At 43.1% G+C, this 72,089-nt stretch overlaps 1 protein-coding gene across 1 annotated transcript; it reads right to left on the bottom strand.

The window, feature by feature from the left end:
• Nucleotides 1–29,817: 29,817 nt before the first annotated feature.
• Nucleotides 29,818–68,859, bottom strand: LOC106570773 (regulating synaptic membrane exocytosis protein 2). The gene is made up of 6 exons (XM_014143271.2): nucleotides 68,670–68,859; nucleotides 58,847–58,988; nucleotides 46,134–46,246; nucleotides 32,392–32,493; nucleotides 32,133–32,272; nucleotides 29,818–31,723 (listed from the first exon to the last, which is right to left on the bottom strand). Exons 1-6 carry the CDS (start codon nucleotides 68,857–68,859, stop codon nucleotides 31,508–31,510), a joined length of 903 nt encoding a protein of 300 aa, XP_013998746.2. The 3' UTR covers nucleotides 29,818–31,507.
• Nucleotides 68,860–72,089: the final 3,230 nt, after the last annotated feature.

The following is a 72,089-nucleotide window of genomic DNA, read 5'->3' as shown; positions in this document are numbered from 1 at the left end:
GTCTGTAAACAATTGTTGGAAAAATTACTTGTGTCATGCACAAAGTAGATGTTCTAACCGACTTGGCAAAACTATAGTTTGTTAATAATACATTTGTAGAGTGGCTGAAAAACGAGTTTTAATGACGCCAACCTTAGTGTATGTAAACTTCTGACTTCAACTGTACAGCCGCGAAGAACTATCGGATACAAGAACAACGTTACCTTGCCAACATCACGACCAGGAAAACGACTTTCCTGAAGCGGATCCTTTTTTCGGACCACCACCCAGGTCATTGGATCTAATCCCAGAGTCCGACCCAAAACAACATCGTCGCCGCAGGAGAGTCAGATGGAGCGGTCTCCTGGTCAGACTTAGAAGGCGAGCACACCATCAACTGCTTCCGAGTATATTACTTGCCAATGCCCAGTCTCTAGACAACAAGGTGGATGAAATTAGGGCTTAAGTTGCCTTCCAGAGAGACATCAGCGATTGTAACATTCACTGTTTCACGGAAACATGGCTCACTCAGGAATTGTTGCAAGAGTCAGTACAGCCACCAGGTTTCTTCATGCGTCTCGCCGACAGAAACAAACATCTCTCTCATAAGAAGAAGGGCGGGGGTGTATGCCTCATGATTAATGACTCATAGGGTAATCATAACAACATACAGACTGTGGGCTCTCCTTCTCCATGGCTGACGTGAGTAAAACATTTAAACGTCTTAACCCTCGCAAGGCTGCCGGCCCAGACGGCATCCCTAGCCACGTCATCAGAGCATGTGCAGACTAGCTGGCTGGTGTGTTTACAGACACATTCAATCAATCCCTATCCCAGTTTGCTGTCCCCACATGCTTCAAGATGGCAACCTTTGTTCCTGTTCCGAAGAAAGCTAAGGTAACTGAGCTAAATGAATATGGGCCCATAGCATCCACTTCTGTCATCATGAAGTGCTTTGAGAGACTAGTCAAGGATCATATCACCTCCACCCTACCTGATACCCTAGACCAGAGGTGCACAATTGGCAGACCTCGGTCCGGGTCTGGACCTCGAAGCATTTCTAATAAATAATAGTTCAATTAAATACTGATGAAGCCACCCTTTTTTCAATGTACACATACTGCACTGGCTCAGCGCAGCTGGGAAGGTCCCAGACAGCGCAACATAATACTGTGTGTTGTCCAAGCACGTGCATTATTTAAATCACTTCACGAAACTCAGCCAATCAAAGCGAATGTTTACAATCCATGTTAGGAGACTGATGTTGTCAGAGAGAGAGACAGCGAGAGAAGCAAAAGCGGAAGCGAAAGGAGAAATTATAGAATGGCGTGCGCAAAAGTCAGGCGATACAGAAAATCGAGCTTTCAAAGAGGAGTGGACAGAACTAAGCCAACCTCGGCGTGAGCTTTGGTGGCGAATGGTATGAACTTTGAGCTTATTCACTACAGAAGTGATACTTCCTAGCCGTTGAGTAGCAGCGGCCGCTGTAGACGGGGGCTAGGAAAGGACGGACGACGGATCCAGTCTAACAGACGGACGAAGATACCACCACGTATCCAATTTACCACCAGAGACATTCTTCCGAGTTTACAGGAAGATCTGTTGGCCAACCCGGCCAGCATCTACGACCAATCTACCGAAGCGCAGCTCAGAGTAAATATTTATTGCATTTTCCTTTTCCAAATGGGCGGTAATTTAGAATGCATAAGATAATGTATTTACGATAGCATAGCTGCTGTTTCTTCGTTCCTAAGTCTTCCCGCTCTTTCATTCAAGCCCAACCCCCTTTCCTTTGTGTAACCAGCCATGATACAGGTTCCGTCCACCAGGACGTTTTCTGTATGACATCATATGTATTCGGTGTATTTGTAATTCTGTGTGATTGTTTAGGTATTTAGTAAATAAATAATTAAACCCAATTTTGTATTGCTGATTCAACTTGTTAGCCAGGGTTCGTGAAGATAGCCAAGAATTTACAGCTTTCATTATGAGACTGAAAATAAGATAAGGGTTAATATTGACTGCTATCGATGTAAAATATTACTAAGTATTTTAAGAGTTTATTCGGAAGATAACGGCTCTATAAACGTTCTTCCGTGGTGCCCCGACTTTCTAGTTAATTACATTTACATGATTAGCTTAATCAGGTAATATTAATTACAGAGAAAGAATTTTATAGGTTAGCATGTCATATCACTTAATCCGGCATAGCCAAAGACACGACATATTGGAGCCCCCGTGCGAGGAATCTAAAATAGGATGAAGCTTTCATTTTGATTCAGCCTATATAAAATTGAAAAGCAGATTACATAATATACCAAGTTGATTATATACATTATGGGAATTGTAGACCGGAATTATTGGTGCGTGTGTGCTCTGGAGAATCGCCTCCGTGTTGTGCTCTGACGTAGTCAGTGGGTAGCATAAACTATACATGTATGTATGATGGCTGATAAAGCTATCTGAGAAATAGCGTGTTTGGCCAAACGCTGGGCTATTTCTGACTCTCGCGTTTCAGACGCTTGTTGGCTAGGTCATTATTAATTTCTCGAGAGAGGACAAAGAGCCAGCCGATTGAAATTTAGGAGAGATTAGCTTGACCAGCGATAAGTATCTCTCTGCCTCTCTCGCGTTTCGATGCGAGTAGACCACGGTGCATTTTGTTGTTTGCCGCGAGTTCCGGTTAAAACATCGTCAAATATCGCCGAAAAGGGTTTGAACATAATACGTTATAAGTAAAACCTTTCCCTTGCCAAGGGAATCCTATGTTGAGCATTTTTCAGGCATAAAGTAGCATTAGCTTGCTCGAGATGCTAAGCTAACAAAAGGGAAAACAGCCATTTTGTTTTGTGCCACATTGTAATTCATCCGACTTGCGGAACGAAAGTCCCGCCCTGGGTACTTCCGTTTGATTTCAGTGTGTGCCAGCAGGGACCTCTGAAGAGTCACCAGTACTTTCCTTAAAGTAGAATTAGTCAGGTGACACTCAAGTCGTTACTCGTGATATCCAGACGGATATCGATGTCTTATTCAATTGAACTAATAAGTGAAATTGCCAGATTTACATTCTCAAGTGGATCTTTTAAATACGTTTTCTAAATGAGACATTGTAATCTTTTTCCCACATTAACCTAGATGAATAAACCTCTCAGGTTAATTAAAGATTAAATCCCAAATAGCCTATACAGGTTTGATTTATCATTAAAATTGATCAATCAGTAAAAAAAATTGGTTTTTGCAAAACCCATTCAGTAATCCAGTACTGACAGAAGTCCCGGCCCAGCGGGAATCCCATGTGGCTTCGGCCCAAGGAAGAAGTGTACCATAGTGGGGAGTGTTCCCAACATTTGATCTACTGTTTACACTTATGATATCCAATCAATGGAGATTGTATGGATTATCATCTCATTCAATTTAATAAGTTAAATTGTTGAACATACCTTAATGTTCTTGCAATCAAATGAGACACTTTTAAACTTCCCATATTAACCTGGATGAAGCAACCTCAGGTTAATTCAAGTTTAATACCCAGATAGCCTACCCAGGTAGGATTAATCATTGGCATTGATTAATTAATTCAATTTGCTTTTGCAAATTCATTCACGTCCAACTTCCACATTACTGGTACAGTACTGATGGTTCGTCAACATCTATAAATAGATTAAACTTGTCTTTGCAGCTTCCAATGAATTCCAAACCCAAACATTGAAAAAAATTAGGAACATTTTTCCTCTAAATGTTTCTAATAATGTGCAAGCTACCAAAGGAGGTGGTCACCACTCCTCCGCTAATTAGTGAACCTCACCCCATAAAAGGATCGATCTCTGACCTCAGCAGGGATACCAACCCTAATTATGACATTAGCGAAAACACAGCCGAAATTGCGAACGCTCTCCAAAATCAACCATCAAACACAGGCTTTGTGACGGTTCTCTCCACTTTAGCACTTATGTATCGCCATCAAAGGTTGGCATCGATCCAATACCACAGTGCACAGCTGAAGCACGTGCAAGACATGGCTAACATGAGAGCAAAGGTGGAGAGAACTGAGCAACTATTGACAAAAGCAGGAAATGAAAACATTCTGCTAGTCGAGGAACTGCGTTTCAAATCGGAAGAATTAAAAGTAATTGCAAATACTTATGACGATGAACGAGTACAAACTCTCCAACAAAATCATCGTCTGCAGGAACAACTCGATTTAGCCAAAACTAAATGCGATGTAGTCCACGCCAAACTAGATAAATCTGTCGAGTTATCTACAAACAGAAACGCGCAATTTGATAACATGCAGGCAGTTTTGTTGAACGTTACTCAAGGTAACAATGTTCTACTCCAAATTCTGCAGACCAAAGACGATCAGTTGATGAACACAATGACAAAGTTGGATGACAAATCAGCAGAACTTATTGAAGTTGCTGACCAAATGAATGATGAGAGAACTCAGGTGATGAGGATGGAAATATTGATTTCTAAGCAAGCAGAGGAAATCTCATCACTGAATCTCTCGCTCTGTACTCGAGACCTCTATCTGCAAACCATGACAGATAAGTTTGAGACGGAAAGGAGCAGAGGTGACACTCACGTGTCCAAAATCGGTACTCTAAGTGCTCAAGTGGACTCTGCAATGCAGCAGAAGACCACCCTTAGGTACCATCTGGAGGAAGTCCAGAATGGTCACGCTCTACAGCATGACTACCCATCCAAGCAACCGGAGTCCGGTACTCAAAGGAGTGAAGACGATAGGTTTCAGACATTGCCTCCATCATGTGTCCCTCAGTCTTCTCCTCTTGGCCATTCGGCACTGAGTAATATGGAGCCTCTTGGCCAACAAAGCCAAAGCTTGGCTTCTCCTCTTGGCCTGTCGGCCCCAATTTCTCCACAGGATGAAGCCAATCCTCTCCGCCCGCTTGGCGCGGAATACCTTGACAAACTCGTCAAGAATTTCCCCACCTTTGACCCCGTTCCAGGTCAGCCAAACGACACTGAGACGTTCCTAGCTGACATAGAGGACGCGTTGGGTGGCTACCCGAACGCTACGGGTTCTGACAGGGTTTACCTGTTGAAGCGAACGTCGAATAGACACGTGACGAGGTTCATTCGTCTATAACAGCAACACGTGCTAAATGACTACGCTAAACTTGCCACAGCTTTGAAATTAGAATTCAGTGGTTCTGCGACTCGCAAACACGATAGCTCACTGGCTAACACGGTCAAACAAGCTTGGAACGAACACCCACAAGCTTTCTATCATAGGCTTCGTTCAGCTTACTTTGGCCTACTCACGGAAACAGGAATGGAAGAGCTGTTACCATTCAAACAAATGTTTCTGTCGAACATGTATCCCACCTTCATTACCTACTTGGGCCCTGCAGCCCACGTTGGCTTGCCTATCTTACAACTCAGAGAGCTTGCAAGCACAGCTTTTGAGGCATCAAAAGCTCGCAACACTAAGAGCCCTGACCACTCGGTTTTGAAGTTTGACCAGGAGCACTCACTCCAGTTAAAGCGTGCATTATCAGGTATTGGAGCGTCGAGAGATGACGCACAACAACAGTTTCTACCACGAAACCATGATTCCAATAACCGCCGCGGTCGAAATAACTGTAAAGTACGTCGCCTTCAAAACGACTACCGCTACAATCGACCTGTTCGCTACGTTCCTGCACCTAACCCACACAAAGTGTCAGAACACAAGGGTAACAAAGGGTTGAAGGACGATCAAAACGTAGACCAATGTTCTCCAGAAGTCCCACTACGGGAAGAACTAAAGCGAGAACAATTTGAGAAAAGGGTAAAAGATAAGTCACAAGGACTAGACGGGGAATTACCGGACACCAGGTCCGCAGAAATTAACACCCATAGCAAGGACGTTAAAGTTCAAATTTCTCCCGCTCTCATTCAAGACCCTATCCAGGGCCCGCTTGATCAAGAAACAAGCCCCCGGGCTTTGTCTGTAGACTCTGATACAAAAGTTGCGAAGAAAAAGGTAAAATGCTTCGTTAAAGCCAAGCCCACTCAAAATCGAAAAAGTCAATCTGCTTCCACCTTGAACAGAAATGGCACATCACGTCGTTGCGAACGACCACTCCACTTTGTGGGGAATATGTCCACTAACCACGAATCTAAACGGCCATACCTGGAAACAGTCCTGGAGGACTGCTTAACTTGTCATGCGCTAATTGATTCGGGTGCGACAATATCACTCATCTCTCAAACATTGTTTGATGATCTCAAAAGGGCTTTGAAGCCAACTAAACGTGGGTTAAAAGTGGAACGATGCGACACTACACTTCGAGGGGTCACTCAGACTACCTTGCCTCTCACATTGAGATTCATGCTGAAACTACAGTTCAAGGACGTATCGCTCGTTCACCGTGTGTATGTTACCAGCCTCGAAACTGTACCCCTGCTACTTGGAGCAGACTTGATGGATCGATTACTCCCATTGATGGATTGGAAAACCAACCAGGTATGGTCACAGGCCACAGTGCCTTCTCCACTGACCACACTGTCTTCCCCTAATGCTAGCTGCAACGCAGTCATTCACGAGTGGTATCTGTCGAAAGCACCCCTTGGGAAAAAGACATTTAGAAACCTCTTGGTGCAGAATCCGATTCAAGGAGATATTACGATATCTCGACACATTCCATCAGCCAATCTGATTGACCATTCTTTTCATGATTTCGAGCCAGCTGTCTCTGTGAATGAGCAACTTCCCTCCTCCTTGCAGTTGTGCAATACGGTAGTTGAGATGAACTTCTCTTGCCCTTCGGACACTTCCGCAAGCACTGCGGCCGTCTCAGCAAGAAAAACATTGATGCGCAGAGTACACTCTGCTTCCGATGATACACCTTCTGCTTTGTTGGGGACTGTCACCCCTTACAATGACACTAATGGCGTCAGTCCAGCAACTGACCCGATGACTCCCACTGGTGAAACACTTTGCGATATCACAGACCGATATCCTCGTCTCAGTTTGCAGGTACTGAAGAGGTTGCCACACGCGGACGCGGTGGTGACTGACAGACCTCGACAGCCACTGAGGGTGTTGAAGCACAAACACCAGGAGATTTGGTTGAAAGGTTACAGCCATTCTCATAATAACGCGGCCACTGACAACTCGTACATAGGGTCCGACCTTTTCGTTTGCGCCTCGGACACCAATACCACCCGCTGGTGGGGGGGTTCAGAGACACAAAGGGAGGGAATAGTAGCCCAGACCCATGATGAGCCTCATCGAGGCCGGTGGGGGGGTCGAGACTACGGACAACACCGTACGAGGCCGCCAGAGCATAAATCAAATCTAGTTGTAAACTCCCCTATGAGAACAGTGAGGAGCAGACAGGCCCCTAGACGGGGATTATCTTAGAACACATCTAAGATAGTACTGAGGTGTACCACACTGGTCGTAAAGGAAGTCCAATGGACTTGTCCACCTCCAAAACAAATGGCAACAATAATCATTCCTTGCCATGTGTAGGTTCAAATACAATACAACTAGTAATATGCTCCAATCATGTGTTCCGGTAGATAATATTTCAGAATAAATCGGTAGGACAACTGGACCCCTTGAATACCAGTACCAATACCACAGTCAGTCCAGCAACACTCAGTAAGAGGATTAGTAACCTCACAAGTTAAATTGCTATTGATAATAGCGACATAGGAGTCACTCAGAGTGCAACACGGGGAAGGGAATCTCCATTGCACTCTTCCAATGGTTAACACATGCCACTAATAAATAGAACCCTCCGTTCAGGAGAAAAGTTATTAGAAGTCATGAACCATGATCACACCACGTACGACTGGTCTAATACTTAGAGTACTTCTGTCGTGAGGTTAGCTCCTCCGTGGATAATATAGCTATGAAATAGACTTCATACCTACCGCCACTACAATAGTGGAAGACACCGTGACTTGTAGAAAACTACTACAGACTCCCTTGACACCAATTCTGACTGACCTCCAGGCATTGACCTGAAAATGACCTGACTACGTCAGACTCATTCTGAACAAGTTGTAATCTGCCAGGATACTTGGTTTTCTTCCCTTGACATGTGCGATTGTGTAAGCATAAACGCACATGCACAACGGAACATCCAATTAGGATTTATGCTAGGATCACTTAAGGGTCCAAGCAAAATACCAGCCTTAGTAAAGTTGAACATTTACTTCTAGGCCTTTGACTCTACAGCACTCACCAGTTTTCTAACCAGAAGTCCATAGGTCATCTCTGTAGACTGACCAAAACTAGTGCCTTACAGCTGTAGACTTATCATATAGTTGTCAACTTAGGATAGTACCCTAAGCGCCACTCCACAAATTAGGAAATCCCTAAATATGACATTAGACAATGCCATGATAGGGTCATTTTGCCAAGACCATGGACGTAGATAGAATACAGTCCAATTAGATGATTAAGGTGGCATAACTATATTTTGTTTTGTTTATGCTTTCATTCCTTTTGTTTCCTTTTCTTCGACACATAGAAAGTGATAAAGCCATAAACAACTCCCCCATACAACCATCAGTTAGTGCCACAACGCTGCTCATTTGGGGGGAAATGTAATGATATATTTCATGAGTGTGTGTGCGTTGTTAACATCTGCCTAAGTTACTGCCCAGATATTCCAGTCTGGATGACCTGACGACGGGTCCGGAACGGCGATCCCAATCCGGACATCCGCTGCCGAGCCATGGAACGGACTTCTTCATTTGCAGAGACCCTACCCGGGTCGACCACCAGAGAGGGGGACTGCAATAGCAACCACCAACTGGACATCTGCTGCCCAGCCTTGGAGCGGATTTCTTCATTTGCAGACACCCTACCCGGGTCGACCGCCAGATGGGGACCACAACGATGATCCACAACCAGGACAACCCACGTTCATTTTTATGTTGGTTTACAACATGCAGTTTAATCGCAAGATTGAACCCAACATTGGGGGACTGTCATGACGTTGGCCTGTGGGTAAGGTTTATGACCCCCCCCCATAAATACCTTTCTCCCTTCCCCTCTCTGACCCTACTGAAGGACTTGAATAGCCTGTGTTAAATATAGAGAGTCTGGGAACATCAAACAAATGGGGAAAAGGAACCATATTTTGGTAATAAAACCAGTTGGAAATATGCTTGGGAACGTAATGAGTATGGATGTTAGTTCGGTTGTCATCTGAGACATTATGATTGATGACAGGACGACATAAACTGTACCTGAGAAAGTATACACCCTCTAGTTATCAGAGTAACATGGAATTGTTATGCAATTGAAATGTTTGATATTGGAATTGTTTGTTAGGAGATTAAATGTAATTTTAGCTTCCAAATGAGAGAATTGGGTTTTCATAAAGAAAGTGCCCTGCTTGATCAGTGGCCCACCCCTGTGAAGAGACAGGGGTTATAAACGATGAAACACATCCTTCCCCCCTCTCCACTATATAAGCCTTTGACGAAAAGATAACCACGTTGTTCCAGTACGTAAGGTCTGCAGCCTCTACGTTAGAAGGACACACATGTCAAGAACAGAACTAAGCCAACCTTGGCGTGAGCTTTGGTGGCGAATGGTATGAACTTTGAGCTTATTCACTACAGAAGTGATACTTCCTAGCCGTTGAGTAGCAGCGGCCGCTGTAGACGGGGGCTAGGAAAGGACGGACGACGGATCCAGTCTAACAGACGGACGAAGATACCACCATGTATCCAATTTACCACCAGAGACATTCTTCCGAGTTTACAGGAAGATCTGTTGGCCAACCCGGCCAGCATCTACGACCAATCTACCGAAGCGCAGCTCAGAGTAAATATTTATTGCATTTTCCTTTTCCAAATGGGCGGTAATTTAGAATGCATAAGATAATGTATTTACGATAGCATAGCTGCTGTTTCTTCGTTCCTAAGTCTTCCCGCTCTTTCATTCAAGCCCAACCCCCTTTCCTTTGTGTAACCAGCCATGATACAGGTTCCGTCCACCAGGACGTTTTCTGTATGACATCATATGTATTCGGTGTATTTGTAATTCTGTGTGATTGTTTAGGTATTTAGTAAATAAATAATTAAACCCAATTTTGTATTGCTGATTCAACTTGTTAGCCAGGGTTCGTGAAGATAGCCAAGAATTTACAACTTTCATTATGAGACTGAAAATAAGATAAGGGTTAATATTGACTGCTATCGATGTAAAATATTACTAAGTATTTTAAGAGTTTATTCGGAAGATAACGGCTCTATAAACGTTCTTCCGTGGTGCCCCGACTTTCTAGTTAATTACATTTACATGATTAGCTTAATCAGGTAATATTAATTACAGAGAAAGAATTTTATAGGTTAGCATGTCATATCACTTAATCCGGCATAGCCAAAGACACGACACACGATAGTGTACAGAGGCTTTCTGTGAAAGTGGACGACCTGGAGGGCCGATCCAGACGTCACAACCTTCGCGTTGTTGGGCTGGCAGAGGGGATAGAGGCTGGCTCTCGCCCCACCGACTTCTTCGCCAAGCTATTGAAGGATGCAATGGGATCGGATGTTTTGGCTTCAGATCCCCAACTGGACCGTGCACATCGCGCCCTTGTCCCAGTGCCTCGACCGGGCCAACGTCCTCGCCCAGTAATCATCTGTTGTCACAGTTTCAAGACTAAGGATCTTATCCTGCGCGAGGCTCGATTGAGGGGCAACCTGTTACATAAAGGGCACCCCTTCCGTGTCTATGAGGATTATGCGCCCGATGTGGCAAAGCAACGTGCCGGCTACAGAGATGTCATGACCAAACTCTACAAACTCCATCTTCGCCCAGCCTTGCTCTTCCCTGCAAGACTAAGAATTACCCCGCCTTCCGGAGAGAAGATTTGGCTCTCCTCGGTTTTGGACGCAGAGAAGTTTATCCGGGAATATACGCCAATCCCCCATACAGGTTAGAGTGCCTTGTCATTGTGTGTTAGGGTCTGCTCATGGACTCGAACCCATACTATACCATAACGGGTGAAACCGTACTAAACGGTCTCGTCAGGGCCTGTCGAACATGTAACACGCTGAGCTGACCAATGGAGGGTGGTTAGAGCTCTCATTTAACGTCAGTTTCACTTTAATTCCGACTGGGTTCGGGGGGGTGCCTGTTTGGGAGGCCTTCCAGGTCTGATCATTGACACTTTCGGATGGATATACTTATGTTCCCCCATTTTTGTTTTGTTTCGTTATTTATTTTTCAATTCTTACATTCCTATTACCATACCAGTTAGTTATTGCTTGCAGGGGTCTGGGGGTGATGGCTGGGAAGGGGCAGACGCAGACACCTGGATAGCAAGTTGATGTTTTGTGCTGTTCTGCCTTTGTCATAGCCTGGCCCGCTCTCACGATTAGATTCCCACCAGATCTCCGTGGTGCTTGTGTCTGTGTAGGTGTGCGTACATGTAATTACTATGTGTACTTTATTATTATTTTCTCTTAGCATTTTAGTATTAGGTATGTGTATATTTTAAATTAGTGTAGATTACTATTCTGGGGTGTGTATGTAGATGTGTGTGTGTGTGTGTGTGTGTGTGTGTGTGTGTGTCTGTATATATATTTTTTTAAATATTTATTTCTATAAGTATATCTTTTTGGATGTATGTGTATGTTCGTAAGTGTATGTGTGTGTATGTGTATGCACGTGTGTACGTATGTGGGTATGCGTGTATATACTTGCGCATGGGTGTGTGTAGGTAGGTATGCATGTGTGTGTGTGTGTATATATGTGAACGTGTGTGTATGTATGTATGTATGTATGTATGTATGTATGTATGTATGTATGTATGTATGTATGTATGTATGTATGTATGTATGTATGTATGTATGTATGTATGTATATGTACATGTGTGTGTATGTGTATGTATATGTGTGTGTATATGTGTTTGTGTGTATGTGTGTGTATATGTGTATATGTGTGTATGTATGTATATGTGTGTATGTATGTATGTGTGTGTATGTATGTATGTATATGTATGTGTGTATATATATATATATATATGTATGTGTGTATATATGTGTATGTATATCACTATTGTTTTTTTAGTTATTAAAAATATAATTTAAAAAATGTTCTTTATAAAGGAAAAAAATGTATTTTTTAAATTTTTTATTATTATAAAAAAAAAAAAAACTTTTGGGGGGTACGTTCAATTTATCGAAATCCTTGTTCCCATCTCCTAACCCACAATATGTAATTGTACTGCTGTCTATGTCGGTTGCTGATGGTTTATGTTCAGACTGGCATTGCTTAGCAATGTAATCTTGTGATGCTATATCTTGCTTATCTCAGGGATTGACCCAAGATGAAGCTTAAGTGCACAATATGTTTAAGTTGCAACTTATTCTGTTTAGGTTTAATAGATGCTAATTGAACACTTTAATCGCGGGAGCCTCCTCAGTTCAGATGTTAGTAGAAGTTCTAGGATAATGAGAGGTGAACGTACAGTTGGGATTTTATTTTTGTTTTACCTCTTGTTCGAGGTCGCGCCGTGCTTTTTTGGCATCGGCCAGACAATGTGTTTATTATTTTTATTTTCATGTTTTTTTCTCTCCTTTTTGTGTATGCCTGTTAAATGTGGGTTGATGGGAGGGGTAAATGTTGGGGTAAGTAGGGGAATAGGGTGGAGAGTAAAGGTGCTTGCAGGGGGGGAGGGGTGGGTTGGATACTGCTCGGGTGTAGGTGCTACATATGCTGATCGTGATGGTTTGGTGCGCTTTCTTACCTTTTTAGTAACTTACATGCTACGCAGGCCACCATAGGAACTACAAATGAGAGGAGGGCGGAGCTTACATTCACTTCCTGGAATGTCAAGGGTTTAAATTAACCAATTAAGAGAGGCAAGGTCCTAGCCCACTTGAAAGCACTCTCGTCTGATATTATATTTTTGCAAGAAACCCATCTGAAAAACAATTCTCATAACAGACTTAAATGTAAGTGGGTGGGGCAAGTGTATCACTCTAACTTCTCTGCCAAAACGAGAGGCACAGCGATTCTGGTATGGAAAGGAATTCCCTTTCAACATAAAACCACTATTGTGGACAAAGAGGGTCGTTATGTGATCGTAATAGGAGAGATCCACTCTACTTCTGTAACTCTACTAAATATCTATGGGCCAAACATTGATAACCCCTCTTTTTTCAAAAGAGTCCTTGCCCTGATTCCAGATATCTCCCATACTAACCTGGTCATTGGAGGGGACCTCAACTGTGTACTAGACCAATATTTGGATAGATCCTCTACCCGGCGAACCCCTACCTCCTATTCAAGCGAATTCTTGAATACCTACATAAAAAATTCTAACTTATTTGATATATGGAGGATCTCTAACCCTACGGGTAGGGAATACTCCTTTTACTCTCATGTTCACAATGGTTATACTCGAATTGACTACTTTTTGGTTGATGCTAAACTACTCCCCTATACCTGTAATGTGAGATATCATGATATTATAATCTCTGACCACAGTCCACTCACCTTCTCCCTGAGATTGGGTGACATCGTACCAAACGAGAGGGTCTGGAGGTTGAATCCTCAGCTCCTCACAGAACCAACATTCTGTGAACATCTTAAAGATCAAATTTTTCTTTGATACCAACGACAACACAGAGACTTCCCCAGCATTATTGTGGGAAACACTGAAGGCTTATTTGAGATGCTGTATCATCTCCTTTCAGACTGCCAGGAGTAGGCAAAACAGAAGAGAATTGGTAGAACTGGAGGGACAAATTCACTTACTAGATAGGGAGAATGCTAGACACCCATCTAGGGAGAAACATGAAAAAATTATGTCTTTAAAATTTAAATACAATCAGATCCTCTCTGCTAAAATTGCTAAATCTTTTCTCTATGCCAAGCAAAAATATTTTGAGTTTGGTGACAAACCACACAAACTACTCGCCAGACAACTTCGTAAGAATGTGAGTGACCGTATGATTCACAAAGTTAAATCTGCATCTGGGGAATTACTCTCTTCCCCCAAAGACATCAATGACAGATTCCGTCAGTTTTATGAGACTTTATATACATCTAAAGCGGACCCTAACCCCTTAATTATGCAAAACTTTTTGGAGAACTGTAATCTTCCTGCCCTGAACCAGGAAGACTCTAACTTCCTGAATAAGGAAATATCTCTTGAAGAAATTACAGAAACAATAAAATCTCTAAAGAGTGGCAAGACCCCGGGCCCAGATGGATACCCGAGTGAATTCTACAAAACATTCAGCAACATGCTCTCTCCCTACCTACACAGAATGTTGGTTCAGGCCAACGAGGATGGAGTGCTCCCATCCACTTTGGATGAGGCGTTTATTACAGTTATACATAAGAAGGGTAAGGATCCGGAAGAGGTAGGGTCATACAGACCAATATCCCTCCTTAATACAGACCAAAAGATTTTAGCAAAAACTTTGGCTAACAGGCTGAGCACTTTAACCTGTTAGGGCTAGGGGGCAGCATTGACACGGCTGGATAAAAAACATACCCGATTTAATCTGGTTACCACTCCTACTCAGTAACTAGAATATGCATATACTTATTACATATGGATAGAAAACACCCTAAATTTTCTAAAACTGTTTGAATGGTGTCTGTGAGTATAACAGAACTCAAATGGCAGGTCAAAACCTGAGAGATTCCTTTACAGGAAGTGGCCTGTCTGACCATTTCTGGAACTTCTTTGCCATCTCTATCATTTACTAAGGATCTCTGCTCTAACGTGACACTTCCCACGTCGTCCATAGGCTCTCAGAGCCCGGGAAAAAAGAGAATGTCGTCATTCCAGCCCCAGGCTGAAACACATTATCGCCTTTCTCAAGTGGCCCATCAAGAGACACTAGCTTATGCGCGTGACCCCGACCGCCCCGCCTTTGGGATTTTTTTCCTCTGTTTGCCGAAAAGGAGATTCCCTGTCGGAATTTTATCGCTTTTCTACGAGAAAAATGACGTAAAAATTGATTTTAAACAGCGGTTGACATGCTTCGACGTACGGCAATGGAATACTTTGAATTTTATTGTCAGGAATTGCGCCAAGCGCGCGACACTTCTTTACTATTTCGGATAGTGTCTGGAACGCACGAACAAAACGCCGCTATTCGGATATAACGATGGATTATTTTGGACCAAACCAACATTTGTTATTGAAGTAGACGTCCTGGGTGTGCATTCTGACGAAGACAACAAAAGGTAATGACATTTTTATAATAGTAAATATGATTATGGTGAGTGCTAAACTTGCCGGGTGTCTAAATAGCGAGCCCGTGATGCCTGGGTTATGTACTTAGAATATTGCAAAATGTGCTTTCACCAAAAAGCTATTTTAAAATCGGACATATCGAGTGCATAGAGGAGGTCTGTATCTATAATTCTTAAAATAATTGTTATGCTTTTTGTGAACGTTTATCGTGAGTAATTTAGTAAAATGTTAGCGAATTCCCCGTAAGTTTGCGGGGGTATGCTAGTTCTGAACGTCACATGCTAATGTAAAAAGCTGGTTTTTGATATAAATATGAACTTGATTGAACAAAACATGCATGTATTGTATAACATAATGTCCTAGGGTTGTCATCTGATGAAGATCATCAAAGGTGAGTGCTGCATTTAGCTGTCTTCTGGGTTTTGGTGACATTATATGCTGGCTTGAAAAATGGGTGTCTGATTATTTCTGGCTTGGTACTCTGCTGACATAATCTAATGTTTTGCTTTCGTTGTAAAGCCTTTTTGAAATCGGACAGTGTGGTTAGATTAACGAGAGTCTTATCTTTAAATGGCTGTAAAATAGTCATATGTTTGAGAAATTGAAGTAATAGGATTTTGAAGATTTTGAAAATCGCGCCACAGGCTGGCAGTGGCTGTTACGTAGGTGGGACGAATTCGTCCCGCCGGTCCCATAGAGGTTAATTGGCAAATTGGTCCATTCAGACCAGACCGGCTTTATCCCTAACAGAAACTCATTCTTCAATCTCAGGCGCCTATTCAACATTATGTATTCTCAAAGGTTACCTAATGTGGACCTAGCCATTATATCTCTTGACGCTGAAAAGGCCTTTGACCAAGTTGAGTGACCCTATCTATTCAAGGTCCTACAGAAATGTAATATTGGAGATGGGTTCATAAAGTGGATCCAGCTTTTATATAGGAACCCCTGTGCGAGAATACTCACTAACCAATCATTGTCGCCTCGATTTAACCTTCACAGAGGGACAAGGCAGGGTTGTGCGCTGTCGCCTATGCTCTTCGCCCTAATTATTGAACCTCTCGCTCAAGCGATCAGATCTCATGCAGCAATACACGGCTATAATACTAAACATACTCTAAATAAGATTTCCCTATACGCAGATGACATTCTCCTCTATGTAACAGAACCCCAAGATAGTATTCCAGCTATTCTGGAGGTGATTAATTTGTTTGGTACCTTCTCGGGATACAGAATAAATTGGAACAAGAGTGAATTAATGCCCATTCGGTTGCAAAACACCTCCTGGCTAGAACATCTTCCAGTTAAGCTATCTTCAGATAAATTTACCTACCTTGGAATTGTAGTTACCAAACAATACTCCTTACTATTTAAAGAGAATTTCCCCTCTCTGATGCAAAAACTTAAGGCAAACATACCATTTTGGAGAACTCTCCCAATTTCTCTGCTCGGAAGAATTAATGCCATTAAAATGGTCTTCCTCCCACAACTGCTCTACCTATACCAGAACATCCCAATATTCATACCTAAAACCTTTCATAAACAACTGGACTCTATTATCAATCCTTTCATCTGGGATTATAAAACACACAGGATAGGTAAAAAACACCTCTGTAAATCCAAGATGGAAGGAGGATTGTCTCTCCCAAACTTTATATTTTACTACTGGGCCGCCAACCTCCGCGCTGTTACGTTTCTGCTGGATGACGCACTTCCGCTATCCAGCTGCTTAGTATGAAGCGAGAGGAGTGCCACCCCTTCTCTATTGGTGCTGTGATTTTGTCACCTGTCAATCTGGAGATTATTATACATAGCACAGTCCGAATCTGGAAGCAAATTAAAGTCCACTTTGATCTTAGACCAATATCATTCATGCTTCCTGTTGCCAGGAATCCCTCCTTTGCCCCTTCTAACCTTGATAACACCTTTGAGCGGTGGGGAGAGTTGGGGATAAGTACCATAGGGGATTTATATATAGGGGAAACCTTTGCTTCCTTTGAATCGCTGAGGGAAATTTATAATCTTCCCAGAAGTAACTTTTTCAGATACCTACAGATTAGAGACTATGTTAGAAAATACCTCCCAACATTTGGGAATGCTAAACCTTCCACTTTTGACGGATGCATAAAAATATGCCCCACCTCAGACAAACTGATATCTCGTATATATGATGCTTTTCAATCTGTTAGCGTACCCTCTACTGATGCCATTAAGGCAAAATGGGAGGAAGAACTAGGGACTGACATTTCGGTGGCAGACTGGGAAGATAGCTTGGTGTATATCCACACCTGCTCCATTAACTCCAGACATCGTCTCATACAATTCAAGGTATTACACAGATTACACTATTCCAAAACCAAACTGCATAGGATATTTCCTGGTACATCCCCTATGTGTGATAAATGTCAGGCTGAGCAGGGTACACTACTCCACTGCTTTGCCCTATGCTCTAATTTGTATGGGTATTGGTGTGGAATTTTTGGGGTCCTCTCTGAAGTTCTGGAGACTTCAATAGACCCAGACCCGCTTCTGATAATCCTGGGAGTGTCCGATTCCCTAAACGGATTAACCAACTCCCAAAAACAACTCATCTCTTACAGTCTCATTTCGGCAAAAAAATTTACCTTGTTGTTTTGGAAAAAGAGGGAAGCGCCCTCTACCAAATTATGGCTCAGCGAATTGGCAAACACTGTACACTTAGAAAGAATTAGATATATTTTGAACAATAAATTATCAACATTTGATCAAATCTGGCAGCCTTTCCTCTCTTACTTGGACCAGGCGGCTCTGTGAATTTGCACTTAACCTGTTAGGGCTAGGGGGCAGTATTGAAACAGGTGGATAAAAAACGTACCCGATTTAATCTGGTTACTACTCCTGCCCAGTAACTAGAATATGCATATAATTATTGGCTTTGGATAGAAAACACTCCAAAGTTTCTAAAACTGTTTGAATGGTGTCTGTGAGTATAACAGAACTCAAATGGCAGGTCAAAACCTGAGAAGATTCTGTACAGGAAGTACCCTGTCTGACCATTTCTTCCCCTTCTTGATTATCTCTATCCATTACAAAGGATCTCTGCTGTTACGTGACACTTCCTACGGCTCACATGGGCTCTCAGAAGGTGGCAAAAAGCTGAATCGTGGCTTTGCAGGCTCTGGCTGAAACAAAGTAGCGCGTTTGGGTAGTGGCTGGTTACAGTACTGTGAGACTCAGGCTCGTGCCCGCGTCGACCGAAAGCTTTGTTTTCTTTCCTCTGTTTACCTAAAAGGAGATTCCTGGTCGGAATATTATCGCTTTTTTACGAGAAAAATTGCATAAAAATGGATTTTAAACAGCGGTTGACATGCTTCGAAGTACGGTAATGGAATATTTAGATTTTTTTTGTCACGAATTGCGCCATGCTCGCGACCCTGATTTACCATTTCGGATAGTGTCTGGAATGCACGAACAAAACGCCGCTATTTGGATATAACGATGGATTATTTTGGACCAAACCAACATTTGTTATTTAAGTAGCAGTCCTGGGAGTGCATTCTGACGAAGACAACAAAGGTAATCAAACTTTTGTAATAGTAAATCTGATTTTGGTGAAGGCTAAACTTGCTGGGTGTCTAAATAGCTAGCCCGTGATGGCTGGGCTATGTACTTAGAATATTGCAAAATGTGCTTTCACCAAAAAGCTATTTTAAAATCGGACATATCGAGTGCATAGAGGAGTTCTGTATCTATAATTCTTAAAATAATTGTTATGCTTTTTGTGAAAATTTATCGTGAGTAATTTAGTAAATTGTTAGTAAATTCCCCGGAAGTTTGCGGGGGGTATGCTAGTTCTGAACGTCACATGCTAATGTAAAAAGCTGGTTTTTGATATAAATATGAACTTGATTGAACAAAACATGCATGTATTGTATAACATAATGTCCTAGGGTTGTCATCTGATGAAGATCATCAAAGGTTAGTGCTGCATTTAGCTGTGGTTTGGGTTTTTGTGACATTATATGCTAGCTTGAAAAATGGGTGTCTGATTATTTCTGGCTGGGTACTCTGCTGACATAATCTAATGTTTTGCTTTCGTTGTAAAGCCTTTTTGAAATCGGACAGTGTGGTTAGATTAACGAGAGTCTTGTCTTTAAAATGCTGTAAAATAGTCATATGTTTGAGAAATTGAAGTAATAGTATTTCTAAGGTATTTGAAAATCGAGCCACGGGATTCAACTGGCTGTTGCGTAGGTGGGACGAATTCATCCCGCCTTGCCCAGAGAGGTTAACGCACTCTCAATTGTCATACGGTAATCTACCTTTGGGCAGCGTGTGCTGGCCCCACCACCCGAGCAGTTGGGAGTGGAATAGGGTGGAATAAGGGGGGATAAAGTGGGGTATAAGTGGGGGGGCTACATCGACCCTTTTTTTTCTTTTTCCCTTTTTTATTTATTTTTATTATTATTATTATTTTTCTACCTGTCCTTGTTTTGTATGTCTTGTTTTGTAATATTTGTTTTGTGCCCAGAACTCTGGGTCTTTTGGTTAATGTCGGTTCCCTTATGTTTAGATAAGAACTGTAAACTTGTCTTTTATACCTATACACCATTCTTGTGTATGTGTTCAATAAAAAAAAAAAAAAGAAGAGTATGCTGAAGTGATGAATACAATGATGAAACGCATCAACTAACTCAGGGCATCCTCATCTCATCAACATCGCCTGCAAAGTAGAGTCGTAATTCAACGGCTCAGACACGAGACGTATGTGGCAGGGTCTACAGTCAATCACGGACTACAAAAAGAAAACAGCCCCATCGCAGACACTGATGTCTTGCTCCCAGACCAACTAAACAACTTCTTTGCTCGCTTTGAGGACAATACAGTGCCACTGACACGGCCCACTACCAAAACCTGTTGGCTCTCCTTCACCGCAGCCAACGTGAGTAAAACATTTAAACGTGTTAACCCTCGCAAGGCTGCTGGCCCAGACGGCATCCCAAGCCGCGTCCTCAGACCATATGCAGACCTTCTGGCTGGTGTGTTTACAGACACATTCAATCAATCTCTTTCCCAATCTGCTGTTCCCACGTGCTTCAATAGGGCCACCATTGTTCCTGTTCACCATAGTACCCTCCAAACTCGTCATTAAGCTTGAGACCCTGGGTCTCGACCCCGCCCTGTGCAACTGGGTCCTGGACTTTCTGACGGGCCGTCCCCAGCTGGTGAGTGTGGGAAACAACAGCTCCACCCCACTGATCCGCAACACTGGGGCCCCACAAGGGTGCTTTCTCAGCCCTCTCCTGTACTCCCTGTTCACCCATGACTGCATGCATGCCTCCAACTCAATCATCAAGTTTGCAGACAACACTACAGTGGTAGGCTTGATTACCAACAACGACGAGACAGCCTACAAGGAGGAGGTGAGGGCCCTCAGAGTGTGGTGTCAGGAAAACAACCTCTCACTCAATGGTCAACAAAACAACGGAGATGATTGTGAACTTCAGGAAACAGCAGAGGAAGCACCCCCCTATCAACATCGACAGGACAGTTGTGGAGAAGGTGGGAAGTTTTAAGATCCTCGGCGTTCACATCACGGAACAACCTGAAATGGTCCACTCACACAGACGAGTGGTGAAGAATGCGCAACAGGGTTCTATTTTATAGTGGCATGTGTGTTAACCATTGGAAGAATGCTCTGGAGATTCCCTTCCCCGATTTGCTCTCCTAACTACTCGGTTGCTGTTGTCATGGGCAGTTTGATTTGTTAGGTCTCTAACCTTCTTACTGATTGTAGTGGACTGACTGTTGCTGGCATTGGTACTCAAAGGGGATCAGTTATCCTACCGATTTATTCTGAAATATTATCGTACCAGAACACATGATTAGAGAATTTTACTAGTTGTATTGTAGTTGGGCCTACACATTGCAAGCCATTACTATTTTTGCCATTCGTTTTGGAGTTGGAAGTCCACTGGACTTCTTTTACGACCAGTGTAGTACACCTCAGTAATATCTTAATGTGTTCTAAGATTATCCCCGTCTAGGGGCTCATCTGTTCCTCACTGTTCTCACAGGGGAGTTTACAACTAGATTTGTTTTATGCTCTGGCGGCCTCGTATGGTGTTGTACGGGTGGTGTGGGTCTCTGAGGCACAAATGAAAAGGTCTGACCCTATGTACAAGTTGTCAGCGGCCACGTTGGAATGAGAATGGCTTCAACTAAATCTCCTGTGTTTGTGCTTCAAAACGCTCAGTGGCTGTCGAGGTCTGTCAGTCACCACAGCATCTGTGTGTGGCAAACTCTTCAGTACCTGCGAACTGGGATGAGGATATCTGTCTGTAATATCGCAAAGTGTTTCACCAGTGGGAGTCATCGGGTCAGTTGCTGGACTGACACCATTAGTGTAATTGTAAGGGGTGATAGTCCCCCACAAAGCGGAAGGTATATCATTGCACAAAGCGGAAGGTATATCTTCCCTCCTCCTTGCAGTCGTGCAATACGGTAGTTGAGAATAACTTCTCTTGCCCTTCGGACACTTCCACAAGCACTGTGGCCATCTCAGCAACACTCTGCGCAACAATGTTTTTCTTGCTGAGATGGCCACAGTGCCGGTATGCTCGGTGCCAGCGTCCCGCATATGCTGGGGGGAAGCGGGCACCCAGCCAGTAAGGGTGGTGCCAGTCCTGCGCTTGAGACCGCCAGTGCGCCTTCACGGCCCAGTGTATCCTGTTCCCGCTCCCCGCACTAGCCCTGAGGTGCGTGTCTCCAGTCTGGCGTCTCCAAAGCCAGCCCCACGCACCAGGCCTCCAGTGCGTCAGCCCAGTCCAGCTCGTCCTGCACCTGCTCCTCGCACTAGCCCTGTGGTGCGTGTCCTTAGTCTGGCACGTCCTAATCCAGCTCCACGCATCAGGTCTTCAGTGCGCAGTCCCCATCCAGAGCTTCCGGCGACAGATCCTCGTCCAGAGTGTCCGGCGACAGTGCCCCATCCAGAGTTTCCGGCGACAGTGCCTCGTCCAGAGTGTCCGGCGACAGTGCCCCGTAGAGAGACGGCCCACAGTCCGGAGCCGAGAGAGACGGCCCACAGTCCGGAATCGGCGCAGCGAGAGTCGCCCTACAGTCCGGAATCGGCGCAGCGAGAGTCGCCCTATAGTCCGGAATCGGCACAGCGAGAGTCGCCCTACAGTTCGGAATCGGCGCAGCGAGAGTCGCCCTACAGTTCGGAATCGGCACAACCAGAGTCGCCCTTCAGCCCAAGGTCTCCAGCGACGTGCATCAGCCCGAGGTCTCCAGCGACGCGCATCAGCCCGTGGTCTCCAGCGACGCGCATCAGCCCGAGGTCTCCAGCGACGCGCATCAGCCCGTGGTCTCCAGCGACGCGCATCAGCCGTGGTCTCCAGCGACGCGCATCAGCCCGAGGTCTTCAGCGATGCGCCATAGCCCAGAGACTTCGGGAAGGGTAAAGTTTAATGAGTATTTAGCAGGGATGGACAGGGTAGGTTGGGGAGTAAGGCCGGAGCCTGAGCCACCTCCGTAGTAGGGGGTTGGGGGAGGGGGGTGTAGCACAAGAACCATCGGTGACGGTGGCCACCCTCCCTTCCCTCCCTTTAGTTGGGGATTATTTTTTGTTTGTGTTTAGAGTTATTGGATTAGGTTTTGTTTTGTTGTTTTAGGTGCATCCGGGGTCTGCACCTTTGGGGGGGGTACTGTTATATCCTGATCAGTAAAGGGGTATTTTGTTATTGTAGTTTTGTCAGGACGTGGCAGGGGGTGTTTGTTTTATGTGGTTTGGGGTTTGTTGGGCTATGTTATTATGTAAGAGGGGTGTTTGTTTAGAGTGTTCCGGGGTTTTTGGTCTATGTTCTATGTTAGTGTATTTCTATGTTCAGTCTAGTCTTTCTATTTCTATGTTTAGGATTTGTTGATTCACCTTCAATTGGAGGCAGCTGTTCCTCGTTGCCTCTGCCTCCTATGTAAAGGGGTGTTTGTACTATGGGGGTTTGTGGGTAGTTGTCTCCTGTTTTGTGTCTGTGCACCTGACAGGACTGTTTTATGTCGTTCGTTGTTTTTGTATACGTGAGTTGTTTGTTTTTCCTTCTTTTAAATTTAATAAAGAAGATGAGTATACACGTTCCCGCTGCACCTTGGTTCAATCCTTACGAAACCCCGTTACACCCCTCTGATAGCTTGCACATTATTAGAACATTTTAAAGGAAAAACGTTTTTCCTATTGTTCCAAAGTTTGGTTTTGGAATATGTTGGAAGCTGCAAGGACAATTTTAATATATTTATAGACGTTAATGAACCATCAGTACTGTACCAGTACAGTGGGAGTTGGACGTGAATTAATTTGCAAAAGCAAATTTAATTAATCAATGATAATGATTAATCATACCTTGATAGGCTATCTGGGAATTAAACTTTAATTAACCTGGGAAGTTGGTTCATCTAGGTTACTATTGCAATGTTTCAAATGTCTCATAATTGTAAGAGCCTAAAAAAGTATATAAATCACCCTGATTAACTCTTTAGTCCTATCACAGTTCACCTATTTGCTTATGGTTTTGCCTACACCTAGTGACCTGATTTTAAAATATGAACAACAAATATTCAATTTTATTTAGAATGGCAAGCCAGACAAAGTTAAAAGGGCCTATTTATATAACAATATGAATTCAGAGGGCAGAAATGATTAATTATTAAGGCATTAAACCTCTCACTAAAGGCATCTGTCACACAAAAGTTATACTTAAAACCATACTGGTTCTCTAGTAAATTGGTAGGAATGTCTCACCCCATGTTCAAGAATGGCCTTTTTCCCTTTATTCAGATTACAAATGCTCACTTTCGGTTGTTTGAAAAGGATATAATCTCCAAAATATCGTTATTTTTTTTAAAAGCCTTAGAAAGTTGGTTACAATTTCAGTTTAATCCACCTGAAAAGACAGAACAAATAATACAACAGATATTGTGGTTAAACTCAAATATACTAATTGATTAAAAAAAATGGACAAAAAAAAACATTTTTGATGAAATGTTTAAAAAAGGTTTAATTTTAGTGAATGATATCATAAATATGACTGGTGGAGTTGTGTCACACATGCAGCTAACACAGACATATGGACATGTCTGCTCTACCCAAAATTACAACCAACTAATTGCAGCATTACCACAAAAATGGAAGAGGCAAGTAGAAGGAGGAAAAGGAACTTGATGTTGGCCCTGCATTAAAGAACAAATGGTTAAAGAAAAGTGTGATAAATAAAAACATATACCAATTTCATTTAAGGACCAAAAAAATTGACAGCTATGCCATATAAATTGCAAAATAGTTGGGAAGAGATTTGATGTACCCATTCCATGGCACATGGTTTATGAATTGACACGCAAAACAACGCCGGATTTAAAACTTCGAATAGTTTCTGTGTTGTGGGTTTGTGTATATGTATGTATGTGTGTATTTCAGGAAATGGCTTCCTGGATTCCCCCAAGCAGCTGATTGGTCGCCCCATTGCAGATTGGAGCTCTGATCCCCCCTCTCGTTAGGGGATACAGCTGTCTACAATTACAAACTCCTTCTGCTCGATAAAAGCCAGTGGTCCTTTGTTAGGAGAGAGTTTCTTGGATGTCCTGTGTTGGTTGTTGCTCAGAGACAGTTTTGTTGAAAGTATTTTGTAGGCGCTACTTCTGAATTATGTGTGCCAATAGGACTGTGTTTTTGATTATTGAAATGTTTCACTTTAAGTTTGTATTATTCTGTTTCATTTGTTCCCAGGGGGGAAGGATAAGGCACCTTGGGAGTGCTTAGGCAAGAGGCATACATATACCCATAGTATGTACTCTATTTATGCACACTAGGTAAGACCTGGGTGGACCACCCCCTGTATTTTGGTTAGTGCGCCAGGTGGTGTTAAGGTTAAGTAAGTAGTGGGTAGGCAGGTAAGGAAGGAGAGGGGGCTCTTTAACTTTAACTTTCTTTGGTTCCATCCAGCCACTTTTCCCCACATTACCGTGTTAAGGAAATAAATTCCCAGTAAATGGTAATATTCTCTGCCTCTGTCATCCTTACCCGCACCTATAATCACATACCTCTTTCACTCCACGGGGAGTTGTGTAGCAGGGTGTTGCCTTCCCTCCTCCAAGAGGCGTGCGTAACAAAATTCTTACAACCAATAGAATGTCATATATATATATATATATATATATATATATATGGGGGGATACAGTCTTCCCAGCTCTGCAGAGTCATTAGAACATTTATTTTGGTATTGCTCATATGTAGCTCGTTTTTGGTCACAGGTCCAGGAATGGCTGAAGAATTGCAACATTTGCCTAGAACTAATGCTGCAGATAGCAATACTGGGTGATTTGAAAAGCCACAGTCAATCAATAATACAATTATTTTAGCCATGGGAATAGAAAGGTTCAGTACTTTTGTGAAGTATCACAGCACAGTTGAAAAATATATGGCAAATAGAAATCCAAAATGGATGGTGTTAAGAGATGGGAGGGGTTGAATGAAGCTGAAGGGTGGGACTAATAAGAGAACCAATGTAAAACATACGGGGTCTGTGAAGTGTGTATATAACCCTAACTCAAATAGAAATCAAACTGGATGAACATCAGAAATAGAGGAAGGACTAAAAACAAACAAAATATAACTATTGTAAAATAGATTGTGTATAATATGTATAAACTGAAGGTAGAAGACTAAGTGTTATTGTTTATTAGTTTACTCCAATTGGGGGAAGGGTGGTATGGTTTGCGGGGAATAAAGGTATATTCAAAAAAAAAAGTATGGGTATGGATATATATATATATATTTAGCAAAAAAACATATGGGGGATTGGAAATGATGCAGACAATTACATTGATGGAAGCAACAATCTTTCCGCAATAATAAGCTGATCCACCACAAAAAAAGCATGTTCGACAATTTAATTTATTAAATTGAATGAGACGATGATATCCAATCATTTGGGACTGTCTGGATTATCATAAAAGTGTAACCAGTAGTTTAAATGTTAGGTTACATTCACCACTAGGTTAACCTCTCCCTAAGGCCAAAGCCACATGGGATTCCGCTGGAGGCGGGATTTCGTCAGAACTGGGGTTTACTGAATGTGCTTTGCAAAAGCAAATTTTACCGATTTTGATCTATTTTAATGATAAATCAAATCTGTTATTTGGGAATGAAACGTTAATTAACCTGAGAGCATTGCTTCATCTATGTTAAAAACCTCTTAGTGATCCCTTAACGCGCCAATCCCGTTAACGGGATAGATTTGATAACATCCGGTGAAATTGCAGAGCGCCAAATTCAAACTACAGAAATATCAATATTCAACATTCACAAAAATACAAGTGTAATACATCAAAATAAAGTTTAACTTCTTGTTAATCCAGCCGCTGTGTCAGATTTACAAAAGGCTTTACGGCGAAAGCACACCGCGCAATTATCTGAGGACAGCGTCCTGCATACAAACACATGAAAATCATTTTTCAACCAGGCAGGGGTGACACAAAAGTCAGAAATAACGATATAATAAATGCCTTACCTTTTTGAAGATCTTTTTGCAATCCCAAATGTCTGTGACACAATGAATGGTCGTTTTGTTCGATAAATTCCTTTACATCCCCAAAATGTCAATTTATTTGGCGCGTTTGATTCAGAAATACACCGGTTCCAACTCGCCCAACATGGCTACAAAGTATCTAATAAGTTACCTATAAACTTGGTCCAAACATTTCAAACAATGTTCCTAATCCAACCTCAGGTATCCTAAAATGTAAATAATCGCTAAAATTTAAGACGGGATAATCTATTTCCAATACCGAAGAAAAATAACATGGAGCGTGCTCCTGTTCACGCGCAACAAAAGACTAGGGACCTTCAGAGTGACACGTACAAAGAACAGCACTACTTCTTCATTTCTCAAAAGAAAAACATCGACCAATTTCTAAAGACTGTTGACATCTAGCGGAAGCCATAGGAACTGCAACCAGGTTCCTAATAAATAGGGTTTCCCATAGAATTCTACTTATTAGTTCAATTGAATGAGACGTCGATATCCAGTCAAATGCGATTGGCTGGATATCTTAACGTGATGCACGTTTGGATGTTTCCTAATTCCTTTTGAAGGAAATGTACTGGCAATTCTTCACCACCAGGGGGTCACTGATCGCAGAAAGCTGAAATCTACAGAAGTACAAAGGCAGGACTTCCGTCACGCAACGCAGAGGAATTTCAATGTGACAGAGGAAAAAGTAAATGCTGTTTTCCCTTTCTTAGCTGTAGAATCTAGTGCTACGCTAATCCTATTTGTACAGACAAATCACTTCCAAATAACAAAATAAGGTCTCCTTCAACATGGAATGGAGGGTTTACTAGTGACGTCTCAAATTAACAAATTCGGCATACCATTTGCTAGCATTATATTACCGGAGCGCATGGTACATAAAAACAGATATGCCTGTGGCCTACCCACACTGGCTTAGCGCGGTAGGCGGACAGATAACTTCGGCTCGGTCACTGAACAGATCTATCCTCTAATTTCTAAACTTACTGGCTCTATGCCCTTCCTCTAAAAAAAATATTGACTGACAGAAATCGCACCGTTTTGCCTAACGGACTAAGTCTGGAATTTACAACTACAGTCGTATGAAAAAGTTTGGGCACCCTTGACAATTTCCATGATTTCCATTTATAAATAATTTGGTGTTTGGATCAGCAATTTAATTTTGATCTATCAAATAACTGATGGACACAGTAATATTTCAGTAGTGAAATGAGGTTTATTGGATTAACAGAAAATGTGCAATATGCATCAAAACAAAATTAGACAGGTGCATAAATTTGGGCACCCCAATAGAAAAATCACATCAATATTTAGTAGAGCCTCCTTTTGCTAAAATAACAGACTCTAGACGCTTCCTATAGCCTCTAATGAGAGTCTGGATTCTGGATGAAGGTATTTTGGACCATTCCTCCTTACAAAACATCTCCAGTTCAGTTAGGTTTGATGGTTGCCGAGCATGGACAGCCCGCTTCAAAATCATCCCACAGATTCTCAATGATATTCAGGTCTGGGGACTGGGATGGACATTCCAGAACATTGTACTTGTTCCTCTGCATAAATGCCCGGGTAGATTTTGAGCAGGGTTTTGGGTCGTTGTCTTGTTGAAATATCCAGCCCCGGCGTAACTTCAACTTTGTGACTGATTCTTCAACATTATTCACAAGAATCTGCTGATATTGAATCCATGCGACCCTCAACTTTAACAAGATTCCCAGTACCGGCACTAGCCACACAGCCCCACAGCATGATGGAACCCCCACCAAATTTTACTGTGGGTAGCAAGTGTTTTTCTTGGAACGCTGTGTTCTTTTGCCACCATGCATAACGTCCCTTGTTATGACCAAATAACTCAATCTTTGTTTTATCAGTCCACAGCACCTTATTCCAAAATGAAGCTGGCTTGTCCAAATGTGCGTTTGCATACCTCAAGCGACTCTGTTTGTGGCATGTGTGCAGAAAAGGCTTCTTCCGCATCACTCTCCCATACAGCTTCTCCTTGTGCAAAGTGCGCTGAATTGTTGAATGATGCACAGTGACACCATCTGCAGCAAGATGACGTTGTAAGTCTTTGGAGGTGGTCTGTGGGCTGTTTTTGACCATTCTCACCATCCTTTGCCTCTCCGATATTTTAGTTGGCCTGCCACTTCTGGCCTTAACAAGAACTGTGCCTGTGGTCTTCCATTTCCTCACAGTGGACACTGACAACTTACATCTCTGCGATAGCTTTTTGTAGCCTTCCTCTAAACCATAATGTTGAACAATCTTTGTTTTCAGGTCATTTGAGAGTTGTTTTGAGGCCCCCATGTTGCCACTCTTCAGAGGAGAGTCAAAGAGAACAACAACTTGCAATTGGCCACCTTAAATACCTTTTCTCATGATTGGATGCACTTGTCTATGAAGTTCAAGTCTTAATGAGCTCACCAAACCAATTGTGTGTTCCAATTAATCAGTGCAAAGTAGTTACAGGTATTGAAATCAACAGAATGACAAGGGTGCCCACATTTTTGCATAGCCTACTTTTCACATCTGATTTAATTTCATACAACGTAATATTGCTACACTAAAAATCTTTGTCTGGGCAATACCCCAGTACTCAGCTTTTATTAGAAAATGAATGGCATGCCACTGTGATCATTTTCTGTGACGACAGAGAAAATTATTATGCAGCCTCAGAGGGGTGCCCAAACTTTTTCATACGACTGTAATTGCTCTGACACTATCGACACACGACCAGAGGCACTTCCAAATAGCTTGTTCAAATGGAAACACATATGCAAACAATATCTTTCTCTATTCGCGTACAACAGTCTGTCTGCACAGTTTTGTTTGCACAATTGATATATCCAACAGCAAAGCCTCATTCTATCTTAGATTCCTCACAGGGGGCACCATAATATGTCATGTCTTTGGCATTACTAAAGGTGAAGACTTATTTTATCAAATAAATTCTCTGTAATTATTATTACGTGATTAAACTAATCATAAACTTAACTAGGAAGTTGGGGCACCACGGAAAATCTTCAGATTACAAAGTTATACTGTTCCGAATATAACTCTTCAGATATTTTAATATCTGATCAATTAGTCTTCTATTAATGAATTATTCTTTACCTCACGTCAGTCTCATTCCTAACGTCGTAAATTGTTGGTTGTCTGCATGAACACAGCCTAAACTATGGATCATCCATACACCAGTTGGCTTAATCATTTATTTACTAACTAAATAATCACAGAAATGCATAAACGAACAAACAGTAGATATTGGTTACTAACAATGATAGGGAAGATTCCCTAGTGGGCTAAACCAATATGACAGCTTAGTGGACAAAGGGAAAGACAAAATGGATTCATTACAGTCTATAATTTTATACATTGAAATGCTAATCCTTCGCACATGAACGGCCGCTCATTCGAGAATAATTGCAAGTACATATTTACGGTGTCATTTTGTCTTCTTTGTTGGAATCCGGTCCATCTGCTGGAGAGTTCATCCGAGTCTCTCTTTTTGTTTCTCTGAAGATCAGTCTTTCATGGTTAGAATGGATACTTCAGAGTACCATTCAGAAATGTTCTCATAGATGTTTGAGGTTGTCGGTATTCTCATCCCAGGTTTACATCATTTCTAGCTGCAGACTAGTAACTAGTATCTAAGGTTTGCTCTTGTCGGGATTGATAATCTCAGAGTTTAACCATTTCCAGCTGTGTAGCCAATGCTCTACGTGGTATGGTTTTCTAGTCTTGGTACTCAAACCTGTGCCACCTCAGCTTACACCGAGGTATGCGTGGTCTGAACTATTCACAATCACAGCTCACACTGTGGGTTTGCTTAATCTGATGAGGATTTCCTCAGGAGGGGGTTTTATTCGTAACAATAGAAAAGGCGGTTCCATGATGCCAGATCATGTCTGTGCTCATGGGTTCGGGCCAATGACTTAGTTAAACTTTAAAGGGAATACAATTCTCTCACATTAAAGGTTTAACATCACATTACATCATTTCACAAAGAGTTTCATCCTTACTCATTCATTTTATACAATAATTAGATGAAAACACCATCATTGAGAAATGTACACAGAGATATAGTTATGTGTGTTTCCTGTCCTTCGTGAGGTCACCAAATGAAACACAATCAACATAACTGTCCCTTAAGTGTCCACGGACCCTTCCCACATTCTCACAAGTGGACATATAGTTTCATTTTCCCATTTTGGGGATTTAGGAGTTCGGCCACGTGAAATCCTTTGTTCTCTCTGCATGAAAAGGGAAGAGAGCCTCCGCCAGGAATTTACAACCTGAGATAACAGAACCTGGGTGTAGGAGAAAGCGAGAGAGGGGGAAGCCACGATCTACACCCAGAAAGGGCCACGTCATGACAAACTGTACAACTAACCCTAATCCAACTCATGAATTAGTTATTCTATTTCCTCATCATGGATTTAACAGAGACTGAAATCTAGTACCACTGAATTCATTCCACTTCTTCTTTCCTTTTCTTGCCGCAGCTTCATGTGCCTGTCTGGTCCTCCCTAGGAGGGGCGTAGACCCGGGGGGTTAGCGTTAGGGTTTGCCTGACCCATGTTGCTGTGAGACAGTCCCACCTGCAGGGGGCACCTTGTTGCAGTAAGATCAGATGGCCTGCTCCAGACTCTACCCTCCCTCTTCATGGGCTCAGAACATCAAGCATGCAGTGTTACCAGGGTAACCAAGGCTTGGCCCAAGAGGGTGTGGCCTGGCATACTTACCTCCTGTTGCTTATTTCTATGACAATGCTAGCTGTCCCTTAATTTTGCTGCATTTGCAGCTTGTTCTGCTACTGCTGCTTTGCTAGTTAAAGGTGCCAAAGTTGGATCCACCAATGAGGTGGGGGGGAACAGTTTGAACCAACCAATCACCATGTTGGATAAGTCTAAATCATCTAAAAGTATCTGAGCAGCTCCCATAAAGGATTTGTGGTCCATGCGTCCATAGTCTCCCCACACGATTATCTGGAGAAGAGAACACAGGTATTACATACTACTTCGTAAATAGTACTAACCCTAACCCCTAGGTTGAAGAGCAATGGTTAAAACAAGAGGATTCTAATATCCCATAACTCTTTGCATAAATGAGGATGATTTCAATACAATGGGAACAGCTATGCTAGTTAGCAATGGCCCTGGTCCCATGACGCAGGTTAACTTTCTAAAGCTTCCTCATGGAATTATTAGCTTGTCCTAACCTGGGAATCTTCAACCTACCCTAACCCTAAAAGTAACACTAACCATATTCTCCCCACAGGATAATCTGGAGAAGAGAAAACACTGATTATGTGTTACTCAAACTACTCATAATAGACTCAAATAGACCTATAAAGGACAATTGAATATGTCAAATAGAGTGCATTTCACGAGTTACCTGTAAAACCTTCCCCTCTGGACTCTCCTCAAACTGAAGTTGCTGCTGGTAGAGGGGATCCAATGTTTTTTTAGCCAGTCTGGTTTTCTTTTTGACAATGCATTTCCCGTTGTCCATCAGATATACTTTCACATAGGGGGCTTGAGAAACAAGCAGAGAGGGCAATAAGACACTGTGCTTTCTGGACCTAAATGCCCTTCCATGGGGACATTGTGCTATAATGATAATATATATAATACCAGTAATAAATCATGCTTACCTGGCAGCTGCTTGTTGCCTTGTTTACCCACAAGTCCTCTGGCCCTGATGACCTCCACGTCCAGACGTTCTTTCCTGTACACCATCCCTATCTGGATGTCACCTGCAGAGAACATATATATTAATATTGTAACCCAACCCTAACCATCCCTATCTGGATGTCACATGCAGAGAACATATACACTGCTCAAAAAAATAAAGTGAACACTAAAATAACACATCCTAGATTTCAATGAATGAAATAGGGCACTATTTGCACGGCCGGATAAAAAAACGTACCCGATTTAAACTGGTTACTACTCTTGCCCAGAAATGAGAATATGCATATAATTAGTAGATTTGGATAGAAAACACTAAAGTTTTTAAAACTGTTTGAATGGTGTCTGTGAGTATAACAGAACTCATATGGCAGGCCAAAACCTGAGAAGATTCCATACAGGAAGTGCCCTGTCTGACAATTTGTTCTCCTTCTGTGGCATCTCTATCGAAAATACAGCATCTCTGCTCTAACGTGACATTTTCGAAGGCTTCCATTGGCTCTCAGAAGGCACCAGAAAGTGTAATGGGGTGTCTGCAGTCTCTGGGATAAGTACAGCAGCTCTGTTTGTGAGTGCAGGCTGGGAACAGTGACACTGGAGATGCGCGTTCATGAGAATTCTCAATTTTTTTCTTTCAGCCTTTGAATGAATACAACATTGCCCGGTTGGAATATTATCGCTATTTTACGAGAAAAATCGCATAAAAACTGATTTGACATGCTTCGAAGTACGGTAATGGAATATTTAGAATTTTTTGGTCACGAAATGCGCTTGCGCATCACCCTTCGGATACTGACCTGAACGCACGAACAAAACGGAGGTATTTGAATATAACTATGGATTATTTGGAACCAAAACAACATTTGTTGTTGAAGTAGAAGTCCTGGGAGTGCATTCTGACAAAGAACAGCAAAGGTAATCAAACTTTTCTAATAGTAAATCGGAGTTTGGTCAGGGCTAAACTTGGTGGGTGTCAAAATAGCTAGCCGTGATGGCTGGGCTATCTACTCAGAATATTGCAAAATGTGCTTTCACCGAAAAGCTATTTTAAAATCAGACACCTCGATTGCACAAAGGAGTTCTGTATCTATAATTCTTAAAATAATTTATGTTTTTTGTGAACGTTTATCGTGAGTAATTTAGTAAATTCACCGGAAGTGTTTGGTGGGAATGCTAGTTCTAAACATCACATGCTAATGTAAAAAGCTGGTTTTTGATATAAATATGAACTTGATTGAACAAAACATGCATGTATTGTATAACATAATGTCCTAGGCGTGTCATCTGATGAAGATCATCAAAGGTTAGTGCTGCATTTAGCTGTGTTTTTTTTTTTTTTACATTATATACTAGCTTGAAAAATGGGTGTCTGATTATTTCTGTCAGGGTACTCTCCTGACATAATCTAATGTTTTGCTTTCGCTGTAAAGCCTTTTTGAAATCGGACAGTGTGGTTAGATAAAGGAGAGTCTTGTCTTTAAAATGCTGTAAAATAGTCATATGTTTGAAAAATGGAAGTTTTTGTATTTTTGAGGAATTTGTAATTCGCACCACGCCTATCATTGGATATTGGAGCAGGTGTTCCGCTAGCGGAACGTCTAGATGTAAGAGGTTAACGAGAGTCTTGTCTTTAAAATGGTGTAAAATAGTCATATGTTTGAGAAATTGAAATTATTGCATTTTTGAGGTATTTGTATTTCGCGACACGCGATTCCAATGGCTGTTGACTAGGTGGGACGCAAACGTCCCACCTTGCCCAGGGAGGTTAAATACTTATTTCTTTACATAGTTGAATGTGCTGACAACAAAATCACACAAAAAATAATCAATGGAAATCCAATTTATCAACCCATGGAGGTCTGGATTTGGAGTCACACTCAAAATTAAAGTGGAAAACCAAACTACAGGCTGATCCAACTTTGATGAAATGTCCTTAAAACAAGTCAAAATGAGGCTCAGTAGTGTGTGTATGACCTCCCTACAATGCCTGGGCATGCTCCTGATGAGGTGGCGGATGGTCTCCTGAGGGATCTCCTCCCAGACCTGGACTAAAGCATCCGCCAACTCCTGGACAGTCTGTGGTGCAACGTGGCGTTGGTGGATGGAGCGAGACATGATGTCCCAGATGTGCTCAATTGGATTCAGGTCTGGGGAACGGGCGGGCCAGTCCATAGCATCAATGCCTTCCTCTTGCAGGAACTGCTGACACACTCCAGCTACATGAGGTGGCATTGTCTTGCATTAGCATTGTCTTGCATTAGGAGGAACCCAGGGCCAACCGCACCAGCATATGGTCTCACAAGGGGTCTGAGGATCACATCTTGGTACCTAATGGCAGTCAGGCTACCTCTGGCGAGCACATGGAGGGCTGTGCGGCCCTCCAAAGAAATGCCACCCCACACCATGACTGACCCACCGCCAAACCGGTCATGCTGGAGGATGTTGCAGGCAGCAGAACGTTCTCCACAGCGTCTCCAGACTCTGTCACGTCTGTCACGTGCTCAGTGTGAACCTGCTTTCATCTGTGAAGAGCACAGGGCGCCAGTGGCGAATTTGCCAATCTTGGTGTTCTCTGGCAAATGCCAAATTTCCTGCACGGTGTTGGGCTGTAAGCACAACCCCCACCTGTGGACGTCGGGCCCTCATACCACCCTTATGGAGTCTGTTTCTGACCGTTTGAGCAGACACATGCACATTTGTGGCCGTCTGGAGGTCATTTTGCAGAGCTCTGGCAGTGCTCCTCCTGCTCCTCCTTGCACAAAGGCGGAGGTAGCGGTCCTGCTGCTGGGTTGTTGCCCTCCTACGGCCTCCTCCACGTCTCCTGATGTACTGGCCTGTCTCCTGGTAGCGCCTCCATGCTCTGGACACTACGCTGACAGACACAGCAAACCTTCTTGCCACAGCTCGCATTGATGTGCCATCCTGGATGAGCTGCACTACCTGAGCCACTTGTGTGGGTTGTAGACTCCGTCTCATGCTACCACTAGAGGGAAAGCACCGCCAGCATTCAAAAGTGACCAAAATATCAGCCAGAAAGCATAGGAACTGAGAAGTGGTCTGTGGTCACCACCTGCAGAACCACTCCTTTATTGGGGGTGTCTTGCTAATTGCCTATAATTTCCACCTGTTGTCTATTCCATTTGCACAACAGCATGTGAAATGTATTGCCAATCAGTGTTGCTTCCTAAGTGGACAGTTTGATTTCACAGAAGTGTGATTGACTTGGAGTTACATTGTGTTGTTTAAGTGTTCCCTTTATTTTTTTGGCGCAGTGTATATTAATATTCTAACCCAACCCTAACCATCCCTATCTGGATGTCACCTGCAGAGAACATATATTATTTAGTGTCTTGTTTTGAACGCTTTATTTTATTTACTTTATTTTAAGAATTTGAAATGTCAGAATAATAGTAGCGATTTATTTCAGCTTTTATTTCTTTCATCACATTCCCAGTGGGTCAGAAGTTTACATGCAATCAATTAGTATTTGGTAGCATTGCCTTTAAATTGTTTAACTTGGGTCAAACGTTTCAGGTAGCCTTCCACAAGCTTCCCACAGTAATTTGGGTGAATTTTGGCCCACTCCTCCTGACAGAGTTGGTGTAACTGAGTCAGGTTTGTAGGCCTCCTTTCTCGCACATGCTTTTTCAGTTCTGCGCACACATGTTCTATTGGATTGAGGTCTGGGCTTTGTGATGGCCACTCCAATACCTTGACTTTGTTGTGCTTAAGCCATTTTGCCACAACTTTGGAAGTATGCTTGGGGTCATTGTTCATTTGGAAGACCCATTTGCGACCAAGCTTTATCTTCCTGACTGATGTCTTGAGATGTTGCTTCAATATATCCACCTAATTTTCCTGCCTCATGATGCCATCTATTTTGTGAAGTGCACCAGTCCCTCCTGCAACAAAGCACCCCCACAACATGATGCTGCCACCCCCATGCTTCATGGTTGGGATGGTGTTCTTCGGCTTGCAAGACTTCCCCTTTTTCCTCCAAACATAACGATGGTCATTATGGCCAAACAGTTCTATTTTTTTTTTCATCAGAACAGAGGACATTTCTCCAAAAAGTACGATCTTTGTCCACATGTGCAGTTGCAAACCAGAGTGTGGCTTTTTTATGGTGGTTTTGGAGCAGTGGCTTCTTCCTTGCTGAGCGGCCTTTCAGGTTATGTCGATATAGGACTCGTTTTACTGTGGATATAGATACTTTTGTACCTGTTTCCTCCAGCATCTTCGCAAGGTCCTTTGCTGTTGTTCTGGGATTGATTTGCACTTTTCGCACCAAAGTACGTTCATCTCTAGGAGACAGAACGCCTCTCCTTCCTGAGCGGTATGACGGCTGCATGGTCCCATGGTGTTTATACTAGCGCACTATTGTTTGTACAGATGATTGTGGTACGTTCAGGTGTTTGTAAATTGCTCCCAAGGATGAACCAGACTTGTGGAGGTCTACATTATTATATATATTTTTTTGAATATTTTATTTTTGCATTTTCCAATTAAGAACATTCAAAACAAAAGTGAAAATATGTTAGACAACAAAGGACAAAGTGACGGTAACAGACGAGCGTAATAAAAAATTAAAATTATGTATACGGGCATACATAATACATAAAAAACATACATGATACATAAATCAAAATAAAATAAATATTAATAATAATAATGAGACATTGATTCATATGGTCACCTGCTGTAAGTGTCACAATTGTCTTCGTCTTCTGACGATAATGCGAAATCGTCATCAGAAAATGTGGACCAAAACGCAGCAGGTACGTGAATGCTCATCTTGATTTTTAATTATCTTCAAAATGAACGTACAAAATAACAAAACACGAACGATCAACAAAAACAGTCTGGTAAGGCACAAGGCAAAACACAGAACAATCACCCACAAATCACACATACAAACACACCCTAATATATGGGACTCTCAATCAAAGGCAGATAGACAACACCTGCCTTCAACTGAGAGTCCCAACCCCAATCAACCAAACATAGAAACACACAACCTAGACTAACCATAGAATTAACTAAACATAAACCAAAACCCGGAATTACTAAATCAAACACCCTTTACACAAACACACCACCCCGAACCACATAAAACAAATACCCCCTGCCACGCCCTGACCAAACTACAAAACAATTAACCTTATATACTGGCCAGGACGTGACAGTACCCCCCTTAAAGGTGCTACCCCAGAAGCACCTTAACAAAAAATAACCCCAAGCAACACCAACAAAAAGTCCCCTTTTCTAAAGGGAGGGAAGGGAGGGTGGCTGCCGTCAACGACGGCACTGTGCTACACCCCCCCTCCCCAACCCACCTATTTCTGGAGGTGGCTCTGGTTCCGGCCGTTCCAGGCTGTCGGGCCAGTCTGGCATCGCCGGGGGGCAGTCTGGGCAGTCTGGCAATTCGGGACAGTCTGGGCAGTCTGGCAATTCGGGACAGTCTGGGCAGTCTGGCAATTCGGGACAGTCTGGGCAGTCTGGCAATTCGGGACAGTCTGGGCAGTCTGGCAATTCGGGACAGTCTGGGCAGTCTGGCCACTCGGGCCACTCCGGCAGTTCAGGGCAGTCTGGCCACTCCGGCAGTTCAGGGCAGTCTGGCCACTCCGGCAGTTCAGGGCAGTCTGGCCACTCCGGCAGTTCAGGGCAGTCTGGCCACTCCGGCAGTTCAGGGCAGTCTGGCCACTCCGGCAGTTCAGGGCAGTCTGGCCACTCCGGCAGTTCAGGGCAGTCTGGCCACTCCGGCAGTTCAGGGCAGTCTGGCCACTCCGGCAGTTCAGCGCAGTCTGGCCACTCCGGCAGTTCAGCGCAGTCTGGCCACTCCGGCAGTTCAGCGCAGTCTGGCCACTCCGGCAGTTCAGCGCAGTCTGGCCACTCCGGCAGTTCAGCGCAGTCTGGCCACTCCGGCAGTTCAGCGCAGTCTGACCACTCCGGCAGTTCAGCGCAGTCTGACCTCTCTGGCGACTGTTGACTGGCGGGCAGCTCTGACGACTGTTGACTGGCGGGCAGCTCTGACGACTGTTGACTGGCGGACAGCTCTGACGATGACTGTTGACTGGCGGGCAGCTCTGACGATGACTGTTGACTGGCGGGCAGCTCTGACGATGACTGTTGACTGGCGGGCAGCTCTGACGATGACTGTTGACTGGCGGGCAGCTCTGATGATGACTGTTGACTGGCGGGCAGCTCTGACGATGACTGTTGACTGGCGGGCAGCTCTGATGATGACTGTTGACTGGCGGGCAGCTCTGATGATGACTGTTGACTGGCGGGCAGCTCTGATGAAGACTGTTGACTGGCGGGCAGCTCTGATGAAGACTGTTGACTGGCGAGGCTGGGTTGACGCACTTGTAGCCTGGTGCGTGGTGCTGGTACTGGGCTTACCAGATTATGTACACGCACCTCCAGGCTAGTGCGGGAGCGGGAACAGGACGAGTCGGACTGGGTTGACGCACTTCCGGGTCCGCACGAGAGACAGGAGCTGGAAACCCAGGGCTATGGAGGCGCACAGCCGGTCTAAATCTTACCTCCTGCACAACCCGCCTTGGCTGGATGGAACTAGTAGCCCTGTACGAGCGGGGTGCTCGTACAGGGCAGACTGGGCTGTGCAGGGGCCTGATGGTAGCCGTGCGTAGAGCGGGAGTTGGGTAGCCTGGTCCTCGGAGGCGTACCGGCGACCAGATGCGCTGCGCAGGCATCCTCCTACCAGGCTGGATGCCCGCTCTAGCACGGCACCTGCGAGGGGCTGGAATAACGCGCACCGGACTGTGCGTGCGTATGGGTGAGAGTGCGCTCCTCAGCAAAACATAGCGCTCTCCACCCCATACGCTCCTCCATATAACCACGAGTAGCTGGCTTCCGGCTCTTCTTACACCTAGCCAAACTACCCGTGTGCCCCCCCCCAAAATTTTCTTGGGGGTGCCTCTCGTGCTTCTCCTTCAGCGCGTACTTGGCCTCGTACCACCGCCTCTCTGCCTTGGCTGCCTCAATTTCCCCCTGCGGGCGTCGATAATCCCCAGCCTGATGCCAGGGTCCGGCCCCGTCCAGAACTTCCTCCCAAGTCCACTTCTCCCGCCAGTCCAACTCGAACTCCGTCTGCTCCTTCCTCTGCTGCTTGGTCCTTTGGTGGTGGGTGATTCTGTCACAATTGTCTTCGTCTTCTGACGATAATGCGAAATCGTCATCAGAAAATGTGGACCAAAACGCAGCAGGTACGTGAATGCTCATCTTGATTTTTAATTATCTTCAAAATGAACGTACAAAATAACAAAACACGAACGATCAACAAAAACAGTCTGGTAAGGCACAAGGCAAAACACAGAACAATCACCCACAAATCACACATACAAACACACCCTAATATATGGGACTCTCAATCAAAGGCAGATAGACAACACCTGCCTTCAACTGAGAGTCCCAACCCCAATCAACCAAACATAGAAACACACAACCTAGACTAACCATAGAATTAACTAAACATAAACCAAAACCCGGAATTACTAAATCAAACACCCTTTACACAAACACACCACCCCGAACCACATAAAACAAATACCCCCTGCCACGCCCTGACCAAACTACAAAACAATTAACCTTATATACTGGCCAGGACGTGACAGTAAGCTACATATTATACATTACGTGTGAAACATTACATAAGAATTATATAGAGATTCAATCAATGTGGTGTGGGGGGAGATTCTCCATATAGTCAATAAAAGGTTGCCAAATTCTGTAAAATGTCTTTAACTTATTCCTCAAGCAGTAAGTGATTTTCTCCAGTGGGATACAACTATTAACTTCCGATAGCCACATTTCCACTGGTAGGGGGGAATCCGATTTCCATTTCAAGGCAATACATTTCTTGGCAATCGCTAGCAATATTTCTGTTAGCTTTATAGTATGACTTTGCCTAAGACTGGTGTTAGTATAGTTACCCAGTAGGCAGACCTCGGGGTCTAAAGGGAATGCAACCCCGTGGATTGAGGATATGGTATCGCATACCCCCTGCCAGAAACCATGTAGTTTTGAACACTGCCAAGTGGAATGGAGGAATGTTCCTTCATCTGAGCCATATCTAAAACATAGGGAGGAGATATCAGGAATGAACTTGTGCAGTCTAGATGGGGTGATATAGAGCTGATGGAGGAAATTAAACTGGATCAATCTGTATCTGGAGTTCAATGTGGATGTAACACCATCCCTGCATAGGTCACTCCATAGGCCCTCATCAAGATCAATACCCAGATCTTTTTCCCATCTAAGTCGGGGTTTATCTAGCTCAGGCAGTGTTAGTACTGACATTAGAGCATCATAAACACGGGAAATGGTCTTGAGTAGTGGTTGGTCTGCATGGCAGAATTGTTCAATAGGTCACATCTTAGGTAGGTTCCATTGTCCCTTGAGAGTCACCCTAATAAAGTCTCGTAGTTGTAGGTAGCTAAAGAAGTCCCTGTTAGACAAGTGGTATTTCTGTTTCAGCTGTTCAAAAGACATAAGAACTCCCTCCTCATAACAGTGTTCCAGAAGAGTGATCCCCTTATCAGACCATGGTCTAAAGTTACTATTCTGGAAAAACATAGGGATCAATCTATTGTTCCATAAAGGGGTTTTAGGGGAGAGAAATCCCCCTCGTCCGAACAGCTCATGCAGTTTACAACATGCCAGGACAGAATGTATGATTAAAGGGTTGTCTGTGATGGTTTTTATAGATTTTCTGTCCCATTTGTAAAACAATTCTGCCCCCGTGTCATCATTCATCTCAAGCTTTTCAATGTTCAACCATGATGGGGAGGGACCATTGTCAAACCTCTGAGCCAGAAACCTAGACTGAGCAGCCCAGTAGTACATTCTAAAATTGGGGAGGTTTAAGCCCCCTTGACCGTAATCCAGGGTCAGTTTGTCCAGGCTAACCCTCGGGGTTTTGCCATGCCAGATAAACCGTCTGGTCAGCTTGTCAAGAGAGGAAAAGAATGCTGCGGGCACAGGGATAGGGAGAGATTGAAACAAATATAGAAATCTGGGCAGGATATTCATTTTAATCACATTGATTCTACCCAGTAGGGTGAGAGGCAAGTCCATCCACCTACACAGGTCACCCTCCACCTTCTGCAACAAGCCGGCCAGATTGAGTTTATAGAGGTTGTTCAGGTTAACATCCACCATTATGCCCAAATATGTGAAGCCCAGAGGCGACCATCGAAAAGGAAACTTGTGCTTGATGGTATGATGGTCAAAGACAGACAGCGGTAAGATTTCGCTTTTATCGAAGTTAACCTTATATCCAGAGAAAGAGCTATAACACTGTAGTAGGATCTGCAAGTGAGAGAGGGAGTGTTCTGGGTTTGTTAGAAATAAGATAAGGTCGTCCGCAAAGAGTGATAGTTTATGGGTATGGGGGCCCACCTCAAAGCCATGTATGTCAGGGCACGATCTAATAGCCTCAGCCAACGGTTCGATGGCGAGGGCAAAGAGGTGGGGGCTAATTGGGCAACCTTGTCTGTTCCCCCTATAGAGAGGGAAAGAGGAGGAAGTAATCCCATTGGTAGCAATCCTAGCTTTAGGAGATTTGTAGAGTGATTTTATCAAATTTACAAAAACGGTACCTAAACCAAACTTTTCCAAGACGCGAAAGAGGTATGGCCATTCAACCCTATCAAAGGCCTTTTCAGCGTCGAGGGAGACTGCGACACTAGGTATTTTGTTTTTGTTAGCAAGGTGAATTATATCAAAGAACCTTCTGAGATTATTGGAGGACAGTCTATTAATTATGAAGCCAGTCTGATCTGGGTTGACCAACAGGGGAAGACATGACTCCAGTCTCTTAGATAGCATCTTGGTGACCAGTTTACAATCTGTGTTAAGGAGAGAGATTGGTCTATAGGAGGCGCACTTTAGCGGGTTTTTCCCTTTCTTGTGGATTACAGTAATCACTGATTGAGAGAAAGACTCTGGAAAGCAGTTGTCTTCCCCGGCTTTTTTAAGTACCTCCATGAGGTAGGGGACCAACAGCTCCCTAAATTCTTTATAGAACTCTGGAGGGAAGCCATCCTCCCCAGGAGATTTATTAGAAGGTAAGGATTTAATGGCTTCCACCAATTCAGGAACAGAGAAGTTTTCACTCAGGCGCTCTCTGTCTTCCTCTGACAGGCATGGGAGGTTGAGAGAGGAGAGAAAGGAGTCGATCTCCGACAGATCATCGCTTGATTGGGAAGTTTAGAGGTCTTCATAGTATTTCTTAAAGGTATTATTAATTTCGGTAGGGTCGAAATATATCTCATTAGTAAGGGTTTCTATAGCATTAATTGTCCTCTTACTTTCCTCTGCTTTCAGTTGCCATGCCAGTACTTTGTGAGCTTTCTCTCCAAGCTCGTAATAACGCTGTTTTGATTTAGTGATGGCCCTCTCAGCTTGATATGTGTTCAGAATATTATATTTGTTTTTTATTTACCAAAAGCCTATATAGATCTTTAGTCGGGCCTCTTTGGTAGGTTTTCTCCAGCTCAGAGATTTCAGATTCAAGGACATTCAGTTCCGCACCGTATTTTCTCTTCAACCCTTTAGTATAGGAAATGATCTGTCCCCTCAGATAGGCTTTCAATGTGTCCCAAAGAATGAAACTGTCAGGAGCGGAGGGTTTGTTTGTCAAAGTAAAAATATTGATCTGCTCTTTGATAAATGCACAAAATTCTGGTTGCTTTAGGAGTGTAGGATTTAGTCTCCATCTATATGCTCCGTTTACCTTGTTAGGAATGGAGATTGATAATACCAGAGGAGAATGGTCGCTAAGCAATCTGGGGAGATACTCGATATCTAACACTCTATGAAACAGTTGGGTCGATAGTAAAAAGTTATCTATGCGTGTGTGTGTCTTGTGTGGGTGTGAATAAAAAGAGTAGTCCCTATCCTGTGGGTGCAACTGTCTCCAGATGTCTAGTAAATTAAGATCTTTCATGAATGACATGGTGAGCTTGGCGGCTTTGGTAAGAAGGGAGGGTTTATCCGAGGACCTATCAAGGACTGTATCTAAACAAAAATTTAGATCTCCTCCAACCAGTAGCCATCCTGGTGGTGCTTGAGCGACCTGAAGGAAGACATTCTGTATAAACATATGGTCATCGAAGTTAGGAGCATAAATATTCAGCAGGGTCCAAGACTCTGAAAACATATGCCCCTGCACCAAAACAAACCTGCCCGAGGGATCAGAGATGGTGTTGTTGACGCAGAAGGGGATGTGTCTACTTATCAAAATTGCAGTTCCTCTTGCTTTGGAGTTAAAAGAGGACGCAAAAACTTGTCCTACCCATTCCCTCTTCAATTTCTTGTGTTCGCTGGCTGTAAGATGTGTTTCTTGTAGAAACACAATATCGGCCTTTAATTTCTTAAGGTATGTATAGACTCTTTTCCTTTTAATCGGGCTGTTAAGGCCTTTTACGTTGAATGTGACATATTTTAGTGGATTAAGCATAGGTTGGGTTTGAAATATGTAACCGAATGGAAATCTCTCATATGTAAATAGTCAGGAAATGTTTCAACTTTGGTTTGAACACAGAAGTGACCTATGTGCCTCTTTAGGAAGGAAACAACAATAAACATGGAAAAAAAGGGGAAAAAAAACCCACCCACCCCGATTGTCAGACTAAAACAACAATCCCAACAATCAAACATGAATACACTTGTAGAGATACGTTGCTGCTCGCTTTCCACCTTACTCTTACTAACTAAACCTTGGCGTAAACTAAAACCTGCGAGCTCTCTAAATTGAAAACAAACGTTGTGAATAAGCATTTATGGCTGAATAATTACTGCCCACGGTAAGGGCTGCTTGAGTCTCTTTTCAGGAGAGGAGAAACATAAATGGGGGGGAAGCGGTGGGCCTAAACCCACTTATTGCTTCGTCCAGTGGATATTGACTAAACCAAAATATAGTCTCCTGTAAATGTAATAGAACTCACCCCGGGGAAAAACGGTTAGTTGAAAATGTACAAATCAATTATAGCGACCGGATAGCGGGGTAGACGGATCCGATATCAGCAGATCAGTCCAGTTAAGAGAAAACAAACAGAGAGACCGTTTTTCAGTCGCGGTTCGGTTCTTTGAGAAAAGTGAATACTTCTCCCGGTGTGTTGAAGATATGGCATCGGCCTTTGTACTGAACTTTCATCCGCGCAGGGTGGATGAGGTAGCCGGTGATGTTCTTCTCCTTCAGTGCTTTGGCGGCAGGTCTGAACTGCTTGCGACGTCTGGCGAGATCGGCACTCATATCCGGGAAAAGGCTGACCCTCTTGCCATCGAAGGTGATGTCCCCTTTGGCTCTTGCGAGTTGCAGTATCTTCTCTCTGTCTTGGAAACGGAGGAACCTGACCAGAACGGCACGTGGGGGCTCCTCTGGCCGGGGTTTCGGCGCTGATGTTCTGTGGGCGCGTTCGATTTCCAGCGGCTTGGTGAAGTTGATTATGCCTAGGACATCCGGGATCCATTGAGTGAAGAAGCGGACCGGGTCACGGCCCTCGCTGTCCTCTTTCAATCCCACCACACGGATATTACTGCGTCTGCTCTGGTTCTCCATCTGGTCTACTTTGTTTTTGAGGTAGGCATTATCCTTCTGCAGTTCTATCAGAACCTGGTCATGTCGAGCGACGTGGTGTCCTCAACTGTGCTAATGCGCATCTCGGCCTCAGTCGTTCTCAGAAGGAGATCATTCATGGAGGATTTCAGGTCGTCGATGGAAGAATGGAGTTCAGCCGATTTCTTGTCAATTTTCATAGAAAGACCTTTGTTACCATCCTGAATTTCCCGGAGGAGAGTAGCCAGCATGTCTTGCGAGGCTGCCGAGAGCAATAGTCTGGAACCGTCATCTGAGATATGAGGGCTAATGCTAAACTTGCTAGCTGTGGCGTTATCGTTGTGTTGGGATTCAACGACGTTTTGGTCGTCCTTCTTGCCTCTCGGTCGGAGGTCCATGGCTCTTTGGGAAGGTAAGTATTTGACAATTTATCAGCCGATGTTAGAATATTGTTTCAACGTTGTTATTTAGGTAATAATAGGATAAATTTCAAGAGCTCGGTTTGTCAACGTCTGTTCAGCTCCGCGGCATCACGTGTCTCCTGAGGTCTACATTTTTTTTCTGTGGTCTTGGCTGATTTCTTTTGATTGTCCCATGATGTCAAGCAAAGAGGCACTGAGTTTGTAGGTAGGCCTTGATATACATCCACAGGTACACCTGAAATTAACTCAAATGATGTCAATTAGCCTATCAGAAGCTTCTAAAACCATGACATAATTTTCTGGAATTTCCCAAGCTTTTTAATGACCCACTGGAATTGCGATACAGTGAATTATAAGTGAAATAATCTGTCTGTAAACAATCGTTGGAAAAATAACTTCTGTCATGCACAAAGTAGTTGTCCAAACCGACTTGCCAAAACTATAGTTTGTTAACAAGAAATGTGTGGAGTGATTGAAAACGAGTTTTAATGACTCCAACCTCAGTGTATGTAAACTTCCGACTTCAACTATATATTAATATTCTAACCAGAACACTATCCTAACCGTCCCATCTGGATGTTACCTGCAGAGAACAGCATAACAAGTAGGAGTGTCAAAACAAGGAGGAGGGATTATGGCCAAGGGGGAGGAGTGATTACTAGGAGTTGTCATAAAAAGGGAAAGGAGTCATGGTGCTTACCCATTGGTGGCGTGGCAAGTGTCTGTCTACCAGCTAGCTGTGCGGGGCCCAACCCTTCCAGGAACTCAGTGAAGTGGATGTCAGATGTGATACGGACACCGGGGAAGATAAGACTATGGAAAGACAAAACAGACTAGTTGTTGACATCAGGGAAGATTAGGCTATGGAGAGACAAAACACACTGGTTGTTGACATCAGGGAAGATGAGGACATGGAGAGACAAAACACACTGATTAGTGTGTTCTGTTCTGAATATTAATATACATGTTCTCTGCAGGTGACATGCTGATGGAATCGTTAGGGTTGGTTGTGATTATAATACTAATATATATATATATGTAAAAACACTACCATTCAAAAGTTTGGGTCACCTTAGAAATGTCCTTGTTTTTTAAAGAAAGCACATGTCTGTCCATTAAAATAACATCAAATTGATCAGAAATACAGTGTAGACATTGTTAAAGTTGTAAATGATTTTATAGCTACCTGCCCTATTAGGAAACCCGTACTGTGGTGAGTCAGACTGGGGGTTCCCTAATTCCCATAACCTGCACACCCCTTTTTGCTCTTGTGCTGTGGGGAGACCAATCTAAGTCTCTCCGAGTGCTCATTGACTCTGGGGGTGATGAATGTCTTATGGATGCCACGATGGCTTTGGAGCTTGGTATTCCCACTCAGCCTCTCTCTCTGCCCATGGATGCTAGGGCACTGGACGGCAGCTCTATAGGGCAAGTCACCCATAGTACTGTGCCCGTTCAATTACGGTTTTTGGTAACCACAGTGAGACCATACAGTTCCACCTCATTGCATCTCCCCATGTTTTGACATTTTCCTGGCTCCAAAAGCACAATACTGTAATTGACTGGACCACAAGCTCCATCCTGGGTTGGAGCCCTTTTTGCCATTCCCACTGCCTTCAAGCAGCACAGCCTTACCCAAGTCGTCCTCCTCAGGATGTTAGCTAGACTGTGGATGTCTCTGCTATTCCCACATAATACCATGACCTCCTGGAAGTGTTCAGTAAGGCACGTTATACTTCCCTTCCCCCGCACAGCCTTATGATTGTGCCATTGATCTTCACCCAGGCACTACACCACATCGGGATCGGTTGTACTCTCTGTCCTGACCAGAGAGCATTGCTATGGAGGAGGACATAGAGTAGTCTCTGGCCACTGGGGCTGTCCGTCCGTCTGCATCTCCTGCCGGCGCTGGGTTTTTATTTGTGGAGAAGTAGGACAAGACCCTACGCCTGTGCATTGACTAGCGGGGCTTAATGATATCACTGTCAAATCGTTACCTCCTACCTCTCCACAGCGTTTGAACCTCTCCAGGGGGCTACCATGTTTTCCAAGTTGGACCTTCGGAATGCCTACCACCTGCATAGGATACGCGAGGGGGATGAGTGGAAGACATTCTTCAACACAGCCTGTGGACATTATGAGCACCCGGTCATGCCATCAGGCTTTGGTCAATGATGTGCTTCGGGACATGCTGAACCGGTTTGTGTTCGTCTACCTTGACGACATCCCTCTTTTTTCCCGATCTGCCCAAGAACATGTACCCCATGTCAGACAGGTCCTTCAGTACCTCCTGGAGAACCAATTGTTCGTGAAAGCCGAGAAGTGTGAGTTCCACCGCTCTACTATAACCTTTCTGGGATATGACATTGCTGAGGGCAATGTTCAGATGGATCCTGGAAAGGTGAAAGCAGTGGTGGATTGGCCTCAACCAACGTCCAGGTTTCAGTTGCAACGGTTTCTTGGTTTTGCAAACTTCTACCGCCGTTTTATTCGGGATTACTGCACCCTGGCAGCCCCCCTCTCAGCATTCACCTCCCCCAAGGTACCGTTCAAATGGTCTCCAGCTGTCGACAAAGCCTTTGTAGACCTGACTCATCGGTTCACAACAGCACCCATCCTCATCCATCCGAACCCCTCGCGTCAATTTGAGGTGGAAGTGGATGCTTTGGATGTTGGAGTGGGGGTCATCCTGTCCCAGCGATCTGCCCAGAACCAGAAGCTTCATCCCTGTGCTTTCCTGTCCCATTGTCTCAATCCTGCTAAGAGGAACTACGATGTGGGCAACCGAGAACTCCTGGCGGTGAAGATGGCGTAGGAGGAGTGGGGGCACTGGCTGGAAGGATCAGAACAGCCATTCCTGGCCTGGAACGACCATAACTTGGAATATCTCCGTTCAATCAAGCGCCTCAACTCAAGGCAGGCCCGGTGGGCCCTTCTGTTTACCAGATTCAACTTTACCATTTCTTACCATCCAGGATCTAAAAATGTGAATCTTGACGCTCTCTCCCGCCTATACAGTTCCTCTGCCAAACCCTCGACTTCCGAAATCATTCTCCCTACCTCATGCCTTGCTGCCACTGTGGATTGGGGTATTGAGAACCTGGTTCGCGAGGTGCAACGCTCCCAGCCTGGACCTGAAGGGGGCCCGGCTAACCGGCTGTTTGTCCCAAACCCAGTCCGGTCTCGGGTCCTGGAATGGGCTCATTCCTCCAGGCTGACCTGTCATCCAGGGTCCCGTCGTACACTAGCCTGCCTTCGACAATGTTTCTGCTTGCCCACAATGGTGCCTGACGTCTCTGCTGTCGTCACCGCATGCACTTTGTGTGCTCAAAACAAGACTCCGTGGCAAGCTCTGTCTGGCCTCCTGCAGCCACTACCGGTTCCTAATTGTCCCTGGTCTCATATATTCTGACAGTAGTCGACCGGTTCTCCAAGGCTGCCCATTTCATCCCTCTCCCCAAACTACCTTCTGCCAAGGAGACGGCCCAGCTTATGGTGCAGCATGTCTTCCGGATCCATGGACTCCCGGTAGACATGGTCTCCGATCGGGGTCCTCAGTTCTCGGCTCAGTTCTGGAAGGCATTCTGCACCCTTATTGGGTTGTCAGCCAGCCTGTCATCTGGATTCCATCCCCAAACTAACGGTCAGTCGGAGCGAGCCAACCAAGACCTGGAGACCACCTTAAGGTGCCTGGTCTCAACCAACCCCACTACCTGAAGGCATCAACTGGTCTGGGTGGTGATGCCCGGAACACTCTTCCTAGTTCTGCCATGGGACTCTTCCCTTTCGAGTGCACCATGGGGTATCAGCCTCCACACTTCCCTGAACAAGAGCAGGAGGTCAGCATACCCTCGGCCCCAGATGTTTGTCCGCCGCTGTCGACGTACCTGGAGAAGAGCCAGGGCGGCTATTCTCAAGACCAACTCCAGGTATCGTCGACAAGCGGACTGTCGCTGGACCCTAGCTCCACGCTACCACATTGGGCAGAGGGTATGTTACTGCTAGTACATCATCCTTAAAACAACGTTACTGCTAGTATATCATCCTTAAAACAACAATGTTACTGCTAGTACATCATCCTTAAAACAACGTTACTGCTAGTATATCATCCTTAAAACAACAATGTTACTGCTAGTACATCATCCTTAAAACAACGTTACTGCTAGTATATCATCCTTAAAACAACAATGTTACTGCTAGTATATCATCCTTAAAACAACAATGTTATTGCTAGTACATCATCCTTAAAACAACAACTTTAGTACATCCTCTTTTAATACCAATGTTACTGCTAGTACATCCTCTTTTAATACCAATGTTACTGCTAGTACATCCTCTTTTAATACCAATGTTACTGCTAGTACATCCTCTTTTAATACCAATGTTACTGCTAGTACATCCTCTTTTAATACCAATGTTACTGCTAGTACATCATCCTTAAAACAACAATGTTACTGCTAGTACATCATCCTTAAAACAACAATGTTACTGCTAGTACATCATCCTTAAAACAACAATGTTATTGCTAGTACATCATCCTTAGTATCAATTGTACATCAGCCTTAATACAGTAATCAAATCAAGCTTTATTTGTACAGCACATTTCAGACATGATGACAAGGTGCTTCAAAGGAAAAAATAAATAAAAACAATTTAAATAAACTGAAATATTTACTAAACAACACATTTAAGAGAATAAAATAAAAAAAAAGAATAACAATACAAACTGAACGACTACAAAGTACCCTGAGGAAAAGCAAAGGTGTTTTTTAAGATATCTTTTAAAAAATGTCCACAGTTGCAGCCCCCCTCAGATTCTCTGACAGGCTGTTCCAGAGGCTGGGGCCATAGTAGCTAAAGGCTGCCTCTCCATCCCTCTTGGTCCTAGGCCACTGCCAGAGGACCTGAGGGACCTACCGGGTACATAACTTAAAAGCATGTCTGACATGTAATGGGCTGGACAATCATGGATATATTTAAAAACCAATAGAATAATCTTAAAATGAATTCTAAAACTCACAGGCAGCCAGTGCAGAGACCATAAAACCGGTGTAATGTGGGCTCTCTGTCTGGTCTTGGTCAGTACCCGTGCTGCAGCATTCTGTATGTTTTGCAGTTGACCAATGGCTTTCTTGGGTAGACCAGACAGGAGAGCATTACAGTAGTCAAGCCTGCTTGTAATAAAAACATGGATGAGTCGCTCTGTATCAGCCTGAGAGAGAAATGATCGCACCTTGGCAATGTTCCTCAGATGGTAAAAATATATATTTTAGTCACATTCCTAATGTGTGATTGAAATTGAGTTCAGAATCTAAAATAATACATAGGTGTTTTATCTTTATTGCCCTTGAATTAAAATGTGCGGCCAGATTCTCTCTGTGATTCGGCTCTAACAATAAGTACCTCGGTCTCATCTTGATTGAGCTGGAGGAAGTTGTGAGCTATCCAAGTATTTTAATCACTGTTACAGTCAAATCATTTATCCGTAGAGCTAAAATCCTCTGGTGACACAGAAATGTAAAGTTGTGTATCGTCTGCATAGCAGTGAAAATCAATGCTGTGCTTTCTGATAGTGTTGCCAAGGGGTAACATATATAAACTGCGAACAAGAGAATACCTTTCCTCGAGCTCTGCAAGCGAAACTGAAGGGAAGCCGCCATCTAAAATTACAAATTTAACATTGGAGGGGGACGTTTTTATAACTATGTCTCTAGAAGATAGAGTATTGCTTACAAGCATGAGAGAGCGGTTAAAAAAACGGGATATATTGCCTGGGCTACTGGGGGAGGTTGAGGCCTTAAAAACAGCAATGGATTACAGTAATAAAATGATGGAAGAAATATGAGCAGAAAATAAGATATTGAAAACTACCGTGGACTCCCTAAATGACACTACAGAGAGCCTACGGTATGATAATAAAACAACGAAAGCTGAATAACTTGATCTAAAGTGTAGAAGTATGAAGAATAATATTGCTATAATGGGAATAAAGGAGGGTGAAAACAAGCTAGGATAAAGGATTATAGAATGAGAAACCTGCATAGGATCTCTGGAGTAGGCCTATACAATCCTAAAATAATTGGTGTCATTACCCTTTTACATTTAAAAAATGTAAAGGATTACTATTATTCCGATACACACTGGCCAATTGGATTAGGTATTGTCAACAGGGTTGTTGTCTCTATTAGTGTGTGGTGGGCTGGCTAACACTGGGATAAACTGATTAATGTTAACGGTAGAACCAACACAATAACTGGCTTATGGAAGCACTTCTCTAAGTGAGGTATATTATATATTTCAATATAAGATATTTATTTTTTGTTTTCCATGTTATTTGGTTAGTTCTCTTAAAAAGCACCCTCATAGATATTTATGTTATCATGGGACTGCCCATATTTCCCTCTGGCCTAAGCCAATTAGGAGGCCAAGGGTTTGCCTTAGGACGTAAAGGTGCGTCATGAGTCAGGGAGATGGTCTGGTGGTCTTAGTGACAACCGACCCAGATATGGGGGTAGGTTTTAGTGGGTGGAATATTAGGACAACTGGAGGTTTACATGGTTGCAGCTACAGTATGCTTAACAGTGCAAATATTACGCTACAGCTATATGGACACAATCATCATGGTGCTTTTTAATGGTAAGTTTACAAACACTGGTTGGGGTAAGTATAACTGAAACGTGGGTATCATTATGGTAAGTGGGGAAATAAGTATAGCAAGTTATAATTGAAGATCATGGATACATTAGAACTAGTGGATACATGGAGGCTGAAAAACCTGACCTAGTGAGATATAGAGGAGGCTTAATCAAGCTAGCAGTCTTGATTAATTCCTATTCTCATTCTTGCTGGCATCAAAAGTAAAAAACCAAAGCAGTTTAGATCAAAAGAGATTAGACTAATAAAGGAAATGGTGGAAGTAACAGCACAGGTAGATGGTAAAGGAAACTGTACTATAGAGACACAAAATAGGATAGAGAAAAAAACCATTGAAATGCTAGCTATTAAAATGAGATCCAAGAAGAACATCAAGGGGTTAGAAATCCAGGGGATAAAAACAAAACTGTCAATGTATGCCGATGACTCAAGTATTTTCTTAAGTCCGCAATCTGGATCCCTGCACAATCTCATTGAAGATGTTGATCACTTTTCTAGCCTCTTTGGACTAAAACCTGATAACCCCTCTTTGGACACTGTGTTAACTAACCTCCAGACGAGCTTCAATGCCATACAACACTCCTTCCGTGGCCTCCAAATGCTCTTAAACGCAGGTAAAACTAAATGCATGCTATTCAATCGATCACTGTCCGCACCTGCTCGCCCGTCCAGCATCACTACTCTGGACGGCTCTGACTTAGAATGCGTGAACAACTACAAATACCTGGGTGTCTGGTTAGACTGTAAACTCTCCTTCCAGACTCACATTAAGCATCTCCAATCCAAAATTAAATCTAGAATCAGGTTCCTATTTCGCAACAAAGCATCCTTCACTCATGCTGCCAAACATACCCTCGTAAAACTGACCATCCTACCGATCCTCGACTTCGGTGATGTCATCTATTAAAATAGCCTCCAACACTCTACTGAACAAATTGGATGCAGTCTATCACAGTGCCATCCGTTTTGTCACCAAAGCCCCATACACGACCCACCATTGCGACCTGTACGCTCTCGTTGGTTGGCCCTCGCTTCATACTCGTCGCCAAAACCACTGGCTACAGGTTATCTGCAAGTCTCTGCTAGGTAAAGCCCCGCCTTATCTCAGCTCACTGGTCACCATAGCAGCACCCACTTGTAGCATGCGCTCCAGCAGGTATATCTCACTGGTCACCCCCAAAGCCAATTCCTCCTTTGGCCTCCTTTCCTTCCAGTTCTCTGCTGCCAATGACTGGAACGAATTGCAAAAATCTCTGAAGCTGGAGACTCATATCTCCCTCACTAGCTTTAAGCACCAGCTGTCAGAGCAGCTCACTGCACCTGTACATAGCCCATCTGTAAACAGCCCATCTATCTACCTACCTCATCCCCATACTGTATTTATTTATTTATTTATCTTGCTCCTTTGCATCCCAGTATCTCTACTTGCACATTCATCTTCTGCACATCTACCATTCCAGTATTTAATTGCTATATTTTAATTACTTCGCCACCATGGCCTATTTATTGCCTTAACTTACCTCATTTGCACTCACTGTATATAGACTTTTTTTCTTTTGTTCTACTGTATTATTGACTGTATGATTTGTTTATTCCATGTGTAACTCTGTTGTTGTGTGTCGAATTGCTACGCTTTATCTTGGCCAGGTCGCAGTTGCAAATGAGAAATTGTTCTCAACTAGCCTACCTGGTTAAATAAAGGTGAAATAAAAAAATAAAATAACAAAGAATTATGACAACTGTACCATATTACGGATTGGATCGTTAAAAAATCCAGTGTTTACACTGCCTTGTAGTTTACCAATAAAATGGGCAGATGGTGAAGTAGATATTCTTGGTATTCACATCTCAAAAAATATAAATGAACTTACCACAATCAATTTCAATAGAAAGTTGAAAGCAAAAATAAACAAGATTCTGCAACCATGCAGAGGTAAATACTTGTCTATTTATGGAAAAATCACATTGATTAACTCTTTGGTCCAATCACAGTTTACTTACTTAGTAATGGCACTGCCTGGTCCAGATGAGTCATTTTTTAAATCATACGAGCAAAAAATATTTCATTTTATTTGGAATGCAAAGCCAGACAAAATTAAAATATTTATATAATGAATATGAGTTTGGGGGCCTAAAATTATTAAATATTAAAGCTTCACTCATACATAAATGATACTTAAATCCAAAATGGTTCTCCAGTAGATTATTATGAAAGGCTCATCCTTTGTCCAAAAATGGCCTTTTTGCCTTCATACAGATTACAACTTTCTCTGAGTTATGTTCACCAATGGTGACAAAAAAACTATTGACCGGTTAAATAGATCCTAAATCAATGTATAACTGGACCGGAGAGGCCAAGCCACCTCTCCAGTCTGTCCAGATGGACATCACGGTCACCAGTGTCGAACTTAAATCCAAGAGTACAAGCACAGAGAGCTGTTTGGCATCTGTGTTGTCTCTTGGATAATTTAACACTTTGACTAAGGCTGTCTCAGTGCTGTGGTGGGCCCGAAAACCAGATAGGATTTTTTTTAAAATACAGTTGGCACTTAAAAAATAATTTAGCTATTTGAAAACCCATTTCTCCAGAATTCTGCTTAAGAATAGGAGGTTGGAGATTGGCCGGAAAATTCTAAAAGCTGAAGAATCTAGATACATTTTCTTCAGAAGGGGTTTCACCATAGCAGTTTTTAGTGCCTGTGAACAGGGAGTGATTAACAAAAGCTTGCACTTCTTCATATATGCAATTAAACCTTTTTTCCAAGGTGGTGGGGAAATTCAATGGCCTTGGAGTCAGTCTCTTTGTCAACATGAATATTAATATCACCCAACACAATGATTTTATCATAGTTCTCAAGGACAATAGACAATAGTTCAGACAAAACAGTAAAGAAATTGGGGCATTGCTTTGGTGGCCTCTACAAGGATATGGTCAGCACTGGTGGCTGACATTTAAACAGTATAGCATGATGCTCAAAAGACCCAATGACACCAAACAAAATGTCCTTACAGCTGAGAGCATTAGTAAAAATAGAGTCTGTCCCCCACAATCATTTTCCCTTTTCTGATCGAGTATGAAAAGCTGTAGTCTGGAGGGAGGCTTCAATAAGAGCGGCACTACAGTATGAAGACAGTCATGTTTCAGTGAGAAACATGCAATCAACTTCGCGCTCAGCAATGAGGTCATTCACGAGAAAGGTTTTATTACATTTAAAATATTCAATGTGTGGGCCACCCTGCCCCTGGGGCATCTGCCTAGATGTAACCAATGGAATAACAACAACATTATTAATGTTACAACCACATTTTCTGACAGTATCCAATCTAACAGAATGGTAGGAGATGACAGTTTGTATTAACTCATTAGAAGGCAGAGTTAAAGGAACATAAATGAGTTAATTAGTCTTCTGTTGGTTATTCTGAAAGGGAGAACAGGAGCACTACCAGGCCCTGTCCATCAGTCTCTAAAACAGTTTGATGTTGCTGGGACTGGAGCACTACCAGACCCTGTCTGTCAGTCTCTAAAACAGTTTGATGTTGTTGGGACTGGAACACTACAAGACCCTGTCTGTCAGTCTCTAAAACAGTTTGATGTTGCTGGGACTGGAGCACTACCAGACCCTGTCTGTCTGTCAGTCTCTAAAACAGTTTAATGGTGTTGGGACTGGAGCACTACCAGACCCTGTCTGTCAGTCTCTAAAACAGTTTGATGTTGCTGGGACTGGAGCACTACCAGACCCTGTCTGTCTGTCAGTCTCTAAAACAGTTTAATGGTGTTGGGACTGGAGCACTACCAGACCCTGTCTGTCAGTCTCTAAAACAGTTTGATGTTCCTGGGACTGGAGCACTACCAGACCCTGTCTGTCAGTCTCTAAAACAGTTTGATGTTCCTGGGACTGGAGCACTACCAGACCCTGTCTGTCAGTCTCTAAAACAGTTTGATGTTGCTGGGACAGGAGCACTTCCAGACCCTGTCTGTCAGTCTGTAAAACAGTTTGATGTTGCTTGGTCCGTAGCACTACCAGATCCTGTCTGTCAGTCTGTAAAACAGTTTGATGTTGCTGGGACAAGAACACTACAAGACCCTTTGTGTCAGTCTCTAAAACAGTTTGATGTTGCTGGGAGTGGAGCACTGCCAGACCCTATCTGTCAGTCTGTAATACAGTTTGATGTTGTTGGGACTGGAACACTACAAGACCCTTTGTGTCAGTCACTAAAACAGTTTGATGTTGCTGGGACTGGAGCACTACCAGACCCTGTCTGTCAGTCTCATTAAACTGTTTTAGTTGCTGGGACAGGAGCACTACAAGTCCCTGTCTGTTAGTCTCTAAAACAGTTTGATGTTGCTGAGACTGAGCATTAACAGACTCTATTTGATGTTGTTGGGACTAGAGCACTACCGGACCCTGTCTATAAGTCTCTAAAACAGTTTGATGTTGTTGGGACTGGTGCACTACCAGACCCTGTGTCAGTCTCTAAAACATTTTGATGTTAATGGGACTGGAGCACTACCAGACCCTATCTGTCAGTCTCTAAAACATTTTGATGTTAATGGGACTGGAGCACTACCGGACCCTATCTGTCAGTCTCTAAAACAGTTTGATGTTGCTGGGACTGGAGCACTACCAGACCCTGTCTATAAGTCTCTAAAACAGTTTGATGTTGCTGGGACTGGAGCACTACCAGACCCTATTTGTCAGTCTCTAAAACAGTTTGATGTTCCTGGGAATGGAGCACTACCAGACCCTATCTGTCAGTCTCTGAAACAGTTTGATGTTGCTGGCACCAGAGCACTACAAGACCCTCTGTCAGCCTCTAAAACAGTTTGAGCTTAACTTGATCACTTAGCTACGTTGTTCTCTTTATTATCAGACAATAAATGGAGGACACGCATGAACCTTATGATCTTGTGTTTGCTTGTGAGTTCTGCAAGTAGCGTCAGTCAAGATTTGAAGGGTAACATCTGTCCTTTTCTTCTACCAATTCATGGCAATGTGAATACTTCAATGATACGGATACTGTCTCTGACATCGATCTACCAGCTAACCTTCGTGCAGAAACTGGAAGAGTGCAAAACGCTGGGAACATAGCCTAGGGAAATTATATAGCTATTGATTTATTATTTTTTTACACTCCAAAAACAAACTTATACATATGAACAACTTACAGACACACAAAAACAATGACTACATCTCATCTGCCCAGACCCACATTGTCACGGTTGTCGTAGGGTAGAGACCAAGACGCAGCGGGAAAATATGTACTCATCTTCTTTTTATTTGGTGAAGAAGGGAAACACAACAAACGTATACAAACCACAAACGAACTGGACAGTCTTGTCAGGCACACAGCTAAACAAGCACAATCTCCCTCAAAACCCATGAAAAACAAACTCCTACTTATAGGACCCTCAATCAGAGGCAACAATAACCAGCTGCCTCCAATTGAAGGTCCAACCCCAATTAACTAAACATAGAAATACACAAGACTCGATAGAACATAGAAAATATACTAACATAGAACAATCTAACAAACCCCGGACTAATAAATCAAATACCCTTCTACCTAAACACACCCTGAACCACATAAATCAAACACCCCCTGCCACATCCTGACCAAACTACAATAACAAATAACCCCTAAACTGGTCAGGATGTGACACACATGCCTCCATTATTGTTTGCCACTTGGCATTAATTTGTTTTCTCGGTCACCCATGCTATTTCAATATTTTAATAAAAAATAATTACATTTTTTCATTGGGTTAATTATGGCAGATTGATTTACTTCCAAGTTTTAGTATAGGGGTGAAGTGCGTTACCCCAATGGGCTGGATGATTCTTTTCTCATAACTCATCTTCAATATTTGTCAGGTATATCAGGAGATCATCTGCAAATAAGTTTAGTTCAAATTCATGTTTACCAATACGGATACCTTTTACGTTTGGGTCCTGCCTAATTCTTTCTGCAAGCGTTTAAATTGCCAGAGCAAACAGGAAGGGGGAGAGAGGACATCACTGTCTTGTGATCCTTTCTAAAGCAATTTCATCAGATAAAATGTACACTAATAACACTATCAAATGTTTTTATTAAATGTATTATTTCAGCTGGAAAGTTGAAAGCTTCCAAAGTCTTAAATAGAAAAGGACATTCAAGAAGGTCAAAAGACTTTTCGGCATCAACAGCCATTATTGCTAAATCTATATCTTACTTTTTTGTTTATTGTATAAACTGAAACATGTTCTTGTATTTGTAAGTGTCTTTTTAATTAACCCTGTTTGATAGATAGATAGATATGTAGTCTGGCAAATCTGGTAAGACTTTTTCCAATTCTATTGCTTATAAAATTTGTTATTATTTTATTGTCACAATTTATTACATTTATGGGTCTATAATCAGCAGGGGATTCTCCTGAAATATTAACAGATTACTTAAATTGAGAAACTACCCTGCTCATTACCACAAGAAAATAATCTGAGTACTCTGTGTGACTTTGTAATGTGTTACCCACAATACTACTGCAAGTATATCATCCTATCCTATAACGCTCAGGTAGTGTATTCATAATAACAACACATTGAAATGGGACATTATGTTATCAATGTTTGATCTAGGTAATCCATTGATTTTGTACTTCATTCACAAACTACTATGTTAATATTGGGAGATTTCCAGTGCACTATAAAGGATCCAGATTATCTGTATTTATAGTGTATCCTAGAGGGGGAAGAATGATAGGATAAAGAGAGGGATGCTTACTTTCCCGGCTTGGCCTCAGCGTCAGGGTCGGAAGACTCTCGGCTGATCTGCCGTGTCAATCTGCTCTTGAACTCGATGGCCAATCCCGTCTCAACACTCCTCTGGACTGGCAGACGAATTATCTTCTTCTTCCCTTCCTCCTCTGAGAGAGACAGACGGGGACGTGTTAGCCTTGAGTGGTAACATCTAACTATAATGTTACACGGAGAGCGATACAGACGGGGACGTGTTAGCCTTGAGCGGTAACATCTAACTATAATGTTACACGGAGAGCGATACAGACGGGGACGTGTTAGCCTTGAGTGGTAACATCTAACTATAATGTTACACGGAGAGCGATACAGACGGGGACGTGTTAGCCTTGAGTGGTAACATCTAACTATAATGTTACACGGAGAGCGATACAGACGGGGACGTGTTAGCCTTGAGTGGTAACATCTAACTATAATGTTACACGGAGAGCGATACAGACGGGGACGTGTTAGCCTTGAGTGGTAACATCTAACTATAATGTTACACGGAGAGCGATACAGACGGGGACGTGTTAGCCTTGAGTGGTAACATCTAACTATAATGTTACACGGAGAGCGATACAGACGGGGACGTGTTAGCCTTGAGTGGTAACATCTAACTATAATGTTACACGGAGAGCGATACAGACGGGGACGTGTTAGCCTTGAGCGGTAACATCTAACTATAATGTTACACGGAGAGCGATACAGACGGGGACGTGTTAGCCTTGAGCGGTAACATCTAACTGTAGTGTAACATATTGATTTGAGGTTCCACAACCTGTCAAGAGAGGTCAGCAACCCTCTCCCTGTAGCATCAAATCATTTACTTTAGCGTCATCATTATCCGTCTCCCTTCTGACGGCCCCGAATTTGTCTGAACCGTCTCAGTGGTTCTCCTCCTGACACTTCGCTTCGCCTTTAATTCGCTATTAAATAGCCAGCATCAGATGCCCAAAGATGGTGACAGGTGGTACAAATGAGGAAATCAAACCCTCAGTTCCACAGCTCATTTAGACCATTCTGTTCCATTTAATAGTGTGCATTTTAGCCATGTTGTAAGATTAACAAAGACTGGATCCAAAAATGTCTATTGTTGGACATCTACAAATCTCCGTTGGTACCAGCAGTTGTGGCCATCTCCGCTGGAGATCTGTTGACAAATTGGATTGACTGACTGACCGACTGAATGCAACTTTTCCAAGTGCTTTTTCATTTGTTTTTATTGTGATTTACTCCGTATTGGGTTGGGATATGTGTTCAGTTGTTGGTGAAACAGTGAATCATTATAATTTGTATTTGAGTTTATTTTTTATTTTATTTTTACAGGGACAGTGCACATTAATCAACGTTTCAGTAAAAGTGCCGGTTTTAGCCAGCCGGCTAATTTTCAACCGCAGTCCCTGGGCAGGTTATTAAAAACCATTACAATATAGACAATCATTGAACAGTGAGCACACGCAGAGTAACATAGGACAAGCAAGACATAGCATACAGACAGAACAACATAGGACAAGCAAGACATAGCATGCAGACAGAGCAACATAGGACAAGCAAGATGTAGCATACAGACAGAGCAACATAGGACAAGCAAGACATAGCATGCAGACAGAGAAACATAGGACAAGCAAGATGTAGCATACAGACAGAGCAACAAAGAACAAAAAGCAACAAGACAAAATCCATAAAAACAACAAAGTGTTTCCACACCTCTCAAGCTACAGACAACAGACATGGAAAGCGGCAATACACAGCTAGGGATTATGTTCACAAGTCTGATTGACCTTTAGCCATGTCTTCATGTATTTTGTGAAAGTGTGATATGTGGTGCAGTTATGTGTGTCTGATGGCAGTGTATTCCAGACATGGGACGCTCTCACAGAGAAAGCGGATTTACTAAAGGTGCTTTTCCTTAAGGGAACTATACAGTCACCTCTCATGGCAGACCTTGTGGATCTGCTGCCATATGTTTGGGTTTTCTGTTTAACAAAAGTACTGAGTGGAGGGGGAGCCAGGCCATTTAGGATCTGGAATACAAGACATGCGTCGGTGTATTGCACCAGATTTTCCCAACTCAGGAGCTCATGCTTTCTGAGGATGTAACAGTGATGATGGCTATTGGGCTTTCTATCGAGCACTTTGAGAGCCTGTTTGTAGACAGACTGAATAGGTTTTAATGTTGTATAGCAAGCTTGGGTCCAACTAGTCAAGCAGTATGTTAAGTGGGGGAGTATCATCGATTTGAAATACAGTTTTGCTACCTCTGTGGTCAAACAATTTCGTATAAATCGGAAATTAGCTAGGTTGAATTTGGTTATTTGAATGACCTTTTTCACCTGATTTTTAAAAGAGAGGTTGGAATCAAGTATGATTCCAAGGTACTTAAAATCAGATACCACCTGGAGCTTCTCCCCTGATACACAGACATCTGGTTCAGTAGCATCAGATACCACCTGGAGCTTCTCCCCTGATACACAGACATCTGGTTCAGTAGCATCAGATACCACCTGGAGCTTCTCCCCTGATACACAGACATCTGGTTCAGTAGCATCAGATACCACCTGGAGCTTCTCCCCTGATACACAGACATCTGGTTCAGTAGCATCAGATACCACCTGGAGCTTCTCCCCTGACACATAGACATCTGGCTCAGTAGCATCTGTTGCCCTCTTTGTGAAGAACATGCAAACTGTTTTTTTCACATTGAGATGCAAACACGAGTCACTGAGCCACTTTGTAACCTGGACCATTACAGTAGTGAGTTCTTGTGCAGCTTGTTGTTTGCTCTTTGCATGCACATATATCACTGTATCATCTGCATACATTTGAACTTCAGACCCAGTGCAGACGGAAGGCAGATCATTAATGTACAAGCTGAACAGGAGGGGCCCCAGTATTGACCCTTGGGGCACGCCCACATCATAGCTAAGAGTGGGCGACAGCTCATTGCTCACTCTGACACACTGAGTTCTGCCTTCAAGGTATGATTTCATCCATCTCAAGGCATCGGGGGAAAAGTTGAACTTGGACAATTTTGTGATGAGAATCTCATGGTTAACAGTATCGAAAGCCTTCCTTAGGTCCAGAAACACAGCCCCAACAACGCCCCCTTTGTCCATCTTGGACTTCACATTTTCCAGAAGAAAGCAGTTGGCCGTTTCTGTGGAGTGTTTTGCTCTGAAGCCAAACTGCATGGAGTGTAATGTGAAGGGGCTGTTGTTGAGGTGGGAAATCAGTTGTTCTGCTACACACTTTTCAACAACCTTCGACACTACAGGTAGTATACTAATGGGCCTGTAGTTACTCACATCAGCAGGGTCGCCCGATTTAAAGATGGCCGTTATTATGGCTGACTTCCATACCCTTGGAAACACCCCCAGACCAATAGATGTGTTGGTGACCTTAGTAATGGGGCCAATGAGTGACTCTTTGTAGTTTTTAAGAAAGGTAGAGTCCAGCCCAAACACATCTTTGGATTTAGAGTTCTTTAGTGAGCTAATCACCTTGTTCACCTCCCTTATGATGAAGACAGGTTGAGCGTCATTCACTAGCACTGAGCCCAATAAACCAGTGGAGGGGTTCTGTGTCAGTACCTTGACAGAGTCAATAAAGTAGGAATTGAAGGCTATTGCTATTTCAACTGCATCCTGTGTTATATTGTTATTCACCAGGATTTCTAGTCTTTTTGCAGTGTTACTATGGTCTTTCCCTGTTAACTTTTTTAGATTCTCCCAGATCAATTTAGAATTTCCCTTTGCCTCACCAATTATGTTAATAAAAAAGTTTGCCTTGGCCTGTCTGATTTCTTTCATCACCTTATTTCTCAACATGGTAAACCTACGTCTGTCATGCTCTAATTTGGATTTTAGGGCTGTTTTTAGAGCATAATCTCGTTCCTGTGTGGAACACGTGGTTACTGCATTATGAATTTATGAATGGATAATTACTTTTCTACTGAGGTCATCATTAACAGAACCTGAGGTATGGGAAATTTACAAGTAAACCTTAGGTATTATTACATTTGTGAGATCATTTATGTTGAATATACAGTGCAACCAACATCAAAGAACACAGTTGTTTTGAAGTTCTTTCTTTACATATTTAAGGGTTTTTATGCAAAGTGTAATTACAAAACAGACTTTTAAATAAGTATTTTCGATGGCAGCTTCATTATATAATACCCGCAAAACACCAGTCTCAACGTCAACAGTGAAGAGGCGACTCCGGGATGCTGGCCTTCTAGGCAGAGTTCCTCTGTCCAATGTCTGTGTTCTTTTGCCAATCTTAATATTTTATTTTTATTGGCCAGTCTGAGATATGGCTTTTTCTTTGCAACTCTGCCTAGATGGCCAGCATCCCGAAGTCGCCGCTTCACTGTTGACCTTGAGACTGGTGTTTTGCGGGTACTATTTAATGAAGCTGCCAGTTGAGCACTTGTGAGGCATCTGTTTCTCAAACTAGACACTAATGTACTTGTCCTCTTGCTCAGTTGTGCACCGGGGCCTCCCACTCCTCTTTCTATTCTGGTTAGGGACAGTTTGCGCTGTTCTGTGAAGGGAGTAGTACACAGCGTTGCACGAGATATTCAGTTTCTTGGCAATTTCTCGCATGGAATAGCCTTCCCTTATCAGAACAAGAACAGGCTGACGAGTTTCAGAAGAAAGGTCTTTATTTCTGGTCATTTTGAGCCTGTAATCAAACCCCTAAATGCTTATGAACCAGATACTCAACTAGTCTAAAGAAGGCCAGTTTTATTGCTTCTTTAATCAGAAATAGTTTTCAGCTGTGCTAACATAATTGCAAAGGGTTTTCTAATGGTCAATAAGCCTTTTAAAATTATAAACTTGAATTAGCTAACACAACGTGCCATTGGAACACAGGAGTGGTGGTTGCTGATAATGTTCCTCTGTGCGCCTATGTAGATATTCCATAAAAAAATCTGCCATTTCCAGCTACAATAATCATTTACAACATTAAAACCTGTTGGGGCTAGGGGGCAGTATTTGTACGGCCGGATAAAAAATGTACCCGAATTAAACTGGTTACTACTCTTGCCCAGAAACGAGAATATGCATATCATTAGTAGATTTGGATAGAAAACACTCTAAAGTTTCTAAAACTGTTTGAATGGTGTCTGTGAGTATAACAGAACTCATATGGCAGGCCAAAACCTGAGAAGATTCCATAAAGGAAGTGCCCTGTCTGACAATTTGTTCTCCTTCATTGGCATCTCTATCAAAAATACAGCATCTCTGCTGTAGCGTGACATTTTCTAAGGCTTCCATTGGCTCTCAGAAGGTGCCAGAAAGTGGAATGACGTCTCTCCAGTCTCTGGGCAAAAAACAGCAGGAGTTTTTGTGAGTGATCCGGCTGAGAACAGTGACACTGCAGGGTGCGTCGACGAGAGGACTCCATGTTTTTCTTTCTCTCTTTGAACAAATACAACGTCGCCCGGTTGGAATATTAAATGTATGCATTCACTACTGTAAGTCGCTCTGGATAAGAGCGTCTGCTAAATGACGTAAATGTAAATGAGAGGACCATGAGGGGTGGTGCCAATTCACTGTTGAAGAGGTTAAGCTGCGTCCCTGTCTCACCCCATGGCCCTGTGGAAAGAAATGTGTGTTTTTTTGGCAATTTTAAAAGCACACTTGCTTTTTGGGTTTTATGTCATACGTTTTTCCCCCATCACCACTTTCCATCAATTTGTATAGCAGAACCTAATGCCAAACTGAGTCAAAAGCTTTTTTGAAGTCAACAAAGCATGATAGGATTTTTTCTTGTTTGTCAATTAGGGTGTGCAGGGTGAATATACATTTTACCTTTATTTAACTAGACAAGTCAGTTAAGAACAATTTCTTATATTCAATGATGGCCTAGGAACAGTGGGTTAACTGCCTTGTTCAGGGGCAGAATGACAGATTTTTACCTTGTCAGCTTGGGGATTCAATCTTGTTACCTTTCGGTTACTAGTCCAACACTCTAACCACTAGGCTACCTGCCGTCCCTGTGATCTGTTGTACGGTAATTTGGTAAAAAGCCAATTTGACATATGCTCAGTACATTGTTTTCACTGAGGAAATATACAAGTCTGCTGTTAATGATAATGCAGAAGATTTTCCCAAGGTTGCTGTTGACGCATATCCCATGGTAGTTATTGGGGTCAAATTTGTCTCCAGTTTTGTGGATTGGGGTGATCAGACCTTGGTTTGAAATATTGGGGAAGATGCCAGAGCTGAGGATGATGTTAAAGAGTTTAAGTATAGCCAATTGGAATTCGTGGTCTGTATATTTTATCATTTCATTCAGGATACCATCAACCTCACAGGACTTTTTGTGTTGGAAGGTGTCTATTTTGTCCTGTAGTTCATTCAATGTAATTGGTGAATCCAGTGGGTTCTGGATCTTTAAAAGCTGATTCTAAGATTTGTAATTGATCAGGTATATGTTTTTGCTGTTTTGTTATAGAGTGAAAAAGATTGGAAAAGTGGTTTATCCACTCATCTCTGTTTTGGATAGATACAGTTGAAGTTGGATGTTTACATACACCTTAGCCAAATACATTTAAACTCAGTTTTTTTTTTACAATTCCTGACATTTAATCCTAGTAAAAATCCCTGTCTTAGGTCAGTTAGGATCACCACTTTATTTTACGAATGTGAAATGTCATAATAATAGTAGAGTGATTTATTTCAGCTTTTATTTCTTTCGTCACATTCCCAGTGGGTCAGAAGTTTACATACACTCTATTAGTATTTGGTAGCATTGCCTTTAAATTGTTTAACTTGGGTAAAACGTTTCAGGTAACCTTCCACAAGCTTCCCAAAATAAAAAGTTGGGTGAATTTTGGCCCCGTCCTCCTGACAGAGCTGGTGAAACTGAGTCAGGTTTGTAGGCCTCCTTGCTTGCACATGCTTTTTTCAGTTTTGCTCATACATTTTCTATAGATTGAGGTCAGGGCTTTGTGATGGCCACTCCAATACCTTGACTTCGTTGTCCTTAAGCCATTTTGCCACAACTTTGGAAGTATGCTTTGGGTCATTGTCCATTTGGGTCAAGACCCATTTGCCACCAAGTTTTAACTTCCTGACTGATGTCTTGAGATGTTGCTTCAACATATCCACATTTCCTACCTGCAGCAAAGCACCCCCACAACATGATGCTGCCACCCCCGTGCTGCACGGTTGGGATGGTGTTCTTTGGCTTGCAAGCCTCCCCCTTTGTCCTCCAAACATAATGATGGTTATTATGTCCAAACAGTTCTATTTTTGTTTCATCAGATCAGAGGACATTTCTCCAAAAAGTATGAGCTTTGTCCCCATGTGCAGTTAGTTGCAAACCATAGTCTGTTTTTTTTTATGGCGGTTTTGGAACAATAGCTTCTTCCTTGCTGAGTGGACTTTCAGGTTATGTCGGTATAGGACTCGTTTTACTGTGGAAATAGATACTTTTGTACCTGTTTCCTCCAGCATCTTCACAAGGTCCGTTGCTGTTGTTCTGGGATTGATTTCCACTTTTCGCACCAAAATATGTTCATCTCTAGGAGACAGAACACGTCTCCTTCCTGAGCGGTATGACGGCTGTGTGGTCCCATGGTGTTTATACTTGCGCACTATTATTTGTACAGATGAACGTGGTACCTTCAGGCATTTGGAAACTGTTCCCAAGGATGAGCCAGACTTGTGGAGGTCTACATTTTTTTTCTGAGGTCTTGGCTGATTTCTTTTGATTTTTCCCATGATGTCAAGCAAAGAGGCACTGAGTTTGAAGGTAGGCCTTGAAATACATCCACAGGTACACCTCCAATTGAAGCAAATGATGTCAATTAGCCTATCAGAAGCTTCTAAAGCCATGACATCCTTTTCTGGAATTTTCCAAGCTGTTTAGTGGCAAAGTCAACTTAGTGTATGTAAACTCCTGACCCACTGGAATTGTGATACAGTGAATTATAAGTGAAATAGTCTGCCTGTAAACAATTGTTGGAAAAACAAAGTAGAAGTCCTAACCGAGTTCCCAAAACTATAGTTTGTTAACAAGAAATTTGTGGAGTGGTTGAACGAGTTTTAACGACTCCAACCTAAGGGTATGTTAACTTTAGACTTCAACTGTAACTCTTTGTGTTGTTTGTTTAGTATGTTCCAATTTTCCCAGAAGTGGTTAGATTCTATGGAATCTTCAATTACATTGTGCTGATTTCTGACATGTTGTTTTTTTCCCAAGTGTATTTCTGTATTGTTTTAGTGATTCACCATAATGAACGCAGAGACTCAAGTTTTTCTGGGTCTCTATGGTTTTGGTTGAATAGGTTATTCAATGTCTTTCTTAGGTTTTTTCCTTCTTCATCAATCAAACCATTTGCAATTGTTGCTAATTTTCTTAGGTTGAATACTTGAAAAGTTTAGATTTAATATGGAAGCTGAGAGGTCAAATATAGTGTTCAGGCTTTCTACTGCCAAGTTCACACCACTATTACAGTGAAATGTTTTGTCCAGGAAGTTGTCTAAAAGGATTGAATTTGTTTGCCTAATTGTTTTTTGGTAGGTTTCTGCATTTCCTTCCATCTATAGAATTTGTGCAGTTTCTTTGGCTTTGATGCCTCATGATTAAATAAAGGCTAAATAAAATAAATACAAAATTTGAGTATTGCTCTGTTCAGGTTCTGATAGTGGTGTTGGTGGACTGTGAATGCTCTGAGAGAGACTCTGGGTTGAGGTCGGTGATAAAGTAATCTACAGTACTACTGCCAAGGGATGAGCTGTAGGTATACCTACAGTAAGAGTCTCCTCTAAGCCTACCATTGACTATGTACAGACCCAACATGAGACAGAGCTGCAGGAATTGTGACCCGTTTTTGTTGGTAGCTGTTTGTCCCCATGTGTGCTGAGAGTGTCAGGTTCTTGTCCAGTTCTGGCATTTAGGTCGCCACAGACTAGTACATGTCCCTGGGCCTGGAAATGGTTGATTTCCCCCTCTAGGATGGAGAAGCTGTCATCGTTAAAGTATGGGGATTCTATTGGGGGGATATAGGTAGCACACATGAGGACATGTTTCTCTGTTGAGATCATTTCCTCATTAATTTCTAGCCAGATGTAAAATGTTCCTGTTTTGACTAATTTAATAGAATGGGTTAGGTCTGCTCTATATCATATTAGCGTACCCCATGAGTCTCTTCCCTGTTTCCGACCTGGTAGTTTGGTGGATGGGTCTGCCAGCTCTCTGTAACCTAGAGGGCAACCAGGGGGTCCATCTCCTCTATAATATGTTTATTATAGGACGACAGTCTGTATTCAAAATGTTTTATTTATTTGATGACCCAGTCTCTCTCTGATGCATCAACTCTCTCCCTGTAGCATCAAACCTCTCCTTGTCTCTCCCCGTAGCATCAACCTTGTCACTGTCTCTCCCTGTAGCATCAACCCTCTCCTTGTAGCATAAAACCTCTCCCTATCTCTCCCTGTAGCATCAACACTTTCTCTGTAGCATCAACTCTCTCCCTGTAGCATCAACCTTGTCACTGTCTCTCCCTGTAGCATCAACCCTCTCCTTGTAGCATAAAACCTCTCCCTATCTCTCCCTGTAGCATCAACACTCTCCCTGTAGCATCAACACTTTCTCTGTAGCATCAGCTCTCTCCCTGTAGCATCAACCTTGTCCCTGTCTCTCCCTGTAGCGTCATCTCTCTCCCTGTCTCTCCCTGTAGCATCAACCCTCTCTCTGTCTCTCCCTGTAGCATCAGCAAAGGTGAGGTAAAACAGTGTGGACTCACCCTCAGGGTTAGGGTTATAAGTTGAAGTAAAACAGTCTGGACTCACCCTCATCATTTATCTGTGTGGCACTCTGGCTTTTCTTCCCGAGGCCGACCATCCCCATTATTTTAGCACCGAAGCTTGAGCGCCTCTTCTTGTCGTCATCATCGTCATCATTCCTGTTCAGAGAGCACATCTCCCCTCCCACACTGGAGCTCCTCTGGATGGGAGCCGCTGCCACCGGCCTGTTTTTCATTTTGGACGTAAACTTAATGTTAGTCAGCAACGTCAGCCAGGGCAGGGCAGGGTAGCTCAGGGCAGTATGTTACATAGACGGGACAGAGAGCAAAGATACAGGGAAGGAATGGAAAGAGGACAAGTGGAGATGGGAAGGAGAAAATAGGAGGAGAGGAGGGAGATGGAGAGAATTGCAGAATCAGCTACAGGGAACTACGACACTGACAACGGTCAAAGGTCACAGGTTACAGGTATAAGTGGAACAGGAGCAGTGTCAGGGGTTAGGGTTAGTGACAGGTTGTCGCTGGTTAGAATTCACCAGGTATACTTTACAGACTTACTTGGTCTCTGCTGTGTCTTCTTCCTCCTCCTCTTCCCCTGACACTGCCCCCTCCCCGCTCTCCACCCCACTTCCGCCCCCCTCCGCCCCCACTCGGCCTCCTTCTGCTCCTCCCACTACTTCCTCAGCCAAAGTCCCCACCTCCAACTGGCCCTCACTGAAGACACACAACAGGATGAACGATCGGAGGCATGCAAAACAGAACAGAGGGCAGAGAAAATGGGTGACCATGAACATAGAACATATTCAGAAACAGGCAGACATGGAACATTTTCAGAAACAGGCAGACATGGAACATATTCAGAAACAGGCAGACATGGAACATTCTCAGAAACAGGCAGACATGGAACATATTCAGAAACAGGCAGACATGGAACATTCTCAGAAACAGGCAGACATGGAACATTCTCAGAAACAGGCAGACATAGAACATTCTCAGAAACAGGCAGACATGGAACATTCTCAGAAACAGGCAGACATGGAACATTCTCAGAAACAGGCAGACATGGAACATTCTCAGAAACAGGCAGACATGGAACATTCTCAGAAACAGGCAGACATGGAACATTCTCAGAAACAGGCAGACATGGAACATTCTCAGAAACAGGCAGACATGGAACATTCTCAGAAACAGGCAGACATAGAACATTTTCAGAAACAGGCAGACATGGAACATTCTCAGAAACAGGCAGACATGGAACATTCTCAGAAACAGGCAGACATGGAACATTTTCAGAAACAGGCAGACATGGAACATTCTCAGAAACAGGCAGACATGGAACATGTCTATAGGGAGGAGGTCAGAGACCTGGCAGTGTGGTGCTAGGACAACATCCTCTCTCTGTGTGAGCAAGACAAAGGAGCTGATTGTGGACTACAGGAAAAGGAGGGCCGAACAAGCCCCTACTAACATCGACGGGGCTGAAGTGGAGCGGGTCAAGAGTTTCAAGTTCCTTGGTTTCCACAATAAACTATCATAGTCCAAACACACCAAGACAATTGTGAAGAGGGCACGACATCACCTTTTCCCCCTCAGGAGACTGAAAAGATTTGGCATGGGTCCCCAGATCCTCAAAAAGTTAAACAGCTGCACCATCGAGAGCATCCTGATGGGTTGCATCAACGCCTAGTATGGCAAATGCTCGTCATCTGATCATAAGGCGCTACAGAGGGTAGTGTGTACAGCCCAGTACATCACTGGGGCCAAGCTTCCTGACATCCAGGACCTATTTACTAGGCGGTGTCAGATGAAGGCCCAAAAATTGTCAGACTCCAGTCACCCAAGTCGAAGACCGTTCTCTCTGCTACCGCACGGCAAGTGGTACCGGAGCGCCAAGTCTAGGACCAAAAGGCTCCTTAACAGCTTCTACCCCCAAGCCACTTTGATTTATTTGAGCTTTAATTTATTTCATCACATTCCCAGTGGGTCAGAAGTTTACATACAGTCAATTAGTATTTGGTTGCATTGCTTTTAAATTGTTTAACTTAAGTCAAATGTTTCAGGTAGCCTTCCACAAGCTTCCCAAAATAAGTTAGCTGAATTTTGGCCCATTCCTCCTGACAGAGCTGGTGTAACTGAGTCAGGATTGTAGGCCTCCTTGCTCGCACATGTTTTTTCTGTTCTGTCCACACATTTTGTATAGGATTGAGGTCAGGGCTTTGTGATGGCCACTCCAATACCTTGACTTTGTTGTCCCCAACTTTGGAAGTATGCTTGGGGTCATTGTCCACTTGGAAGACCCATTTGCAACCAAGCTTTAACTTCCTGACTAATGTCTTGAGATGTTGCTTCAATATATCCACATAATTTTCCTGCCTCATGATGCCATCTATTTTGTGAAGTGCCCTCCTGCAGCAAAACACCCCCACAACATGATGCTGCCACTCCCGTGCTTCACGGTTGGGGTGGTGTTCATTGGCTTGCAAGCCTCCCCGATTTTCCTCCAAACATAACGATGGTCATTATGGCCAAACAGTTATATATTAATTTCATCAGAACAGAGGACATTTCTCCAAAAAGTATGATCTTTGTCCCCATGTGCAGTTGCAAACCGTAGCCTGGCTTTTTTATTTCAGTTTTGGAGCAGTGGCTTCTTCCTTGCTGAGCGGCCTTTCAGGTTACGTCGATATAGGACTCGTTTTACTGTGGATATAGATACTTATGTACCTGTTTCCTCCAGCGTCTTCACAAGGTCCTTTGCTGTTGTTCTGAGATTTTTGAACCAAAGTACGTTCATCTCTAGGAGACAGAACAAGTCTCCTTCCTGAGCGGTATGACGGCTACGTCGTCCCATGGTGTTTATACTTGCGCACTATTGTTTGTACAGATGAATGTGGTACCTTCAGACATTTGGAATTGCTCCCAAGGATGAACCAGACTTGTGGAGGTCTACAATTTTTTTTTCTGTGGTCTTGGCTGCTTTCTTTTGATTTTCCCATGATGTCAAGCAAAGAGGCACTGAGTTTGAAGGTAGGCCTTGAAATACATCCACAGGTACACCTCCAATTGACTTATATGACTCATATGTCAATTAGCTCGATACTGATATCTCCCTCACTAACTTTAAGCACCAGCTGTCAGAGCAGATCACTGCACCTGTACATATGCCATCTGTAAATAGCCCATCCAACTACCTCATCACCATATTTATTAATTTTCTAGTTCCTTTGCACCCCAGTATCTCTACGTGCACATTCATCTTCTGCACATCACTCCAGTGTTTAATTGCTAAATTGTTATTACTTCACCACCATGGCCTATTTATTGCCTTACCTCCCTTAGCTTACCTCATTTGCACACACTGTATATAGACTTTCTTTCTATTGTGTTATTGACTGTATGTGTGTTCCATGTGTAACTCTGTGTTATTTGTGTCACGCTGCTTTGCTTTATCTTGGCCAGGTTGCAG

The sequence above is a fragment of the Salmo salar genome, chromosome ssa14 (assembly GCF_905237065.1).
Source record: "Salmo salar chromosome ssa14, Ssal_v3.1, whole genome shotgun sequence".
Taxonomy (NCBI): Eukaryota; Metazoa; Chordata; class Actinopteri; order Salmoniformes; family Salmonidae; genus Salmo; species Salmo salar.
This window is presented reverse-complemented; position numbering and strand designations above follow the sequence as displayed.

What these genes read in the sequence shown, in the direction of transcription:
- LOC106570773 (XM_014143271.2), bottom strand. Translation starts at nt 68,859, where the DNA reads ATGAAAAACAGGCCGGTGGCAGCGGCTCCCATCCAGAGGAGCTCCAGT. An exon ending in AGGCAACAAGCAGCTGCCAG is followed by an intron (nt 32,273 to 32,391) that starts GTAAGCATGATT and finishes TTGTTTCTCAAG; the next exon opens with CCCCCTATGTGAAAGTATAT. An exon ending in CAGAGGGGAAGGTTTTACAG is followed by an intron (nt 31,724 to 32,132) that starts GTAACTCGTGAA and finishes TCTCTTCTCCAG; the next exon opens with ATAATCGTGTGGGGAGACTA.